Source organism: Medicago truncatula, chromosome 6, assembly GCF_003473485.1.
Source record: "Medicago truncatula cultivar Jemalong A17 chromosome 6, MtrunA17r5.0-ANR, whole genome shotgun sequence".
In the NCBI taxonomy this organism is placed as follows: domain Eukaryota; kingdom Viridiplantae; phylum Streptophyta; class Magnoliopsida; order Fabales; family Fabaceae; genus Medicago; species Medicago truncatula.
The window spans coordinates 29870365-29938163 of record NC_053047.1 but is presented as its reverse complement, the minus strand read 5'-3'; the positions used below and the strand labels follow the sequence as shown (position 1 = coordinate 29938163).

At 34.5% G+C, this 67799-nt stretch overlaps 1 long non-coding RNA gene and 1 other non-coding gene across 2 annotated transcripts; one reads left to right on the top strand and one right to left on the bottom strand.

Moving 5' to 3' along the window:
* The first annotated feature begins 33606 nt into the window (after positions 1 to 33606).
* Positions 33607 to 35293, top strand: LOC120575893 (uncharacterized). The gene is made up of 3 exons (XR_005642138.1): positions 33607 to 33766; positions 33859 to 35048; positions 35279 to 35293. It is a non-coding gene; the product is annotated as an uncharacterized lncRNA (long non-coding RNA).
* A 21135-nt stretch (positions 35294 to 56428) lies between these two features.
* Positions 56429 to 56535, bottom strand: LOC120576241 (small nucleolar RNA R71). Its single transcript, XR_005642318.1, has one exon. It is a non-coding gene; the product is annotated as a small nucleolar RNA R71 (small nucleolar RNA).
* Between the last annotated feature and the right edge of the window lie 11264 nt (positions 56536 to 67799).

Below are 67799 nucleotides of genomic sequence, written 5' to 3'. Positions count from 1 at the left end.
TCATATTACTTCTAGTTTTGAGCCTTGGAATTATCCCACCAGTTTTTGATTAACTTGGAAAATGTTTTGCTGAATTTTCATAAAATTTCCCTAAGACCTACTTGGAGTATTTTCATCATAACTCCTAAACCAAAAATCATTTTATAGTCAAACCAAAGCCATTGGAAAGCTAACAAAATTATCTACAACTTTCATGTTTACACCAAAGGCCAATTCAAGACAGAAACGTATGAAAAAGACACAAGAACGCAAAATAAGAAATGCTGTCAAAGGCACTTCGCTTAAGCGAATGAGTCTTCGCTTAAGCGAACTACTTACAGTAGCTGTTCGCTTACAGCTCGCTTCCGGCTCGCTTAAGCGAACAGTCATCGTTTCTGCATAATTTTTCACGGGTTTAAACCATTTTTTACCCCAAAACTCCCAATTTTGATCTCCCAATGCCCAAACATGTTTCCAAAGATTGTTTATAGGTTCATTATACAATAAGACATCTAAAGGAACATAAAACACGCATCAACAACAACAAATACAGATCACTCCACCATCATACAAATCTTCATCAATTCATCCAATCAATCATAATTTCAATCAATTTATGATCACAACAACAGTATAGATTAAGTTTTCATTCTAAACATTACATTACAACAGAATTAACATGATCAATACCCATTCCCCTCAGAATCATCATCAAACCCTAACCCACAATTTATCTTCCAAAAACTATGCAATTAGGTCAATTTTCAGAAATTATAGATTATGATTATTGAGAGATAGTCTCACCCTTACCTTAGAATTGTATAGACAAAAAGCACAGCAAATCCGTTCCTAAGTTCTTCTCTCTTGGTCTTCTCTCCTTGCCTTCTCTCCTTCTCCCTTTTCTCCCAAAAGCTAATTTTCTTACGTTAAAACGTTATGACTGTTTTTCTTTCTTTTTCTAACTCCCAAACTATAACTTCCCTATTTCATTAAACTCCCTTAATTTTTATTAAATCCTAATTAACTCCCACACTCCAAAAATAATTATATTTCTCCACTTATTCTATTAAATAATGAAAATAACCATTTAATAAAATACACCACACCACAAAATCAACATAAATCATTTAAAATCATATAAAAGACTTTAAATCAACTAAAAAATAATTAAATAACAATTAGGGCGTTACAACTCTACCCCCCTTAAAAGAATTTCGTCCTCGAAATTCAAAGCACACAAGAAAACGATTTCAATTATTGGTTAAATATCTTAAACTATATATAGCCAAATAGAAACTTCAAACAAAACATACAAACCACATTAAAGTCAATCAATCAAACATGATCACAAAATAAATATAACCATTAATCAGTAAACACAACGACAATCAAGACAACGTAAGACAATATTACAACTGTTACTCAACAAGACACGACTCAACTACTTGGCCGGACGGACCAACCTGCTCTGATACCAATTGTAACACCCCGTTTTCCCGACTTAAAAATTTCATTTAATTAATCAGAGTATTCAACATGTAAACGGAATGCTACACTTCATAAAATCATAAATAAGTTAATTAACTAATTTATCCTTCAACATATTAATTCAAACTTTGCAGCGGATTAAATTCATTAATATAAAAAGCCTTGGCACAAAGGCCTCATCAAAACATCCCATAAAAATCCAATTAACAACTTAATCATGTAAATTTATAAACAATACGTAAGGAATAGAAAAGCATGCAACTAAGTTCCCATCCCGTTACGTATCAGAGCACCTAAACGACTCAGTGAGGGATAGCCACTCACGACAGCAAAAACACAGCAACCTACTCTCGATCACCTGCAAGTTACTCATACGAAGAGCAACATTTTCAAGCAGAAGGGGTGAGATTCACAATCAATAATAATAATATAAAATTCATCAAATGCATCTAACAACTTAAACTCCATCAATTAGTAATAATAATTCTTTTAACGACTCCTAAACCATATCATGTACTCATCATATCAACAGTCATAACCCGATATCATAAACAATCATCATAACAGCATCATTTAACTTCATAATCAACATCTTAATCACAATCATATAACATCATACTCATAATTCATATACAACATGACAACTTCATAATCAATGACATAAACAACGTAACAACATCATATTCATAGTTCATATACACATAACAACATCATTAATTCGTATTAACATTCTCCACCAAGCACCTTATTAACAACTCATGAATAGAGGACAACTTAGCAACTATACGTAACATCATCATTTCATAATAATAATTATTCATCAAACATTCCATTAGCAATTCATGAATAAAAGACAACTTATCAACTTAACATAACAATCATCAAGTACATTTAACAACTCATAAATAACATCACATAATCATCATCACAACATACATAATCATCATCATGTAACATCATAACAACCTCATATTCAACACCATAAACAGTCATCATAACATCGTAATCAATATCATAAACATCTTCTCATAATAATATAAACGACACAACATAATCATCACATCATAACAATATAAACAACTACATATATTTAACAATAATGTTCTTACTTCTTAATCTTTAGTAACACTTACTAATTCAACCAACAACGACGATAACTACAATTATCCAATATATGTATATATTTCATAATCAACAATATCATCAATAATAGATATCTAACTCTTCAATTTAATCTTACACCCTGTCATCGTAATAATTCATCAATATATAAGTATATCATCATTAACAACATCAACAACAAATGGTAATTAAAACCAATAACAACGACTCATGCAACAACTCGACACCACCGCTAAGACTCATGCAAGACATGACAACTCCACTAAGACTCCTCAACAAATGCAACTATGCATGTGGTACCATATCAGAGCCGAAGCCCTCATCGTTATAGAATGGTTAAAGCATTCTTTTATCAGGACATGAGTCCTCATCGTTAACATCGTTTTGAACAACATAGTGTTCCATCGTTTTGAACGACAAAGCGTTCCAGGACCGAAGTCCTCATCGTTTTTATGCTTATGCAACTGACTCCACTTGTGTATATCTGCATACAACTCAACGACAAATGCATATGTACTTATATGACTCACCATCCTTTAATGCAACTGACTCCACTTGTGTATATCTACATACAACTCAACAACATCAACGACAACCACTACTCATCAATGCATATATGTAAACATGACTTCACCTCGACAATCCAATTAATAATACTTCAACCTTTGAAAAGAATTCAGCAACATGTATAATTTATTTAAATATAAATATACATCACAGTCAACAATAATCCATCATAATTGATCCAACGATTTCAGAAAATACACAATTAATCATCTCCAGATTTACTAAACTCAACAACGGCAACATAGGCAGCACATAAACATCTTATATAATCCACATAATGCATATACAAATATATCTCATTACTAACAACATCAAATCATATTATATCTGACTCACTCAACATCAACAGTACTATAATCAACCTCCATTCCTACCCCAAGGGTCAACTCACAACATGGGTTAAATACTCTTAAACACCTTAATTGCACTCATATTACTTCTAGTTTTGAGCCTTGGAATTATCCCACCAGTTTTTGATTAACTTGGAAAATGTTTTGCTGAATTTTCATAAAATTTCCCTAAGACCTACTTGGAGTATTTTCATCATAACTCCTAAACCAAAAATCATTTTATAGTCAAACCAAAGCCATTGGAAAGCTAACAAAATTATCTACAACTTTCATGTTTACACCAAAGGCCAATTCAAGACAGAAACGTATGAAAAAGACACAAGAACGCAAAATAAGAAATGCTGTCAAAGGCACTTCGCTTAAGCGAATGAGTCTTCGCTTAAGCGAACTACTTACAGTAGCTGTTCGCTTACAGCTCGCTTCCGGCTCGCTTAAGCGAACAGTCATCGTTTCTGCATAATTTTTCACGGGTTTAAACCATTTTTTACCCCAAAACTCCCAATTTTGATCTCCCAATGCCCAAACATGTTTCCAAAGATTGTTTATAGGTTCATTATACAATAAGACATCTAAAGGAACATAAAACACGCATCAACAACAACAAATACAGATCACTCCACCATCATACAAATCTTCATCAATTCATCCAATCAATCATAATTTCAATCAATTTATGATCACAACAACAGTATAGATTAAGTTTTCATTCTAAACATTACATTACAACAGAATTAACATGATCAATACCCATTCCCCTCAGAATCATCATCAAACCCTAACCCACAATTTATCTTCCAAAAACTATGCAATTAGGTCAATTTTCAGAAATTATAGATTATGATTATTGAGAGATAGTCTCACCCTTACCTTAGAATTGTATAGACAAAAAGCACAGCAAATCCGTTCCTAAGTTCTTCTCTCTTGGTCTTCTCTCCTTGCCTTCTCTCCTTCTCCCTTTTCTCCCAAAAGCTAATTTTCTTACGTTAAAACGTTATGACTGTTTTTCTTTCTTTTTCTAACTCCCAAACTATAACTTCCCTATTTCATTAAACTCCCTTAATTTTTATTAAATCCTAATTAACTCCCACACTCCAAAAATAATTATATTTCTCCACTTATTCTATTAAATAATGAAAATAACCATTTAATAAAATACACCACACCACAAAATCAACATAAATCATTTAAAATCATATAAAAGACTTTAAATCAACTAAAAATAATTAAATAACAATTAGGGCGTTACAACTCTACCCCCTTAAAAGAATTTCGTCCTCGAAATTCAAAGCACACAAGAAAACGATTTCAATTATTGGTTAAATATCTTAAACTATATATAGCCAAATAGAAACTTCAAACAAAACATACAAACCACATTAAAGTCAATCAATCAAACATGATCACAAAATAAATATAACCATTAATCAGTAAACACAACGACAATCAAGACAACGTAAGACAATATTACAACTGTTACTCAACAAGACACGACTCAACTACTTGGCCGGACGGACCAACCTGCTCTGATACCAATTGTAACACCCCGTTTTCCCGACTTAAAAATTTCATTTAATTAATCAGAGTATTCAACATGTAAACGGAATGCTACACTTCATAAAATCATAAATAAGTTAATTAACTAATTTATCCTTCAACATATTAATTCAAACTTTGCAGCGGATTAAATTCATTAATATAAAAAGCCTTGGCACAAAGGCCTCATCAAAACATCCCATAAAAATCCAATTAACAACTTAATCATGTAAATTTATAAACAATACGTAAGGAATAGAAAAGCATGCAACTAAGTTCCCATCCCGTTACGTATCAGAGCACCTAAACGACTCAGTGAGGGATAGCCACTCACGACAGCAAAAACACAGCAACCTACTCTCGATCACCTGCAAGTTACTCATACGAAGAGCAACATTTTCAAGCAGAAGGGGTGAGATTCACAATCAATAATAATAATATAAAATTCATCAAATGCATCTAACAACTTAAACTCCATCAATTAGTAATAATAATTCTTTTAACGACTCCTAAACCATATCATGTACTCATCATATCAACAGTCATAACCCGATATCATAAACAATCATCATAACAGCATCATTTAACTTCATAATCAACATCTTAATCACAATCATATAACATCATACTCATAATTCATATACAACATGACAACTTCATAATCAATGACATAAACAACGTAACAACATCATATTCATAGTTCATATACACATAACAACATCATTAATTCGTATTAACATTCTCCACCAAGCACCTTATTAACAACTCATGAATAGAGGACAACTTAGCAACTATACGTAACATCATCATTTCATAATAATAATTATTCATCAAACATTCCATTAGCAATTCATGAATAAAAGACAACTTATCAACTTAACATAACAATCATCAAGTACATTTAACAACTCATAAATAACATCACATAATCATCATCACAACATACATAATCATCATCATGTAACATCATAACAACCTCATATTCAACACCATAAACAGTCATCATAACATCGTAATCAATATCATAAACATCTTCTCATAATAATATAAACGACACAACATAATCATCACATCATAACAATATAAACAACTACATATATTTAACAATAATGTTCTTACTTCTTAATCTTTAGTAACACTTACTAATTCAACCAACAACGACGATAACTACAATTATCCAATATATGTATATATTTCATAATCAACAATATCATCAATAATAGATATCTAACTCTTCAATTTAATCTTACACCCTGTCATCGTAATAATTCATCAATATATAAGTATATCATCATTAACAACATCAACAACAAATGGTAATTAAAACCAATAACAACGACTCATGCAACAACTCGACACCACCGCTAAGACTCATGCAAGACATGACAACTCCACTAAGACTCCTCAACAAATGCAACTATGCATGTGGTACCATATCAGAGCCGAAGCCCTCATCGTTATAGAATGGTTAAAGCATTCTTTTATCAGGACATGAGTCCTCATCGTTAACATCGTTTTGAACAACATAGTGTTCCATCGTTTTGAACGACAAAGCGTTCCAGGACCGAAGTCCTCATCGTTTTTATGCTTATGCAACTGACTCCACTTGTGTATATCTGCATACAACTCAACGACAAATGCATATGTACTTATATGACTCACCATCCTTTAATGCAACTGACTCCACTTGTGTATATCTACATACAACTCAACAACATCAACGACAACCACTACTCATCAATGCATATATGTAAACATGACTTCACCTCGACAATCCAATTAATAATACTTCAACCTTTGAAAAGAATTCAGCAACATGTATAATTTATTTAAATATAAATATACATCACAGTCAACAATAATCCATCATAATTGATCCAACGATTTCAGAAAATACACAATTAATCATCTCCAGATTTACTAAACTCAACAACGGCAACATAGGCAGCACATAAACATCTTATATAATCCACATAATGCATATACAAATATATCTCATTACTAACAACATCAAATCATATTATATCTGACTCACTCAACATCAACAGTACTATAATCAACCTCCATTCCTACCCCAAGGGTCAACTCACAACATGGGTTAAATACTCTTAAACACCTTAATTGCACTCATATTACTTCTAGTTTTGAGCCTTGGAATTATCCCACCAGTTTTTGATTAACTTGGAAAATGTTTTGCTGAATTTTCATAAAATTTCCCTAAGACCTACTTGGAGTATTTTCATCATAACTCCTAAACCAAAAATCATTTTATAGTCAAACCAAAGCCATTGGAAAGCTAACAAAATTATCTACAACTTTCATGTTTACACCAAAGGCCAATTCAAGACAGAAACGTATGAAAAAGACACAAGAACGCAAAATAAGAAATGCTGTCAAAGGCACTTCGCTTAAGCGAATGAGTCTTCGCTTAAGCGAACTACTTACAGTAGCTGTTCGCTTACAGCTCGCTTCCGGCTCGCTTAAGCGAACAGTCATCGTTTCTGCGTAATTTTTCACGGGTTTAAACCATTTTTTACCCCAAAACTCCCAATTTTGATCTCCCAATGCCCAAACATGTTTCCAAAGATTGTTTATAGGTTCATTATACAATAAGACATCTAAAGGAACATAAAACACGCATCAACAACAACAAATACAGATCACTCCACCATCATACAAATCTTCATCAATTCATCCAATCAATCATAATTTCAATCAATTTATGATCACAACAACAGTATAGATTAAGTTTTCATTCTAAACATTACATTACAACAGAATTAACATGATCAATACCCATTCCCCTCAGAATCATCATCAAACCCTAACCCACAATTTATCTTCCAAAAACTATGCAATTAGGTCAATTTTCAGAAATTATAGATTATGATTATTGAGAGATAGTCCCACCCTTACCTTAGAATTGTATAGACAAAAAGCACAGCAAATCCGTTCCTAAGTTCTTCTCTCTTGGTCTTCTCTCCTTGCCTTCTCTCCTTCTCCCTTTTCTCCCAAAAGCTAATTTTCTTACGTTAAAACGTTATGACTGTTTTTCTTTCTTTTTCTAACTCCCAAACTATAACTTCCCTATTTCATTAAACTCCCTTAATTTTTATTAAATCCTAATTAACTCCCACACTCCAAAAATAATTATATTTCTCCACTTATTCTATTAAATAATGAAAATAACCATTTAATAAAATACACCACACCACAAAATCAACATAAATCATTTAAAATCATATAAAAGACTTTAAATCAACTAAAAAATAATTAAATAACAATTAGGGCGTTACAACTCTACCCCCCTTAAAAGAATTTCGTCCTCGAAATTCAAAGCACACAAGAAAACGATTTCAATTATTGGTTAAATATCTTAAACTATATATAGCCAAATAGAAACTTCAAACAAAACATACAAACCACATTAAAGTCAATCAATCAAACATGATCACAAAATAAATATAACCATTAATCAGTAAACACAACGACAATCAAGACAACGTAAGACAATATTACAACTGTTACTCAACAAGACACGACTCAACTACTTGGCCGGACGGACCAACCTGCTCTGATACCAATTGTAACACCCCGTTTTCCCGACTTAAAAATTTCATTTAATTAATCAGAGTATTCAACATGTAAACGGAATGCTACACTTCATAAAATCATAAATAAGTTAATTAACTAATTTATCCTTCAACATATTAATTCAAACTTTGCAGCGGATTAAATTCATTAATATAAAAAGCCTTGGCACAAAGGCCTCATCAAAACATCCCATAAAAATCCAATTAACAACTTAATCATGTAAATTTATAAACAATACGTAAGGAATAGAAAAGCATGCAACTAAGTTCCCATCCCGTTACGTATCAGAGCACCTAAACGACTCAGTGAGGGATAGCCACTCACGACAGCAAAAACACAGCAACCTACTCTCGATCACCTGCAAGTTACTCATACGAAGAGCAACATTTTCAAGCAGAAGGGGTGAGATTCACAATCAATAATAATAATATAAAATTCATCAAATGCATCTAACAACTTAAACTCCATCAATTAGTAATAATAATTCTTTTAACGACTCCTAAACCATATCATGTACTCATCATATCAACAGTCATAACCCGATATCATAAACAATCATCATAACAGCATCATTTAACTTCATAATCAACATCTTAATCACAATCATATAACATCATACTCATAATTCATATACAACATGACAACTTCATAATCAATGACATAAACAACGTAACAACATCATATTCATAGTTCATATACACATAACAACATCATTAATTCGTATTAACATTCTCCACCAAGCACCTTATTAACAACTCATGAATAGAGGACAACTTAGCAACTATACGTAACATCATCATTTCATAATAATAATTATTCATCAAACATTCCATTAGCAATTCATGAATAAAAGACAACTTATCAACTTAACATAACAATCATCAAGTACATTTAACAACTCATAAATAACATCACATAATCATCATCACAACATACATAATCATCATCATGTAACATCATAACAACCTCATATTCAACACCATAAACAGTCATCATAACATCGTAATCAATATCATAAACATCTTCTCATAATAATATAAACGACACAACATAATCATCACATCATAACAATATAAACAACTACATATATTTAACAATAATGTTCTTACTTCTTAATCTTTAGTAACACTTACTAATTCAACCAACAACGACGATAACTACAATTATCCAATATATGTATATATTTCATAATCAACAATATCATCAATAATAGATATCTAACTCTTCAATTTAATCTTACACCCTGTCATCGTAATAATTCATCAATATATAAGTATATCATCATTAACAACATCAACAACAAATGGTAATTAAAACCAATAACAACGACTCATGCAACAACTCGACACCACCGCTAAGACTCATGCAAGACATGACAACTCCACTAAGACTCCTCAACAAATGCAACTATGCATGTGGTACCATATCAGAGCCGAAGCCCTCATCGTTATAGAATGGTTAAAGCATTCTTTTATCAGGACATGAGTCCTCATCGTTAACATCGTTTTGAACAACATAGTGTTCCATCGTTTTGAACGACAAAGCGTTCCAGGACCGAAGTCCTCATCGTTTTTATGCTTATGCAACTGACTCCACTTGTGTATATCTGCATACAACTCAACGACAAATGCATATGTACTTATATGACTCACCATCCTTTAATGCAACTGACTCCACTTGTGTATATCTACATACAACTCAACAACATCAACGACAACCACTACTCATCAATGCATATATGTAAACATGACTTCACCTCGACAATCCAATTAATAATACTTCAACCTTTGAAAAGAATTCAGCAACATGTATAATTTATTTAAATATAAATATACATCACAGTCAACAATAATCCATCATAATTGATCCAACGATTTCAGAAAATACACAATTAATCATCTCCAGATTTACTAAACTCAACAACGGCAACATAGGCAGCACATAAACATCTTATATAATCCACATAATGCATATACAAATATATCTCATTACTAACAACATCAAATCATATTATATCTGACTCACTCAACATCAACAGTACTATAATCAACCTCCATTCCTACCCCAAGGGTCAACTCACAACATGGGTTAAATACTCTTAAACACCTTAATTGCACTCATATTACTTCTAGTTTTGAGCCTTGGAATTATCCCACCAGTTTTTGATTAACTTGGAAAATGTTTTGCTGAATTTTCATAAAATTTCCCTAAGACCTACTTGGAGTATTTTCATCATAACTCCTAAACCAAAAATCATTTTATAGTCAAACCAAAGCCATTGGAAAGCTAACAAAATTATCTACAACTTTCATGTTTACACCAAAGGCCAATTCAAGACAGAAACGTATGAAAAAGACACAAGAACGCAAAATAAGAAATGCTGTCAAAGGCACTTCGCTTAAGCGAATGAGTCTTCGCTTAAGCGAACTACTTACAGTAGCTGTTCGCTTACAGCTCGCTTCCGGCTCGCTTAAGCGAACAGTCATCGTTTCTGCATAATTTTTCACGGGTTTAAACCATTTTTTACCCCAAAACTCCCAATTTTGATCTCCCAATGCCCAAACATGTTTCCAAAGATTGTTTATAGGTTCATTATACAATAAGACATCTAAAGGAACATAAAACACGCATCAACAACAACAAATACAGATCACTCCACCATCATACAAATCTTCATCAATTCATCCAATCAATCATAATTTCAATCAATTTATGATCACAACAACAGTATAGATTAAGTTTTCATTCTAAACATTACATTACAACAGAATTAACATGATCAATACCCATTCCCCTCAGAATCATCATCAAACCCTAACCCACAATTTATCTTCCAAAAACTATGCAATTAGGTCAATTTTCAGAAATTATAGATTATGATTATTGAGAGATAGTCTCACCCTTACCTTAGAATTGTATAGACAAAAAGCACAGCAAATCCGTTCCTAAGTTCTTCTCTCTTGGTCTTCTCTCCTTGCCTTCTCTCCTTCTCCCTTTTCTCCCAAAAGCTAATTTTCTTACGTTAAAACGTTATGACTGTTTTTCTTTCTTTTTCTAACTCCCAAACTATAACTTCCCTATTTCATTAAACTCCCTTAATTTTTATTAAATCCTAATTAACTCCCACACTCCAAAAATAATTATATTTCTCCACTTATTCTATTAAATAATGAAAATAACCATTTAATAAAATACACCACACCACAAAATCAACATAAATCATTTAAAATCATATAAAAGACTTTAAATCAACTAAAAAATAATTAAATAACAATTAGGGCGTTACATTTGTAAACATGGCCAGGATGCTTAAGATCCTCAAACCCAGGAGGTTATTTGACATACACTTCTTCTTCAATGACACCATTAAGAAATGCACTCTTGACATCCATTTGATATAATATTATGCCATGATTAACTGCATAGGACAGAAGTAACCTGATTGCTTACAATCTTGCAACTGGAGCAAATGTTTCAGTGTAATCAATGCCTTCTTGTTGACTGTAACCTTGTGCAACAAGTCTGGCTTTGTTTCTGGTTACTTCCCTTGTTCATTCAGCTTGTTTCTGAATACCCATTTTGTTCCAATAATGTTCTTCTGATTAGGTTTATGTATCAGATCCCACACATCGTTCCTTTGAAACTGATTTAGCTCTTCTTGCATAGCTAATATCCATCCATCATCTGAGAGAGCTTCATCAACTGTCTTTGGTTCAATTATTGATAGCAATCCTATCATAGATTCTTCTTGTCTGAAATGAGATCTTGTTCTTCTAGGACTATCTTTGCATCCAATTATTAGCTCCTTAGGATGTGAAGATTTGTGCTTGAATTTTGATTGAACTACATGCTGAGTGTTATCTTGAATATTCTCAGAAGCATTTTCATTCTGTGCTTCTGGGTTAGGTTCAGCTTCTGAACTTGACTCAGCTTCTGGATTTGATTTAGCATCTGGACTTGACTCAGCTTCTGGATTCTTTTCAGTATCAGAAGGTTGATTAGATTCTGATGCATCTTCAGAATCATTTGCACCTGTAGTACTTTCAACTTGCTCTGGAGTTTCACTTCCAGGCTCTCTATCATCAAATTTAACATGCATAGATTCTTCAACACAATGTGTATCTGAATTATACACTCTGTATGCCTTTGACCTTTCACATTAACCTAAAAAGATTCCTCTTTGAGCCTTGACATCAAATTTCTTTAGATAGTCTTTGGTATTTAGAATGTAACATGTACATCCAAACTGATGAAAGTAAGAGATATTGGGTCTTCTTCCTTTGAAGAGTTCATATGCAGTTTTCTCCAACATAGGTCTGATATAGATCCTATTTTGGACATAACATGAAGTATTAACTGCTTCTGCCCAGAAATGTTTAGCTAAATTATTTTCATGGATCATGGTTCTGGCCATTTCTTGTAAAGTTCTGTTCTTTCTCTCTACAACCCCATTTTGCTGTGGAGATCTAGGAGAAGAGAATTCATGGACAATTCCATGTTTTTCACAAAAAGATTCAAATGACACGTTTTCAAATTCTACAACATGATCACTTCTGACTTTCAAAATTTTCAATTCCTTTTCAGATTGTATTTGAGTGCAGAAGCTGCTAAACACCTCACAAGCATAATCTTTACTTCTTAGGAATTTTAACCAAGTCCATATGCTGTAATCATCAACAATGACCAATCCATATTTACTTCCATATAAGGATGTAGTGTTAACTAGTCCAAACAGATCGATATGGAGTAATTCTAAGGGTCTGGAGGTTGATACAATGTCTTTGGATTTGAAAGAAGTTTTAACAATTTTTCCTTTCTGACATGCACCACAGAGTGCATCTGAATGATAATCAATGTTAGGCAGACCTTTGACAAGGTGTAACTTGCTGAGTTTAGAGATTAATCTCCAATTAGCATGTCCCAACCTTCTATGCCATACCCATTTTTTATCATTCATTGACAGAAGGCAAACTACCTTTTGATCAGCCAGATCAGAGAAATTAATCTTATAGACATTCTCAACTCTCTTTCCCTTAAAGGTAATGGATTTGTCATCCTTGTTGACTAGAGTGCAGTTGGTCTTACTGAACATAACATTATACCCATTGTCACAAAATTGACTGATGCTCAATAGGTTATGCTTCAGACCATCTACTAGCCAAACATTATTTATTGAAATGGAGGAATTACCAATAGTACCTGTACCAATGATTTTTCCAGTTTGGTTGCCACCAAACTTCACTTCTCCTCCATCTTTCATGGTAAGGGTGAGGAACAAAGCTTTCTCTCCTGTCATATGCCTTGAATGTAACGCCCTAGTGGTATTTTATTTATTTTAGAATTATTTAAGGTCTTTTGTGTGTTGTTTTTAAAGTATTATATATGATTTATGTGGTGTGTGGAATTTATTTATATAATTTATTTAATATAAATAGAATAATAAGAGAAAATGAATTATTTTAGGAGGTTAGGGATTAATTGGAAATTAATAGTAATTAGGAGGGGTTTAATGAAATAAGGGAAGTTACACTTTGAGGGAATAAGGAAAGAAAGATTAGGAAAAATAATTGTACGTGAAAACATTTTGTGTTGGAGAGAAGAACTAGAGAAAGCAAGAGAAAACAAGAACAAGGGGGAAAACTTAGGAGCTGATTTGCTGTGTTAATTCTTCCTACAATTCTAAGGTAAGGGTGGGATTATCCTTCAATGATCTTAATATATAAATTCTGAAAAATTAATTTGAAAGAATAGTTTTGCAGGTAAATTGAGAAATTAGGTTAGGAGAATGATTTTGAAAGAAAATGGAAGAATCATGTTTAATATATTGTAATTTGATATTCTGTGTGATTTCTTAACCTATGATGTTGCTGTTCTATGAATTTAGAATGAAATTAGGATTGGTGGAATGAATTGAGAAAGTTTGTATGATTATTGGAATATGTTGGATTGATGTTGTTATTGCATAAATTGTGTTTCCTTAGTTGCTTAGTTGTGTATAAGACCTGTAAACATTCCTGGAAAACGTTTTGGGTGATCAGGGGATTAAAATTGGGTTTTTGGAGTGATGAGAAGTCTGAAAATCGTAACTTTTACCCTGCCCAGATGAGTAGTCGCTTAAGCGAACTACCCGTCGCTTAAGCGAGCGATCAAAATCGCTGCCCAGAATTTGTCCTTAGCCGTTCGCTTAAGCGAACCGTGAGCGACCCGTAAGCGAATAACTTGTTTAGATACGACATTGTGTTCGCTTGAGCGAACCCGTGAGCGAGCTGTGAGCGAACGAAGCCTCAAATTTCCTGTAGCTGGTCGCTTAAGCGAGATGCCCTTCGCTTAAGCAAACTGAGCTTTAGCCAGCCTTTTTCTGAACCTTGCTCGTGAGCTAGGAGACCCCTTTTAGTGCTTCTTGTGTGTTTCCTTAGCTTGTATAACTCTTGTTTAGGTATCTAATCCTACTTTAACATAATGATGAATGATTTGGTTGATTTCTATGAATTTTTAGAGATGTTGAAAAGTGTGAACTAGATGAATGAACATGTTACATTAAGAGGAGTGGTGAGTCATATAAATACATATGTAATAGTAGAGTTGTATGTAGATATACACTGGTTGGGTAGTTGCATAAACATCAAGTGGGAGAGCTTCGGCTCTGGAACGCCTCGTCGTTCAAAGCGGTGGAACACTAGTTGTTCAAAGCGGTGTGGAGCGGTGAGGACTTAGGTCCTGCTGAGAATGCTTTAACCATTCGACAGCGGTGTGGGTCACGGCCTTGAATTATGGTACGACATGCATATTTGCATTTATTGAGGAGTATTAGATGGGGATGTCGTGTCATAACATGAGTTGCATTTTGTTGATTGGATTCTATTATGAATGACTGTTGTTGATTATAAAATAACTATGCTTATTGAATAATCTTTGATATTGTAAGGTGTTAGATTTTCAGTTGATGTTTTTATATATTATTTTTATTGATTGAGAATCTCACCCCTTCTGCTTGAAAATGTTGCCCTTCCTATGGGTAACTTGCAGGTGATCCTGAGTAGTAGGTGGTGGCTCAAAGTGTCTAGGGCTCTGATACGTGGGATGGGATTTTATTGTTTTCTTTCATTCTATGTATCAAATTTTGGTTAATGTTGTGTAGCCCTATGATTGATGAATTATTCTGGTTGAGGCTTATATGCCAAGATATTATTTGGAGGTTAAAATAGTTGTTGACGTTTCAATGATAATAATATTCCGCTGCATATTAAACGACGATTTCTTTGGATATTTAATAAATAGATTTTTATATTCTATTTCAGAAATTTGAAAATGAAGTGTGACATGCCCATGTGGAATTATGACTCTGATGTGTGTTTATTTTATTTAAATAAAGTATATTTGGGAATGGGGTGTTACAATTGGTATCAGAGCAGGTTGGTCCGTCCGACCGAGTAGTAGAGTCGTGTTGAGCCACCTAGGATAGAGTGTTAACTCTAATGTTGTTTTGTTATGTTCTGAATTGTTACTTCTTATGTAGAATTTAGAAATGGCTGGTCGTTATGATGCTGCTATCGCTGCTGCACTTGAGGCTGTTGCTCAAGTTGTAGGACAGCAACCCACTGCTGGTAACGGAGAGGTGAGAATGCTGGAGACCTTCTTGAGGAATCATCCACCGGCATTTAAGGGGAGGTATGATCCAGATGGTGCTCAGACTTGGCTGAAGGAGGTGGAGAGGATCTTCAGGGTCATGCAATGCTCTGAAATTCAAAAGGTGCGGTTTGGGACGCACATGCTAGCAGAGGAGGCTGACGATTGGTGGGTAAGTCTGTTACCTGTACTTGAACAAGATGGTGCGGTGGTGACCTGGGCTGTGTTCAGGAGGGAATTCCTGAATAGGTATTTTCCGGAAGATGTCCGTGGCAAGAAAGAAATTGAATTCCTAGAGTTGAAACAGGGTGACATGTCTGTCACGGAATATGCTGCTAAGTTCACGGAGCTGGCCAAGTTTTATCCTCACTATACTGCAGAGACGGCTGAATTCTCCAAATGTATTAAGTTCGAGAATGGGTTGAGGGCTGACATCAAGAGGGCCATTGGCTATCAGAAGATCATAACTCTTTCTGAGTTGATAAGTAGCTGCAGAATCTATGAGGAAGATTCAAAGGCTCATTACAAGGTGATGAGTGAACGGAGGGGCAAGGGACAACAGAGTCGTCCTAAGCCGTATAGTGCTCCTGCTGGTAAGGGAAAGCAACGACTGAATGATGAAAGAAGACCCAAGGGAAGAGACACTCCTGCGGAGATAGTTTGCTTTAAGTGTGGCGAGAAAGGCCACAAAAGTAATGTTTGTACCAAAGATGAGAAGAAGTGCTTCAGGTGTGGACAGAAGGGTCACGTTTTAGCTGATTGTAAACGTGGTGATATTGTATGCTACAACTGCAATGGGGAGGGTCATATCAGTTCTCAGTGCACTCAACCGAAGAAGGTTAGGACCGATGGGAAAGTGTTTGCCTTGGCGGGTACGCAAACCGCGAATGAAGATAGACTCATCAGAGGTACTTGTTTCTTTAATAGTATTCCTTTAATTGCTATTATAGACACTGGTGCTACACATTGTTTCATTGCTTTAGAGTGTGCTTATAAACTGGGTTTGATTGTGTCTGATATGAAAGGAGAAATGGTCGTTGAAACTCCAGCTAAGGGTTCAGTGACTACTTCTCTTGTTTGTTTGAGATGTCCTATATCTATGTTTGGTAGGGATTTTGAAGTAGATTTAGTTTGCTTACCTCTGACGGGGATGGATGTTATATTTGGGATGAATTGGTTAGAGTATAACCGAGTTCATATCAACTGCTTTAACAAGACCGTGCATTTTTCTTTTGCTGAAGAAGAGAGTGGAGTTGAAATTTTATCTACAAAGTAGATGAAGCAGCTGGAACGAGATGGGATTCTGATGTATTCCCTAATGGCATGTTTGTCGTTAGAAAACCGAGTTGTGATTGACAGGCTACCAGTGGTGAATGAGTTTCCTGAAGTTTTTCCAGATGAGATCCCCGATGTACCACCAGAGAGGGAGGTTGAGTTCTCCATTGATCTAGTACCAGGAACGAAACCGGTGTCGATGGCACCTTATCGTATGTCGGCATCCGAACTTGCTGAGTTGAAGAAACAGTTGGAGGATTTACTCGACAAGAAGTTTGTAAGACCAAGTGTCTCACCGTGGGGAGCGCCTGTGTTGTTGGTAAAGAAGAAGGATGGTAGTATGAGGCTGTGTATTGACTACCGTCAGTTGAATAAAGTTACGATAAAGAACAGATATCCTCTTCCGAGAATTGACGACTTGATGGATCAGTTGGTTGGTGCCAAGATTTTTAGTAAAATTGACTTGAGGTCAGGTTACCATCAAATCAAGGTGAAAGATGAAGACATGCAGAAGACTGCCTTTAGGACACGATATGGTCATTACGAATATAAGGTTATGCCTTTCGGTGTTACTAATGCGCCTAGTGTGTTCATGGAGTATATGAATAGAATTTTTCATGCTTATCTGGATAAATTTGTGGTTGTGTTCATTGATGACATTTTGATCTATTCGAGAACCGAGGAAGAGCATGCAGAACATCTGAGAATTGTGTTGCAAGTATTGAAAGAGAAGAAGTTGTATGCCAAGTTGTCGAAGTGTGAGTTCTGGTTAAGTGAAGTAAGTTTTCTTGGCCATATTATTTCTGGAAGTGGTATTGCAGTGGATCCTTCAAAGGTTGAGGCAGTGTCGCAATGGGAGACTCCGAAGTCGGTGACCGAGATCAGAAGTTTCTTGGGTTTGGCTGGTTATTACCGCAGGTTTATTGAGGGATTCTCAAAGTTAGCTTTGCCATTGACTCAGTTAACCTGTAAGGGTAAGTCGTTTGTATGGGATGCTCAATGTGAGAGTAGCTTCAATGAGTTGAAAAGGAAGTTGACAACCGCGCCTGTTTTAATTTTGCCTAAGTCGGATGAACCGTTTGTTGTCTACTGTGATGCATCTAAGCTGGGTCTAGGAGGTGTTTTGATGCAAGATGGTAAGGTAGTGGCGTATGCTTCTAGACAGCTGAGAGTACATGAAAAGAATTATCCTACTCATGATTTGGAGTTGGCTGCGGTAGTATTTGTTTTGAAGATTTGGAGACACTATTTGTATGGTTCAAGATTCGAAGTGTTTAGTGACCACAAAAGTTTGAGATATCTGTTTGACCAAAAAGAATTGAACATGAGGCAGAGAAGATGGCTTGAGTTATTGAAAGATTATGATTTTGGATTGAATTACCATCCGGGTAAAGCTAATGTTGTTGCAGATGCGTTGAGTAGGAAAACGTTACACATGTCGGCCATGATGGTGAAGGAATTTGAGTTGCTTGAGCAGTTTAGAGATTTGAGCCTTGTTTGTGAATTGTTACCCCAGAGTGTGCAGTTGGGTATGTTGAAAATCAATAGTGAATTCTTGAATAGTATCAGAGAAGCACAACAAGTGGACGTCAAGTTTGTGGATTTAATGATTGATAGCAATCAAACTGAAGATGGTGATTTCAAGGTTGATGAACACGGTGTGTTGAGGTTCAGAGGCAGAATTTGCATTCCTGACAACGATGAGATGAAAAGATTGATTTTGGAAGAAAGTCACAAGAGTAGCTTGAGTATCCATCCGGGAGCTACGAAGATGTACCACGACTTGAAAAAGCTGTTTTGGTGGGTTGGTTTGAAGCGTGATGTTGCTCAGTTTCTGTATGCGTGTTTGACTTGTCAGAAGTCTAAGGTTGAACATCAGAGGCCTGCAGGGTTGTTGACACCCTTGGATGTACCGGAGTGGAAATGGGATAGTATTTCTATGGATTTCGTGACGAGTTTACCAAACACTCTGAGAGGACATGATTCTATATGGGTTATAGTTGATAGATTGACGAAGTCGGCGCACTTTATTCCGATAAATATCAGTTTTCCGGTGGCGCAGTTGGCGGAGATTTATATCCGGGACATTGTGAAGTTGCATGGTATTCCGTCGAGTATTGTATCAGATAGAGATCCGAGGTTCACATCTAGATTCTGGAAGAGTTTGCAAGATGCTTTGGGTTCGAAATTGAGACTGAGTTCGGCTTATCATCCTCAGACCGATGGCCAGTCTGAGAGGACGATACAATCCTTAGAAGATCTTTTGAGGGTATGTGTACTTGAGCAAGGTGGAGCGTGGGATAGTCACTTACCGTTGATAGAATTTACTTACAACAACAGTTACCATTCGAGTATTGGTATGGCACCGTTTGACGCATTGTATGGTCGAAGATGCAGGACTCCTTTGTGTTAGTTTGAGTCGGGAGAAAGTATGATGTTGGGACCAGACATAGTTCAACAAACTACAGAAAAGGTTAAGTTGATAAGAGAACATATGAAAGCGTCGCAGAGTCGACAGAAGAGCTATCATGACAAGCGTAGGAAGGACCTTGAGTTTCAAGAGGGAGATCATGTGTTCTTGAGGGTCACTCCTATGACAGGTGTAGGTCGTGCATTAAAATCTAAGAAGTTGACTCCAAAGTTTATTGGTCCATATCAGATATCTGAGAGAGTTGGAACTGTGGCGTATAGAATTGGATTACCACCTCATCTTTCGAATTTGCATGACATGTTTCATGTGTCACAGTTGCGGAAGTATGTACCTGATCCTTCGCATGTTATTCCAAGAGATGATGTGCAAGTTAGAGATAACCTTACGGTGGAGACCTTACCTTTGAGGATTGATGATCGAAAGGTGAAGTCTTTGAGAGGTAAAGAGATACCTCTTGTAAGGGTTGTTTGGGGTGGAGCATCTGGTGAAAGTTTGACTTGGGAGTTGGAGAGTAAGATGCAAGAATCGTATCCGGAGTTGTTTGTTTGAGGTAAGATTTCGAGGACGAAATCCTCTAAGTTGGGGAGAGTTGTAACGCCCTAGTGGTATTTTATTTATTTTAGAATTATTTAAGGTCTTTTGTGTGTTGTTTTTAAAGTATTATATATGATTTATGTGGTGTGTGGAATTTATTTATATAATTTATTTAATATAAATAGAATAATATGAGAAAATGAATTATTTTAGGAGGTTAGGGATTAATTGGAAATTAATAGTAATTAGGAGGGGTTTAATGAAATAAGGGAAGTTACACTTTGAGGGAATAAGGAAAGAAAGATTAGGAAAAACAATTGTACGTGAAAACATTTTGTGTTGGAGAGAAGAACTAGAGAAAGCAAGAGAAAACAAGAACAAGGGGGAAAACTTAGGAGCTGATTTGCTGTGTTAATTCTTCCTAAAATTCTAAGGTAAGGGTGGGATTATCCTTCAATGATCTTAATATATAAATTCTGAAAAATTAATTTGAAAGAATAGTTTTGCAGGTAAATTGATAAATTAGGTTAGGAGAATGATTTTGAAAGAAAATGGAAGAATCATGTTTAATATATTGTAATTTGATATTCTGTGTGATTTCTTAACCTATGATGTTGCTGTTCTATGAATTTAGAATGAAATTAGGATTGGTGGAATGAATTGAGAAAGTTTGTATGATTATTGGAATATGTTGGATTGATGTTGTTATTGCATAAATTGTGTTTCCTTAGTTGCTTAGTTGTGTATAAGACCTGTAAACATTCCTGGAAAACGTTTTGGGTGATCAGGGGATTAAAATTGGGTTTTTGGAGTGATGAGAAGTCTGAAAATCGTAACTTTTACCCTGCCCAGATGAGTAGTCGCTTAAGCGAACTACCCGTCGCTTAAGCGAGCGATCAAAATCGCTGCCCAGAATTTGTCCTTAGCCGTTCGCTTAAGCGAACCGTGAGCGACCCGTAAGCGAATAACTTGTTTAGATACGACATTGTGTTCGCTTGAGCGAACCCATGAGCGAGCTGTGAGCGAACGAAGCCTCAAATTTCCTGTAGCTGGTCGCTTAAGCGAGATGCCCTTCGCTTAAGCAAACTGAGCTTTAGCCAGCCTTTTTCTGAACCTTGCAGATTGTTGGAGTTTGTTTGTGTTGGGGGTCTGCTGCAATAACTCCACCAAGAAAATGATGAAGAGTGCACAAAAATTTCAAATATTGTTGTATATCTGATTGTTGGGAAGAGGCTGTAGCACTTGAAACCTTACAAGTTTAATGGTTATGCATGTAAAACTCAAAGCGCATGGGGTTGCCATACAAACCTTTAGGTTCGATTCTCCCCCACCAATAACTGTATATTGGATGCAATAGGAATGACCGGCGAATCCCCTTCAGAATACTATATGAGTTCCTTGACGTGTATTGCACAACCACACCAAGCGTATCTCCTAACGGTATTTTACAATTATGGTTCCAACAATTCACTCATGCTTTAGAGAATTGATGGATGATTTAGAGTAAAAGAATGATGGAGATTATGTTGTAATGTAACATAATTTTGTACAAAATTAATGCCCAAATGCCAAACATTACAGTGCATATATGACCTTCTCATGAGAGAAAACACTCTTTGACTTGAATCAATATTATGGTTCATTAAGCACCTTTTTGCCAAAGGTTTATCTTATACACTTGAATTAATGCTAAGGTTCATTAAACACCCTTTACCAAAGGTCATGATCATATACACTTGAATCAATGCAAAAATTCATTAAGCACTCATTTACCAAATGTTTCAATGTATATGAAAGATCACCTAACATGTTGCTGTAGAACAATCACTAGCAAGGTGATGCATGACATGAATTTGACTTCACGAATTTGAGGAATTTTCATTACGTAAAGTCCATAGCTTGCATCATTCTTTTAGTGAATGATCTAATGTATAATTTGCCTTATCTATACTTATTAATAAAGGCAATACTTGCTTTTGGTGTAGCCTTTTTTTTTTGCCAAGTTTACCCCTAAAATGAATATATAATTCCACTTTACACCCTTCATGGCATGCAAGTACTTAGACGGTTTCTATTATAAAGGGAATACTATTTTTTGGTGTAGCCTTTTTTTGTAAATCCCAAAATGCCTTTTCAATTAGATTTAATTTCGGTTACTTACTTTCCATTAACTTCTCACTCACAGAATTGTTAATAACTACTTCCCTATTTCAATTACAAAAATACATGTTGCTACACACAATGATACAATCATCAATTCTACCATTTTTTTTCATTTACAATTTCTATCTATTGTTCCTATCAACAAAAAAAAAAATCTCTATCCATTGTTATCTTATCTCTCCATTAATTCATTTCATTCATTTCACTGTCAACCATTTTTACTCAAAAAAAGAAAATTAGAACATTTCATCATGGAATGATGTTGTTGACTTACGGTAAATCATTCTTACTTTCTACAATTGTAATTGTATGTACATGACTTTATTATCTCTTTCTTTCCTGTCAAATTTCCACCACTTTGGTATTCTTTTATTTCTTCTCTGTATACATTCTTCTATCTTTTTTGTTATGAACCTTCTTACTTACAATCGTTGTTAATCTCTCTATAGCTTCTTTTTTTTTATTGTTGTTAATCACTCTTTTATTTCCTTCCTTTTTACCTGTTATTTATTTACTATGAGTTTTGTTTATGGCAGGGGAGTTTAATTTGTTTGTGAATGAAGATGCCTCAAAATTTTGATGTTAGTTTAGTTTTATAATATAATATCGTACACTTTTTCGCTTTTGTTTTGATTAAAAGTTCTCTTTTCCTTCCTTCTAAGATCGTATACTCTAACACCCTCATATCCAACCAGATATGTATCTTCAAAGTTAATTTGCATTCTCTTTTGAATTTTAAGATGATTATATTTAGATCACAAATAGACCTCGCCTTCCATTGATGCTATGATATTTAACTTTTACTCTATAATTTGAACACCGTTGGTTCGAAGAAGTATAAATATCAGTGATAAAATTTGGCATATTTTATTGTTTTAATCCTTGCTACTGCAATAAGAAAATAATTTTTGCTTTAGACATTTTAGTTATGGACTTAATGAGTTTCAGTGGTTGGGTTTAGTTTTCCATTCAAAATGGTACATGATTTGTGTTAATTTTTTCCCGCTTATATTTTCTATCTTCTTTTTGTTAAGTTTATACATTTTCACATTCAAATTGAGTGCTGTTGGTCTTTTCTTCACATTTCTAATTGAGATATGAATGAAGGCTATTTCGGATTCCTCATAACTAATGTCACAGGAGCCACATCAGCCTTACACCCAATCTTGATATTCTAGAATAATGCAACAACCTTGAAAGTTAATAGAGTTATAGTGCAAGTAAAGCACAAATTTAGTTGCACAAAACAAATGATGCATGTCCTGTTAGTTAGATTATTTTAGACATAGTTAAAACACTTTGAATCTACTTCAACATGAAATTCCATTATTTTAAACATAGTTAAAGCACATTTGAATCTGCTTATGCATGAAGTTTCAATATATCACTTACATTGAAGGTTTTATGCTACCATGTTTATGTTTTAACATATGTGAAATTTTGAATTGATATATTAAATATTGATATGAATTGTTTTACAAACTTTGGATACAAAGATGTTTGTTTATTGATTTTAGTTAAAATATTTTCTTAATTTGTTTCTACAAATGGATGCAATGTTTTAATATATGTTAATTACCATGACATTATATTTGGGATGCATATTTCATGTCATCCATATATATATATAGTTATGTGGATATAAAATTATACAAAGAATGTTATTGCAATACACAAACAAAAAAAGGAGGATAAAAGGGCATCAATAAATTTCTATTCATCAGGTTTTTAGTTCTTATATTTGTAAATGACAAACTATATATTAATTTATTTTATACAAAAAAAAAAAAAAACAAGGTAAAATATATATGCGTTAGCGCAGTAGAAAAAGCGGACAGACGGGCACGGGAGTGCCCGTCTGGACGCTAGTCTATACTTATTTATAAAGGCAATACTTGCTTTTGGTGTAGCCTTTTTTTTTGCCAAGTTTACCCCTAAAATGAATATATAATTCCACTTTACACCCTTCATGGCATGCAAGTACTTAGACGGTTTCTTTCCAAAAGGAAAAAAAAGTGCTTAGACGGTTACAAAATAAACTGCTACCGTCTCATCTATTAAGGTTGATCATATGTGTGGTGCGCAGAACAACATGTGAAGATGGACTTAGAAAACGAGAAGAATAAGGAAGTTTACAAAAGTTGATCCCTGGAGTATTCATCATCATGGTACCACCACAAACTTAAATTATTCTATTATCAAGGGGCATAAAATCCCACACAATTACATCAAGCCTTGTGCCCACTTTTTCAAGAAGAACGAATTACAAGCATTTTTTTCTTAATGATTGAAGCACTATTTCAATATTCTATTTCCTATTTATTCTATTTCCATTTTGTATTTGTTGTATATCTCACTCATTTACTTTCAATTGGCACCAAAGGGGAATGGTTGCATAAGTATTCATGCATGGTCGCAACGACGGAGACAAAGTCACACATAGTCAGAATATGAAGGGGGAGGGTTGCAGAAGTTCACACATGTTTACATAGTCACACATGTTTACATATTTTCATTTTTGATTCTTTCTTGGCTTTGATTTGTATTTGTTAGTTTTATGCTTACGAGGGAGTCTCATATTTTAATTTTCTAAATTTGTCAGTGAAAATCAACACACACAAAAATTGAATTTCCCTAAAAGCATATTTGAAGTTCAATAATTAGAGAGACTCTGGTTTTGACAAATTCAAATAATAAACAAATTGAGGAATGGGAATAATTGCTTGATTTGTGAGGAAAACATAGGAAGTAACTATAGATGAAGGGGTATCAAAATTTGAGATAAACACGGGGTAAAAGTATGTCAACGACAACCAAAATAATATACATGTATTATTTATAGAGAGATATCGAATAGGGGATAGAGATTCATGAGTATAAATTTTGGTTCCCTATATTAACTTCCTTCTGGTTTCTTTCAATAAAGAATTTTCACTTTCACTATTATTTGATGGTGATACACCTTCAACATTGATGGTTTACATTGCCAATTTCTAATTGAAGGGACAAAAGTCATCGAACGGAAACATAGGTTAATTGAAAAAAGTGAAATCACTTACGGAAGAGGAAAAAAACTTTGCCAAGTGTGTTTCTAAATTTTAATTTTATTATCTTTTTCTTTCAAAATTCATTTACGAATAATATTCATGATACAACATTTACTTTCACCACTACGTTCATTCCTTCTATCTGTTTTTTAAATTAATTTTAGAAATAGTTTGATTTCCACTTCCGTGCAATAACACGACTACAATGGCGGAAATCGGGAAATCATCCATCGGAAAGAGAGAGATAGACAAAGAAGAAACATGAGAAGACAAGAATGATAGAGAGATGATGGGTTTACATGTTTATTAGAGAAAGAGTAATTTTTGTTTTGCATCAATAGTGACACAAGTTATTTGGGTTAACAGGCTTTTGAGAAAGGTGTTGAAGGTAGTGGACGTTAAAAGATTCTTTCTTAGCATTTCATGGTTCAGAGAAAAAGTATGGTTCTTATGTCTGGACATTATACGATTTGTGAATTCTCATCACTTGAGTTTATAAAATAAATGTTGTGTCTCATGTATTTCCATTGCAATATCCTTTTTCTTCTCTTTAAATCTCTTCATCTCTTTTCACGTCTTAAATTTCTTTATCAGCAACTTTTTCAACATGATCAGGAACTATCTTTTCGCTCTTCCCATGTAAGTAGTTATTATTTGTGTTCATACTATATATGGTTCATTGACCTGTTTTCCATATCCATAATGATCCGCATAAAAAGACATCAATTTGTTATTTGTACTTTCCACAATCAGGGAGTTGTATACGCTTATACAAAAGTCAGGTTTTTCTTTAAGGGTTGTTCAAGTAGATGATATTTACATTAGGGACTGTGAGGTTAACATTATTTTAGTTTGCCTTCACTTTGTAGTTTGTTTGCATTTTTTTTTTGAATAACCATTTTATTTAATGAATGTGCACTCTATTTATGTCAAAACATTCTCAACCAAAGACAACAAATGGATGTCACCAGGCAACATGCAAAGTGATCTGACTCATATAATTCAATTTTTGGACTATTTAGAGATAATTGTTTCTATCAAGTTAAGTGACTAATGCTGATTTAAATTTATTTTACTTTCAAATTTTGTTGATCATTTTGAATTAACGATCAAGTGATGAATTTGATTTAACGACATAAGTTGAGAGAACTGCTTCTTCTAATTCAATTACATGGAAGTAATTGGTATCATACAAAGTTTTACGGTTAGACATGTTATCATACATATACGACTATACTATTATTGATATGCCTTATGTGATGATCATAAATTTATCTCCATTTACTTACAAAATTTATGCTTTTTATAATAAAAAAATCCAAATTCAACATAGAACCAAATAATTGTATTATTCACTGAATAATTGATGAATCGAGAAAATATTTGGTTGTATGGCCGTGTAGCAAAGCATCCGAACAACGATTTGAGAGATAGGTTAGTAGGATAGTTGTATGGTTGTGTCCATGTCCATGAGGGAGGGAGCAAGAGAGGGAGGGAGGGAGGGAGGGAGATGGGGGAGAGATAGAGACAGAGAGAGATAGATAGATTGATAGATAGATATTCCTAGGATATGGAAGGAGGGTTCATGGATGAAAAAAAAAAGGAAGGGGTGGTTGTGGGAAGGGGCTCTTGCCTTATATTTTTTCAAGATTTCTCAAATAAGAACATCACTTATATGCCCCAGTTTAATTATCATTCCACGTTCCATGTTAGATTGACTTTTTCAGTCAAAAATTTCGCAAAGTATGAATAAGTAATATGACTAATGTGATGATTAAAATCTATAAACCTTCTTTCGCTCTTATTGAAATGTCTTCGCCCTATGTATGACTTGGATGTGTTATCAAAGTTTTGTTCTATTGGTTAGCCTTTGATTTTTTGTAATTTTATATTTTGCGACAAATTCTATATTTTTGAGGAAATATTTTGCGACATATTTTTTACTTTTTTTTTTGTGAAATATTCTGTGACAGATTCTAATTGCTCTAGAAATAATGTAGAGCATATGTGTACTGGTTTCTTTAAATTGTGTTAGCGATGAGAAATATTTAATGGCTTCATCAAAACCACCCCATAAATGTCACTAATGTTTCATGCATATCATCATCCATATATGGCTAAGAAAAGCAAAATTAGGGAGTGAAATTAGTGACGGAAAATTTAAAACCCCTCACAAATTCCTTGGTCGCAAAATTTAGTGACGGAATTAGATAGGAATTTCTCATTTTTCCTCTCTAAATTTCCTTCACTAATTTTCGTTTTTTTTAGTAGAGACGAGTGTGCATCACAAAACTTAGTATATATAACTCCATGTTAAAGAAGATATCTTACATTTTTTTTATCCAATTCGATACTTTTTTTTAATCAAGCTCAGTCTTTCTTTTAATTATTATAATTTTGTTCAAGATATATCAAGAAAAACTAAATCAACATTGATGTTGAAAAACATATTGTTTATGAGTTACATGCCTTAAAGTAGTAGAAAAAGAAATGATGATTACGGGAGACACTGATAGTTCCTGAGCCTGCGACTGACGACAATATCAGGGGTGGCATTTTCTTCTTACTTGGTATTTTGTAATTTTCTATGGTTGTTTTCTTTAGGTTCGACAGGTTCTTTGCGAATGGGTTTAAAGTAAATGTTGGAGTCACGATGCGGTTTGCAAGGGAGTACCAATTTATACTTTATATTATTTTTGTTTTAATATGTGTTAATTATCATTACCTTATAAGTGCGGATGAATATTTCATGTCATACATATTCTTTTTTTTTTTTGGAATATGTCATCCATATAATTTTTTTTTGAAGAATGTCATTCATATATATTTATTTGGAAATTAAATTATACAAAGAAGGTAAATATATTGTATACATATTTTATCGAAACAAATAACCAAAAAAGGGAGGATAAAAATGGCACCAATAAATCTCTATTCATTAGGTTTTTTCTTCTTAGAAGTATTCGTGAATGATAAACTATATATTAATTTATTTTATGTAAAAAAAAACAATCATGAAGTATATATGCGTTAGCGCAGTAGAAAAAGCGGACAGACGGGCACGGGAGTGCCCGTCTGGACGCTAGTATATAGTTAAGCTTCAACTTAACATTGCAATGCTTTTGTATCATAAAGAGAAAATAGATTTTTCCATGGAATCCATGTTCCAAATATGAAGTTTTAGACAACGAGAAAATAAAATATTCTTCTTAAAGCGATATGTTTTTTAACGGACTTCTTAAGGACTGTATAAAGATGTAGAGTATGATATCTTTTTTTATTTTTTTTTTATAATACAGAAAGATGTAGAGCCAATAAGTGTGGTGTTCCCTCATGCCAATATGTGTTGTGTTCCCTCCTACCAGAAGCAAAATGCCATTAGTTACATAGAAAGTTAATTTTATAATTTTTTTATATTTTAACTTTCTTGATTGTGGATATTACCCTTCTTTAACTTTTGGTTCTCATTCCTCTATTTAGATAAACAACCAGTCATGGTTAACTTAGAAGATGACAAAGAATAACAGGAGCAATTGACAATTTTTAATATCTTATTATCATCAAAACTCTCAAAAGTTAATGTTAAACACATTTTGTTCCTACACAGTTTTGCCTTAAACACATAATTATGTTTCATCTCTTTCAGTACTCCATACCAATACATTGTTTCTGATTTCGATCTCGGGTTGTTCTCCACAACGATTGATTAATTCTTCCCCATCCCGATCGTGTTTCATTCATTCATTCCAATCATTTCAAGTATACCAAATAGAACCTATTGCTTTTAAAGTGAATTTGAAATTTGTACCACATGAATGATGGGATTTTCATGTCTATTGATTTTGGATTAACATATGATGTCTTTAGCTATGTTTTTAGTGTAATTATTTGCATTTGAAGGTAAATTAGAAGTCTATTAGAGGAATTGTCAATAGTTTGAGGAACTTTTTGTATTGTTTTCATTCGTGTCGTTTTAATTCACACTTATCTAAAACTCATTTGGGTTGGCCTAGTGGTGTTGGCTTGGGACCTTGGAGTTTGCTCCTCCTCAAGGTCTAGGGTTCAATTCTCTCCGGTATCAATTTAGGTGGGTTAGTTTAACTTCTTCAAAAATTAAAAATTCACTCTTATCTAAATCATGCAACTCCATAGGTGTTTTGAGAGTTTTGTAGTGAGAAATCATGTAAATCAACAAATCAAGACATCACGTGAAGGATTGACGATATGAAGATTGAAGACAATGGTTGTTAGAAGTTTTATGAAGAAAATACAAAGTGAAGAAAATTTATTTCAAGTTCCAAGGCGTCACAAGATGGAAGAAGGGCCGAAAAAGGGTCGAAAATTGCTGATAACACACAGGAGAGATGCCTCATGCGCCCCTGGGCATGAGGCCACGCGCCCTGTGCATGGATCATCTTTAGCTTTTGTCCTATGCGCCCTTGCGCATGAAACCATGTGCCCCGATAATGGACACGACCAGGAGTTGCTATTTTCCAATCCGTTTTGGGTGGAAAATGTAACACCACATTTTTCCAACATATAAATAATATTAAATAAATCAGAGTTCATCGCAAACAGGATGTCACATTTCGTTCTTCAAAATATCATTATATTTAATTAAACAACTCCTTTCAATAATTGAAACAATGTCGCAGCGGAAAATATTCAACGTTTAGACAATCCTTGGCACTAAGGCCTCAACATCAACAACATAATAAAATTTCACCTAAAAGTAGTCCAAGATCAACTTAGAAAAAGATACGTAACAAAGGAAAACAAAACACATAAACATCCTCATCCTGTTACGTATCAGAGCATGACTCCTATGACGACACGAGGAATTAACTCACATCAGCGGTTACTCCTGGTTATCTGCACGTTACCCAACTACAAACAGAAGGGGTGAGATTTGACATTCAATAATAATAAGTAATAATTCTATAAAAAAAATTAACAACACAAAACAGCATCAATTCATCATTAACAATACTAATAAGCAATAATTCATGTAAAAGAATTTAATTAACACAAACAGCAACAATTCATCATCAATAATACTTCACATAATTCAACATATTTAGGCTCTCTGGAACTCGACATATTTAGACACTCGTGAGGGGAGCAAGGTCCACTCGCCATGGCGAGCGATGACAACTCTCTGGAACTCAACATACCTAGTCACTCGCGAGGCGAGCAAGGTTCACTCGTCGTGGCGAGCGATGACATATAGCTCGACGGGCAGAAATCAGTTTTCACCCAAAAATCCCAATTTAACTTCCTAAATCCCAAATTTGATAAGAAACATTGCCTATTATTATTCTAAAACCAGAACATCAATTTTTATACTAATTCATTGAATTACCTACACTTTCAACAATTAAATTGCAATTTAAACCTAACTTCTATAACATCAAAACTATCAACAACTACAAAATTAAACCCTTTTTCATAATTATATACTCATGATTAAAGAAGGTTAGTCCCACCCTTACCTTAGATTGGTTAAATTCTGAATTCTACAAGCTTTCCCTTCTTCTCTTCTCTGACTTCTCACTTTTTCCCAAAACTGTTTTTACGTGTTCTGACTCTCTATTCCTAACCTCTCATATTCTTAACCTAACACATTCTCCCTTATTCCAATTCTGTCATTATGTCTCATTAATCTATTTTAATTATATTCCCTCACTAATAATGCTCATAATAACTACTAATAATTACCAAAATATAACACATCACCCGTTATTCAAATAAATTATACCAAAAAAGGCACTAAACTCGATAAAATAAATAAATAATAAAATTGGGCGTTACAGAAAAACCCTATTTTCACTCTCTTAATTATCCCCTAAGTAATTATGCACTATAAATAGAGACCCTTGCACACTAGTTTATTCATTCATAAAACTAGCGGTACAGGGCAAGGGGTCAGAGCATCATCGGCTTCAAAGCAGAGGATCTCCATCCTCCTCTTGTTCTCTCTAGAGAATGATTTTCTATTATTTTGTAATGATGTCGGTTACCATGAGCAACCAAACTTCTTTGTTTATGGTTCCAAGATGAACCTCTTCTTATTTGTTGGATTCCATTAACAAAGTATTTTTTTTCAGTTTATAATCTAAAGTCTGATTTAATATGTATATGTCCGCAAGTTTATCAAAATCATAGATAGATCAATATTAGGATTTAATATTGACAACCGATACGTCTATTAGAAACTAAGAAATTCATTATTAAATCAGACTTAGATTCAATTATATTAGAAACTAAGAAATTCATTATTGTCTAATATTCGTTAAATATGTTAATCACTTGGAAGCACCATTACTGGTGGATTTAGTCATTGTTTCCAAAGCTTTACCACTTCTGAAATGCATGCACAAAATGCGAATATTTTCCTCATAAAAAGTTTACTAAAAATAATTGCTAATTTTCAAAAAACAGTTTTCACAAGAAAGGTTTTTAGAAAAAAGTTTGAAAAGTTATGGAATTTCTTCCAATTATTTTTTAAAATAATGCACAAAGCTGGTCCCATTGCGCGTGCCAATATGTTTACCGGTGTTTTTGGTAAACAATAAGGGATGGTTTTGATTATTACAAGCAGGATCAAACCAGAAATCCTAGGACGTGTTGTGGATTTGTTTTTAAGAAAATAGAGTTTGCGTTCATCAAATTCATAGGTTGCTTTATGAACAAGACGAGACCGAATGACATCTTTCGACAGAAAAAGGTTTACAATCAAAGAAAACACAGTAAATGCAAAATAAAGGATAAAAGTTAAAAGTGCAGAAACTTAAAGAAATAATAAATTGCATTGCTTTAAAAATAAAGGTGGTTCTACAAATCTTTTAAATGCATTCTGTATAACTCTTTTCTCTCGCGCCGGTACTCAAGTGTTGTAGAATTTCTATAAGTGATTTGTGACCCGTTTTCCCTTTGGAAAACTATTTATACATAGCAAACTAACTAGAAATAGCCTAACTCCACGATCAACACTTCTTCCATTTGGACAACCGCTTATCTCCCACATTTCCATTGAGGAAACCATTTCTCTTTGGACAACCGCTTGACTTCGACAGTCTTGCATCCCTGACTCACGTCTTGTAGAACTCTAGGGCTTTTAGACCCGTTCATGTTAAGTCCGCATTTCGTCGAACTGCTTAAGTTTTGAAGGAAAAAGCTTTGATTCCTGCAAAGATAAAAGTCAACATACGTCGACTGCATTAAATGAGCCTTTTGAAATTACAGGCTAAAACAAGGTCACACTTATATAGGTGGGCGTTTAAAATAACTGCCTACGGGTTTCGTGGCTTATGATTAGGGACGGCTAGAGGACACATGTAACGTTATGCTCGTGCGGGGGCACACTCGTGTGTGATGTGGTGCACTTAAAGTTGGCGTTTCCTTCAGGCATGGAGTCTTACGGCGGTGTATGTTAGGCCACATGTCAACGTGTGGTTGGTCTTCTGACCGGTCCATAATGTAAAATATTTAATTATAGTAGATGTTTAAAGAGTTTATATTAATATTTTTTTAAAGATATGTAATTTATATACATTTCATTTATCATGTTTTTTTATTTTTTATTTTTAGCAATGTTTTTTATTATTTATACATATGTCAAATTAGTTTTTGGTAACAACATTATTTCAAATTTATGTCGATAATTATACTTTTTCTAATTAGGGATAGTCATCTTCATAAATTTATAAATTCTCTTTCAATTTTTTTTTTTTATAAATTTAAAAGTTTAATGTGAAATGCATGAATTATAATATACTGAGTGGGCTGAAGGGTCACAGACAAATACTAATTGAAAACATTTTAAAAATATTACTCTTTTTTAAATTGCTTTTCGCTAGTTCTGAGAGCAAATAACTATTGAATTGAAATTAAAAAAGCATTCAAGTTTTAACTATAAAAGGATCAAAATAAATCTCTTTAGTACATTCAAAGGATGAAAAATATGGCACAGTTTCTTCTGTTTATTTATTCCTTGATTATCTTTCTTTCTCTATTTTTTGGAGAAGCAGCGTACGAGAGGACTGAACCCATAATGCGTATGCATTTTTCACACCATTTTAAAATTTTCTATTTTTTTTTTGGGCGCCCTATTTTATCATATTTTTGTAACATTTTTATTCTTTATCAGACAATGGAGAACCAATCAATTTAATTCCTTGCGTTACTGTCGCTGATTGTCCAAGGATGGATGAACCTCTTCATATGACGTGTCTTGTAGGTGCTTGTTGGCCATGTATTCGTAGTCTGTATTAATTGCACAATTGAAACTAGGGGACATCACAATATTTCAACTTTTATTGTTTATTTAAAAATATAAATAATGTTTATCTAGCTGTCAAATTTTATTTTATGTGTATAAGCTGCACTCTTTTTTCCTTCATCAAGTTTTATTCCATTGAGAATTTCTCTTAAGGTTTGTAACGAGGCGGTTTTCTATAGTATTTGTTTCCTTGGATTTGGCATAGTCCCCCAATTTTTATTTTAAATAAAATGTTTCTTTGAGGTCTTATAAATGATTGTAATGAGTTAAGATCCCAACTTAGCTAAGATTTCCTCATGTCTTATGATGCCTATGTACGATCATGATATAAAGAAAAATGTTAAATGCATTTTTCTATAACAATTTCTGTACTTTTATCTATTATTCACCAAACTTTTATCTAATAATTTCTGCTAGGGTTTAGCCGAAACACCGTTTCACTAAACTTTCAAAGAAACATCATGAATCATCGATTCTTGATTTATCGATTCATGCTATTCAATACACAACTGATTGTATGCCTTATTTTGTCCTACGTGCTTCATTCATCTCCCTAATTAAGTCGTTAACGTGTTGTAATCTTCTTGATTTTGGTGAGAGAAAGAACTTTCTATCATTACGTGAGTGAGGGTAAATTCATAATTTTAGAACGAATTGTATTATAGTAATTTTGGTGTGGAGAGTTATTTTAATAGAATTGATAGTAACTTGAGGTAATTGTTAAGGGAAAAAGTTATGGTGCATAACGAAATCTTTATACACCGTGCATAAACACTTCACAACCATCAGATCTAGTGTACACATGTAATAATCCTAGGTTTCTCAGCTCACACTCTCACAATCTGATCGCACACACTCGCATACGACTCAACCTTGCTCGCCACTTCGATGTGCTGACCCTTGCTCGCTGCTCCGACGTGGTTTATCCGGCTAGGTTACGACGACGTGATTGCGACGTGGTTTATCTGGCTAGGTCATCGGCGAGGTTGCACGGATTTCACCCTTGCTCGCGCTACGACGTGATTTCTCCAGCGGCATTCGTACTGCAATTTGAAGAGGTATATGATTTTTGTTGTATTTAGCTTTTGATTCAAATTTCAGATTTGTTACTGGTTTTCTGTTCTTAGGATCAATTTAGTGATTCAATTGTTGATATTAGGATCGATTTAGCTTCAGTTGTAGCAATTGGATAAGGATCAATTTTGCTTCAGTTTTAGTTTCAACTTATGATATGTAACAGAACAATTTAGCTTCAATTTCATATCTAATGGTTCTTTGTTCTTAATAGTGTTTGTTGCTGTTTTCAATGGATTTGATATCAACTTCATCTGAGAGTGGACAATTGAGTGTTGAAACTTCATCACTGATTCATGCTGATAGTTCTCAATGTTACTCCCGTAGCAATAAAGAATCAAGGAAGTCTTTAGTCTTTAAATTTATTAAAGAGATTGAAGATTTTTATGGTAATTATGCATATAACACTGGATTCTCTATTAGGACTATGTTGAAGTCGAAGAACAATTCAAAAAAATAAGAAATGAGATAAGGTACATTATGTGTGTTATGTTTGTAACAAACAAGGTTTCAAGAAGGGAAGTCTGCTTAATCATAACAACAGACCAACATCAGACAGTCCAGTGGTTATTGAGTTTGTGAAAGTGAAAGAAAAACCTGAGGAAAGGGTTGGTTGTAAAGCTGGAATATGTTTGAAGCTGAATAAAGTTTTTAATGTCTATAAGATATATAGATGGGATGTGGCTCACTGTCATCCATTACATAAACCAGAGCATTTGTGTTACCTGAGATCATTTCGAGAAGTAAATGAAGTTCAAGGACAACTCGCTGTAATAAATTCTAAAGCTGGAGTGTTGATGAGAACGTCTTATGAAGTTATGGGTCAAGGAGTTGGAGGCACGAAGAATCTTTCTTTTCGGTTTTCGGACTTAAAGAACTATCTAATGACAATTCGTCAAAAGGAGATGGTGGTTGGTGAAGCAACTGTAATTCAAGAATTCTTTAGAAATGAAGCTCTCTCGAAACCATCTTTTTACTATGATATCCAAGTTGATGCTGCAGAAGACATATGTAACGCCCTAATTGTTATTTAATTATTTTTAGTGGATTTAAAGTCTTTTATATGATTTTAAATGTTTTATGTTGATTTTGTGGTGTGGTGTATTTTATTAAATGGTTATTTTCATTATTTAATAGAATAAGTGGAGAAATATAATTATTTTGGAGTGTGGGAGTTAATTAGGATTTAATAAAAATTAAGGGAGTTTAATGAAATAAAGGGGGAGTTATAGTTTTAGGAGTGAGGAAAAGAAAAGGTCAGAAGCAGTTTTACGTGAAACAAGTTTTGGGAGAGAAAATCAAGAACAAGGGTGGGAAGAACAAGTGGAGTCAGAGAATCCGATTGTTGTGCTTTTGTTTATCTAAATTAAGGTAAGGGTGAGGCTAACCTTCAATGATTATAATATATGGTTTCTGAAAATTGTTTTGATTAGAATTGTTTTTGAAAAATAAGAATTTGGGAATTAGGGTTCTATACTGATTTTGGAAGAAAAGAGTAAGGATTCATGTTGATTATGCTTAGAATTCATATTCAGATCGATTTTAGGAATTATAATGTTGCTGTAATCCGAATTTGGAGAGGTTAGGATGGTTGGAGAAAAATTGGGGGAAATTGCAAGATTGTGAGAATGAGATGAATTGTTGTTGTTGATGCATGTTTTATGTTCCTTTAGATGCCTAATTGTATAATGAACCTATAAACAATCTTTGAAAACATGTTTCGGCATTGGGAGATCAAAATTGGGAGTTTTGGGGTGAAAAATGGTTTAAACCCGTGAAAAATTATGCAGAAACGATGACTGTTCGTTTAAGCGAGCCGAAAGCGAGCTGTAAGCGAACAGCTACTGTAAGTAGTTCGCTTAAGCGAAGTGCCTTTTGACAGCATTTCTTATTTTGTGTTCTTGTGTCTTTTTCACACGTATCTGTTTTGAATTAGCCTTTGGTGTAAACATGAAAGTTGTAGATAATTTTGTTAGCTTTCCAATGGCTTTGGTTTGACTGGAAAATGATTTTTAGTTTTTGAGATATGATGAAAATACTCCAAGTAGGTCTTAGTGAAATCTTATGATAATTCAGCACAACCGTTTCCAAGTTAATCCAAAACTTATGGGATAATTCCAAGGCTCAAAACTAGAAGTAATATGAGTACAATTAAGGTGTTTAAGAGTATTTAACCCATGTTGTGAGTTGACCCTTGGGGTAGGAATGGAGGTTGATTATAGTACTGTTGATGTTGAGTGAGTCAGATATAATATGATTTGATGTTGTTAGTAATGAGATATATTTGTATATGCATTATATGGATTATATAAGATGTTTAAGTGATGTTGATTATCATTTGATATTGTTATATCTTGAGATGTCTATGTGCTGCCTATGTTGTTGTTGTAAATTGATTAAGCTGCATGTGACGGTCTAAGATGTAAGATGTCGTCCAAAGTATTGGAGTCTTAAGTTGTTGATGTTGACTAAGTTGTGGAGTAAGTTATAATTATTTATGCACAGTTGTCGTTGTCTACGTTGTCGTTGATGTTGCCGTTGTTGAGTTGAGTGAATTTGGAGATGATTGAGTATGAAACCAAGTGAACATATACTATGTTTAATGAACTTGATGCATTAGTTTGATTATGATTAATTGTGTATTTTCTGGAATCATTGGATCAATTATGATGGATTATTGTTGACTGTGATGTATATTTATATTTAAATAAATTATACATGTTGCTGAATTCTTTTCAAAGGTTGAAGTGTTATTAATTGGATTGTCGAGGTGAAGTCATATTTACATATATGCATTGATGAGTAGTGGTTGTCGTTGATGTTGTTGAGTTGTATGTAGATATACATAAGTGGGTCAGTTACATAAGCATAAAAGTGGGAGAGCTTCGGCTCTGGAACGCCTTGTCGTTCAAAGCGGTGGAACACTAGTTGTTCAAAGCGGTGTTGAGCGGTGAGGACTTATGTCCTGATGAGAATGCTTTAACCATTCGACAGCGGTGTGGGTCACGGCCCTGAATATGGTACCACATGCATAGTTGCATTTGTGAGGAGTCTTAGATGTGTCATCATGTCTTTGCATGAGTCGTTGTCGTTGGTTTGAATTGCCATCTTATTGATGATGTTGTTGATTATGAAATATATACATATATTGGATAATTGTTGTCGTTGTTGTTGAATCTTGTTGTTATCGTCGTTGTTGGTTGAATTAGTAAGTGTTACTAAAGTTAAAGAAGTAAGAACATTATTGTTGAATATATGTAGATGTTTATATTGTTATGATGTGATGATTATGTTGTGTCGTTTATATTATGAGAAGATGTTTATGATATTGATTACGATGTTATGATGACTGTTTATGGTGTTGAATATGAGGTTGTTATGATGTTACATGATGATGATTATGAATGTTGTGATGATGATTATGTGATGTTATCTATGAGTTGTTAAATGTACTTGATGATGGTTATGTTAAGTTGATAAGTTGTCTTTTATTCATGAATTGCTAATGGAATGTTTGATGAATAATTATTATTATGAAATGATTGATGTTACGTATAGTTGCTAAGTTGTCCTCTATTCATGAGTTGTTAATAAGGTGCTTGGTGGAGAATGTTAATACGAATTAATGATGTTGTTATGTTGTATATGAACTATGAATATGATGTTGTTACGTTGTTTATGTCCATTGATTATGAAGTTGTCATGTTGTATACGAATTATCAGTATGATGTTATATGATTATGATTAAGATGTTGATTATGAAGTTAAATGATGATGTTATGATGTTGTTTATGATATCAAGTTATGACTGTTGATATGATGAGTACATGATATGGTTTAGGAGTCGTTAAAAGAATTATTATTACTAATTGATGGAGTTTAAGTTGTTAGATGCATTTGATGAATTATATATTATTATTATTATTGATTGTGAATCTCACCCCTTCTGCTTGAAAATGTTGCCCTTCGTATGGGTAACTTGCAGGTAATAAAGATTAGTAGGAGTGGTGGCTCAAGTGTCTTAGGGCTCTGATACATAACGGGATGGTGAATTGTTGCTATGTTTATCATTCCTTTATGTGTCAATTTTGGAACATGTTGTTGAAGCTTTTATTGTCCTTGAATTAATTCCGCTGCAACGTTTTAATTATTACGTTGTTGAAATTTGAAGGATAATTATTTAATTATTCCATTTGTGATTTTTAAGAAAAGAAGTGTAACATTCCGTTTAAGGTGTTTTACTCTGATTAATTTATGAAATTTTTATGTTGGGAAAACGGGGTGTTACACATAGGTAGCATTTTTTTGGGCAGATGGAATTATGCAACTAGATTATTCTCTATTTGGCGATGTCATTAGTTTTTATACAACTTACCGAACAAACAATCAATATCGGCCATTAGGTTAGTATTTTGTACTTCTCTCAGGTTTTAAATTAGTGTTTACTTTCATTATGTTGTATTTTGTTCTGGCATGAATAGAATAGGTAGGAGTACATTTTTTTGGGCAGATGGAATTATGCAACTAGATTATTCTCTATTTGGCGATGTCATCAGTTTTGATACAACTTACCCAACAAACAATCAATATCGGCCATTAGGTTAGTATTTTGTACTTCTCTCAGGTTTTAAATTAGTGTTTACTTTCATTATGTTGTATTTTTTTCTAGCATGGATAGTATAGGTAGGAGGACATTTTGAACTGCCTAGTGTCTAGGTGTGTGTGGCATATGTGTCCGAGTCTGTAGTTTAAGAGATCTCTAGTCTACTGATTTATTTTTTTCCAAATGCATTTATGTTTAAGAAATCAGTGGGCAACTTGACTGTAAGATTGATAAGGTTGCAGGCATACTTGAAACAAACCACCCTGATCATAAGAATGCTCTTTACTGAGCAACCATTAAGCAAGGATACGTCTTGTTGAACAAGATCCAGAAATTGTCTCGTGTGATCGATCTTTAGGCCATTTTATGTTTAAAAAGTGTATTGAATTGAAAGGCAGAGATACTAACAGTATCAAGGACATCTGTTGAATCCATTTGACTAGGTGGGAGAATGAGCCATGACATCTCAGTAGTCCATTTGATTTTCAAATTAATGAACATCCAAGCTGGTCGAATCATCTCAATCAATTTCAAATTATTTTTTTCAAACAGTTTAATTATGGCTAAAATATGGTTTTAGTCCCTGCAAATATGTCTCGTTTTGGTTTTAGTCCTTGTAAAAAAAAATTGTTTTTGGTCCCTGCAAATTTTTTTTTTTTTAAATTAGTCCCTAGAGGGACTAATTTCAAAAACAAAAAATTTTGGGGACTAATTTCAAAAACAAAAAATTTTGCAGGGACCTTTTTAAAAAACAAAATATTTTGCAGGGACCAAAAACTACAAAATCAGTTTAGTCATCATGTGCCACGTATGCAAATCATAACAAAAATGAGATCAGGGACTATTTTAAAAAACAAAAAATTTTGCAAGGACCAAAAACAAAAAAAAGTTACAGGGACTAAAACCAAAACGATGCATATTTGCAGGGACTAAAACCATATTTTAGCCTTTAATTATTTTTGTGATAAATTTTAGTATTTGAGTACATACTTATTAGATATTCTATGATCGAGAGTTTCTCATTTTTGTTTTATCATTGAGTTTACTCACTGCTAAGGCGTGATTTATTATAATTAGTGATTATAGACTAGCAATCACTAATTATAAGAAACATAAATGCATTCTAATTGAGGGTTGGAATGCACTTAAATTAGTGATTGCTTTCATTATTTAGTGTAATTTATATATATGTTGTATTTTGTTCTGATTTAGTTCATTTACATTTCAGCTGCCTTTATTGGTTTTGACAATCAACGTAAGAGTGTTTTATTTGGTGCTGCGCTACTGTATGATGAGACAGCAGCTACTTTTGATTGGTTGTTTACAACATTCTTGAAGTGTATGTCCAATAAGAAACCACAGACGATATATACAGACCAGGCTAGTGCGTTGTTGAGTTCAATTACGAATATTTTTCCATGTGTTTTTCACGGGCTTTGCTCATGGCACATGGAAGAGAATGCAAAGAAAAATCTCGTCTCTTGTGCAAACAGTGCATTTTTCGATGAGTTAACTAATTTGGTTTCAAATGTAGACGATGAATCAGATTTTGACTACAATTGGGATTAGATGATGAATTTTTTTTTTGATGGAAGACCTACTTCAGACTTTAGGTGGCTTGTTCAAACTCACGGAAATCGTATGCATTGGTCCGAAAACGACTCAGTTAAGCGAGTCTTGCAATGCTTTTCTTCGTGGATTTTTGCAGCCAGACCATTCACTTGTTCGATTCTTTAGTCATTTCAACATTGTGGTTCAGAGAATGAGGGATAATCATGCTGAGTTGGACTTCAAGGCTGCAAACACTAGAACAAAAAATAATTATCCCAACAGTCAGCTGATGCGGTCCGTTGTAATCAAGTACACACCAGCTTGCTTTGCATTTATTCACAGGCAGTATGACCTTTCCTTCAAATACTATTATGAGGAGGACACAACAAAAGGGTCTGCCTTGAACAAGTTTTTCAAATTTTCACAATTGTAAAGGTTAATGATAATTATGATGATGTTGATAATGATAATGACGGGCCTTCCAATGTTGATGTTTTGGATGCATAACTTCAAGAAAACATTTTCCCAAGTTTTGAAGATCATGATCGACTTGATGAAAGGGTTGTCACAGTTGACATTAGAAGCAAAAGTTTTAGTTGTTCATGTCGTATGTTTAAGAACAAGGGGCTTCTTATGTCGACATGTTTTTAAGATCTTGGAGTTCTTAGGTGGTTATGTGTAATATCATTTTTTGAAGACAATACCAGGACAATATGTTTTAAAGCATTGGACTAGAGATGTGCGTCCGTCTGTCGATAAGCTAAAATCTACCATCAATGTTGGCAATGAAGACAGCACTCAAGCACAACGATATCAACAAATTTTGTTGTTACAGTTCAGCTTTCTACACGTTTTTGCGTAGATCCGCAGGCATCTGAAATTTTTCTCCACGGTGTTCTTGAAGCTGGGAAAAAGGCAGAGGAGTTGCTTCTTTCTAAAGGTATTCGTACAGACCCATCTTCCGTGATGCCATCTAAATCTTCAAAAGCAGCTGCTGTCGGTGAACCATCTGCTGGGGTGAAGTCCACTGCACCAAAGTTCAAATAAAGTCTAAATCCAATTAAGTCAAAGAAGCGACTTAAAAGTGATTATGAAAAAGCTAGAGACAGGCAGAAATTACTTATAAATCGGAAGAAACAAAAGAGAGATGATGCGGCTTTAAAAAAAAGAATGGTCACTGATTGATTGTTTTTATGTTATAAGTTTGTACTAGAGTTTATTGGAAATATTTTGATATGATCTATTGGAAATTATACATTTCACATTCTTTATTGTTATGTATTGATGATTATAGTTTGTTACAAAACCATTAGACAATTATTTTGGTTTCACATAGAACACTATCAAAACCATTAAACCATACTTATGGTTTCAGTAATAGTCATTATCTAAAACCATTTATCAATAATAATTTTCATTATTCTTTTATTTTATAAACTATTAGACAATTATTTTTCTTTCACATACAAGTCTATCAAAACCATTAAACCACAATTATATTTAGACAAAGGCAGAAATTCGATTTACAACGGATGAAACAAAAGGGAGATGATGAGGTTTTACAAAAAAAAAAAGTGGTCACTGATTGATTAATTCACATTTGATAATTGGTTTAAATGTTATAAGTGTGTACTATAATTAGTGAATAATAGTTTAAATGTTTATCACATTTTTTATTTTGTTTTATTACAAAACCATTGACAATTACTTTGGTTTCACATTAGAGACTATCAAAACCATGAAACCATACTTATGGTTTCAGTAATAATTTCAGTGTATAACATGTTAATCATTATTTAAAACCATGTCCCAATAATAATTTTATTTAAAACCACTAGATAATTATTTTGGTTTCACATTGAAGACTTTCAAACTATTAAACCATACTTATGGTTTCAGTAATAATTTCAGCATCTTAATCATTATTTAAAACCATGTACCAATAATAATTTCATTTAAAACCATTACACAATTATCTTGGTTTGACATACAAGACTATCAAAATCATTAAACGATACTTATGATTTCAGTAATAATTTCAGTGTATAACATCTTAATCATTATTTAAAACCATTACACAATTATCTTGGTTTCACATACAAGACTATCAAAACCATTAACCATACTTATGGTTTCAGTAATCCATACCCTTAAGTTTGTTTCAAATCATCAAAATTCAGACATCATAGAAAACAAAAGAGGAGTGTTACAAGATTGCAAAGAACTTCATGAATCAACTTTTACTTCCTTAGAAAGATCATTAACTGAAATCATAAACTAGAAAGAACATCTAGAAATTTAATTGATTCAAGAACATATCCAAAAATTCATCATAAACTTGATACAAATCCAGAAATTCATCAACATCTTTATACAAACTCAATAAAAAAAAATTAAAACTAATCCAGTCCATAATCGGAGGTTTCATATCATGTTGGACGTGGTAGCTTTTGAAGCATTTCTTCATAGTAATGGTTTTAAATAATGATCAGAAGCAAATAAAGTTATGCTTCTGAAGTGATTAGTTTTTTATTCGTTCTCTCCTAAGCTAAAAATACTGATCAGAAGCAAATAGAGTTCGGCTTCTGAAGTGATTTCCAGAACTAAATAGCAGCGGATAAAACAGAGAGAGAGAAAGAATAAAGACACAAAGCAATTATACAGGCTCCTTCCACAAACCGGAAGTCAGTCTTGTCCCCCTTGCATAACAAATTTGATAGAGTTTAAGCGCTTTAAAATTTTTGTTCAGTCATGCCATTCTCTAAGTCTTCACTCCTTTATATAGAGGTGTGAAAGAGACGTTGTGAATTGTCAGCACATCAAAATAGATTCGTTCGAAGGTTTGATCAATCACCAATGATCTTTTGCCTGATATGGTTATTATCCTCTGAAGTATCAATTTCAAATCCATTCCATGTATGTAGGAATACTGTTGCAGGCAGAGCTGTTATTCTTGTCTTGTAGCAGAGACACAAACTAAGTAGTGGAGGTAGTGGTTGTACACTTCGTACAATTGTACTTTGTCAACGCTCTTCAAAGTACAAGCATCTAATGCCTTCAAATCCTTTCAAAATAGTTGTTGCTTCACTCCTCCAGTCTTCTGCAATGCTTAGACGAGATTAAATCCATTGAACAACCTTTGAAGCTTTAAGTCTTGCATTTCCTAATGATTTTTAGCTTCTAGTGATCTTGCTTCTGATGAGATGTTTCTAATGAACTAGCTTCTGATGACCTTGCTTCTGATGACGTCATCACTTCATGAGCACTTTGACTTCAGGAGCACTTCTCTTCAGACACTTTAAGCTTCATTTTTGTTGATTCCTTCGCTCTCTTTTGTTCTTCCAGAACTTAATATTGATTTCAAATTTTTGTCTATGGTCATTTACACTTGAACAAATATTAGCGTATCCAATTGACAATTTTTAATACCTTGTTATCATCAAAACTCTCAAAGGGTAATGTTAAACACATTTTGTTCCAACAGATTCTTGTAAAATTAATTTTACATCAATGTTGATTCTCTCTGTTTTGTTTTATTGTCTTTTTTTATCGTTTTATAAATTTAAAGGTCAGTTCGCGGCGATTCTAAGTTTTTTAGGTTTGGATTTTCAAAGTTAAGTGTGCAAACAATGTGGTAAGCAGGGTTCTCACCGAATTTGAAAACAGTTTTATCCTAAAATTCAAAACCACAAAAATAGGTTTTGTGTATGGTTTTCAATTGTACGCAGAAATGTGTACATTCGAGGCTAATAATAGTTCTCCAGTTGTATAATGGTCATTGAGATTTATAGTATTCTTTAGAGTGTGTTTAAATAAGGTGAGGTAATTGTGAAATTTTAAAGAATTTAAAATTCTAGACTATTTAAATGATTCAATAAAATTTCTTTCATTTCTCAATACTTTTGTTTGGGTGGAGTAATAAAAAAATTTGAGGGATAAAATTATAATTTTTGAAAAATTTCAGGTGTCAATTTATAATTGTTTGGAAATTTATTGGGGTCAAATTGAAAATTTTGAAAAAATTGAGGATCAAAATGAAAAATTTGAAAGATTATAACAATGAAGAATTTTGAAATTCTTACCTATTTGGTGTCATTTGAAGTTTTCTAAATTTATCTTGAACAATATACTTCATAAATTCCCATCATTTTGAAAATTCTTCAAATTATTATCCAAACAATGGAATTCACCTAAGTATTTGAATTCTCTCATAGCATTACATTCCCCAAAACAATCCCCCATCCAAACACACTCTTAAAGAATTTCTCTCATAGTATTTGAGAAATTTTGAAGAATTTAGAATTCTAGGTAATTTAAATGATTCAATTAAATTATTTTCATTCTTAAATGTTATTGTTTGGATTGAGTAATAAAAACTTTTATTGTCATTATTTTTGGGCAACTTATAAATTTCAAAGTTTTTGGGCCAAATTTGAAAAATGAAATTAGGGGTCAATTTGCAAATTTCAAAATTTTGAGGGGCCAAATTATAATTTTTGGAAAATTTTGGGGTCAATTTGCAATTTTTTAAAATTTATTGGGGTCAATTTGGAAATTTTGAGGACCAAAATGTAAAATTTGAAAAAATATGACAATGAAGAATTTTGAAATTCTCTACATTTAACTTGAACAAAATACTTTATAAATTTCCATCATTTTGAAAATTCTTCAAATGATTATCCAAACAATGGAATTTACCTCAAAGTATTTGAATTCTCTCAAAAACATTCCTCCATCTAAACACACTCTTAATATTCTAATGAATATTAAGAGTGTTTATCTGTTATCATTTTCTGAATTTAATATTCGAATGAATCCTTTTTGATTTGCAGCAACAATGGCATTTTCAAATTCTGCGTTATTTTTCAATATTTATTGAGAATTAGTGTGTATCAATGAGAAACTAATTAAACAAAACTTTTATCTCAAATCATGTGTAATTGAACAACACAAAGATTCTGAACCCTCATGAGTATGCTTGAACTATACATGAAAGAACAAGATGAAGCATAAAAATTAACTTCCCCTTAATCTTCCTTTCTACAAATTAAATGTTAAAAACATCTTCAAGTGATAGATTGTTGTACGTAAGCACACAATGCATACAAAATGTCTAAAATGAAAAAGAAATTTAAATTTGAAATAAATGTACATAAGCTAAACAACAATAATCCAAATACTTACTAAATCCATCAAACCCAAAGTTTGAGTTTGAGAGTTTTTACTTTTGCGACCACAACCGCTAAAATCCAAAATCATAACATAGCTTCACAACCTAAAATCACAATCGAAATTGGGAAAAAGTTCATAATCTCAACAAAAAACCATCCAAAAAATTACTAAATATATCAATTTTAGAATTTTAAATCCACAACAATGAAAGAGATATTTGAGTACATACCTTTTGATGGAGAGTTTTTACTTTTAAGAGCACAACAACCAAAATCCAAAATCATAATATAACTTCACAATCAAAATTGGGAAAAAGTGCATAATTTCAACATAAACCCATCCTCCAAATAGTTACTAAATTTGTCAACAATGGATTACCTTGTGCTGCAAGTAACAATCCCACATAAAGCCAGAAATTATGAACTAGTTTGGAAATATACCAACAATGGCTCTCTAAGCTTGAAGGATGCCTACAACTTTGAGTCTCATCATCTGCAAGAGGTTAGATAGGGCAAGATCTTGTGGTCCATTCATATTCCTCCTTCAAAATCTCTGCTTTCTTGAAGGTTGATGCAAGAGGTTAAGGCAACCAAGAGTGAAGAGTTTAGCCTTACCTATAATCTTGGTGTGCTAGAACTATGAATCAATTCCTTTGTCTTTGTGCAAATGACAAAAAGTTTGAGAGATCACATTTTTCGAACTATGTTTCCTAGATTTTTGAGAAATCAAACACTCATTGAAATTAAACATATAAATTACTACGAATTAAACCAGCTCAATTTGTGATTATAAATAAGAATCTTGATGAGTAGTTCTTAAAACATAGTTAATCATAATTAAGGGACTGAGCTGAGCCTACCCTGCATGCTTCACAAGTGCACACACAAGGTATAATACATGCAGGATAGACCCAACGCAGTCTCTTACTCCCTTATTTCTAATTAAACTTGTTTTAAGAATTAACTCATCAAGAGTTCATTTATAATCACAACTATTGAGTTGGTTTCTTGTAAAATTGGAGATAATAATACATTTACATGTTCTTAATTTACTTATTTTAAACAACTATTCATAGTTTCCATGCGTAATATTTATTTTTTTATAAATAGTGTATTTTAGATAAAATTTTATTTTATTAGTTAATAATTAATCAATTTATTTAATTTCAATGAGTGTTTGTTTTCTAATTATAGTTAATGCTAGCTTCTCTACTCCTGGTTGCTTTAGCTTCAATGAGAAAATTCATTCTAAACTTTAGAACATAAGCATAATTTATATCATAAATGAATAACTATTGAATTACACATGCAATAAGCATCACTTTTCTAGTGAATGATCTACTCTAAGATATGCCCTTATATTTATTGTTAAGTTCCAAATTAAAATTGCAATGCTTCTGTATCAGAATGAGAAAGTGGACTGATGCATGAGAACTTTGTTTGTTCCAAATATGAAGTTTTAGACAATGAGAAAATAAAAATTTGTTCTGAAAGTGATCAAATATAAAGAATAGTATGCTTTTGTTATAATACAGAAAGATGTAGAAGTCCTGAACACATCATGCCAAGTAACTAATCAACCCTTCAGATCATCGTCGATATTCATCTACTTCAAGTAAGATTTTAATTCTTCCAAAATTGCATTTAAGCTTTTTTATAATTTTTTCGCCCTAAACGCACATAGTTCTCAAACGCACAGAGTTCTCAAATAACTCTCATGATTCAGTTTTGCCTTAAACCCATAGTTCTATTTTTATCTCTTTCAGTACTCGATACCAATACATTTTTTCTGATTTCGATCTCGGGTTGTTCTCCACAACGATTGATTGATTCTTCCCCATCCCGATCGTGTTTCATTCATTCATTCCAATCATTTCAAGTATACCAAATAGAACCTATTGCTTTTAAAGTGAATTTGAAATTTGTACCACATGAATGATGGGATTTTCATGTCTATTGATGATGGATTAACATATGATGTCTTTAGCTATGTTTTTAGTGTAATTATTTGCATTTGAAGGTAAATTAGAAGTCTATTAGAGGAATTGTCAATAGTTTGAGGAACTTTTTGTATTGTTTTCATTCGAGTCGTTTTAATTCACTCTTATCTAAAACCCATTTGGGTTGGCCTAGTGGTGTTGGCTTGGGACCTTGGAGTTTGCTCCTCCTCAAGGTCTAAAGTTAAATTCTCTCTGGTATCAATTTAGGTGGATTAGTTTAGCTTCTTCAAAAATTATAAATTCACTCTTATCTAAATCATGCAACTCCATAGGTGTTTTGAGTGTTTTGTAGTGAGAAATCATGTAAATCGACAAATCAAGACATCACGTGAAGGATTGACGATATGAAGATCGAAGACAATGGTTGTTAGAAGGTTTATGAAGACAATACAAAGTGAAGAAAATTTATTTCAAGTTCCAAGGCGTCACAAGATGGAAGAAGGGCCGAAAAAGGGTCGAAAATTGCTGATAACACAGGAGGGATGCCTCATGCGCCCCTGTGCATGAGGCCACGCACCCTGTGCATGGATCATCTTTAGCTTTTGTCCTATGCACCCTTGCGCATGAAACCATGTGCCCTGATAATGGACACGACCAGGAGTTGCTGTTTTCCAAGCCGTTTTGGGTGGAAAAACCCTATTTTCACTCTCTTAATTAACCCCTAAAGTAATTATGCACTATAAATAGAGACCCTTGCACACCAGTTTATTCATTCAGAAAGCTAGCGGTACAAGGCAAGGGTTCAAAGCATCATCGGCTTCAAAGCAGAGGATCTCCATCCTCCTCTTGTCCTCTCTAGAGTATGATTTTCTATTATTTTGTAATGATGTCGGTTTCCATGAGCAACCAAACTTGTTTGTTTATGGTTCCACAATGAGCCACTTCTTATTTGTTGGATTCCATTAACAAAGTTTTTTTTTCCAGTTTATAATATAAAGTCTGATTTAATATGTATATGTCCGCATGTTTTTCAAAATCATTGATGGATCAATAATAAATCTTAATATTGACAACCGATACGTCTATTCAAACTAGACAATAATAAATTTCTTAGTTTCTAATATAATTGAATCTAAGTATGAATTTAGGGATATTACTAATCTTTAGGGACCCTTGTAATTTGCAAGGCAAATTTCGAGGAAAGCTAAATCTACAGATTCATCACAAGGTTGTGTTATACTTTCTTAAATCCAATATAAGGCAAGTTATACAAGAATGATTTCTTAATTTAATTTCCAACAAAGATGAAGAGGGATTCAAGGATTCCCTAATATTCGGTAAATATCTTAATCAACCAAACCTAATCTTGCATTGGACATGACAATTAAAACTCTGCAACCTCTCAATATCTTCTTTTATTTTCTTTTATAAATAAGTTCTTCTAATTACCTATTTGAACGACGATCCCTTTGGAGACTAATAACTTATTGTTTGATTACTTGGTACGATTTGGTGCACTTGGCAATTCCCTAAACTATATCATCAAGTTTCTGGAGCCGTTGTTGGGGATTTTAATATTTCGACAAAGTAATCGCTAGAATTTTTTCTGAATAATTAGGTTATGTTTTTATTTTCTGTTTTTAATATTTAGTTTTTATTTTGTTATTGTTATTGTTTTTAAATTTTCGATGTTTTTTAGTATTAGGGTTAGATTATTTTTCTGTTTTTAGTTTTAGGTTAGATCCTAGACATTAGGGTTAGTTCCTAGTTTCTAGTTTAGGTTTATCTTTTAGGATTAGTTTTGTTTCAAATCTTATTAGATTAGGTTTCTTTTTATTTTCCTTGTTTCTAGGTTAGATTTTATTTAGTTTTTTTTTTATTTTATATTATGTCAAAAAAACCAAAAAAATATTTAGTTTTTTTTTAGGGAAAAAAGATAATTATTAGTTTGTTTCTAGTTTTTAGATAGTACCTAGGTTAGACTTATTTTGTTTTTAATTTTTGGTCAATTTTTTTATATTATTAAAACTAAAAAAAAAAAAAAAGTTACTACTTATTCTTTTGGTGTTGTTCTACTAAAAAGGTTTCTTGTTTTAGTTTTGTTTATGTAAAATGCAGATCCATAAATAGAGGGGCTTGATGGAATTAAATACATATGATTCCTTGCTAACAAGAAATAAACTTATGAGCATTCAACTTGAAACAATTTCAAAGAAGTTGGATGCAAGGGAGTTGTCTCATGTTCATTTAACTAATGCATGTTTTTCAACAAGTTTGCAGTCACCGGAAGAACATGTGAAGTACGTATATTGTCGAACAACAAAGGAACACATATCCCTATGCATGTTACTATCGAGGATGATTGCAGCTATTCAAGAAGTAATCTTACAAATTCAACATTCATTTCAAATTTCAATAACGTTAAATATATTTTCAACAAGACCATCAAGCCTAGCGCAAATAGTCAAGATTTTGACAAAGCAAGGCTGAAAGAGAGATCGCGTCGAAGTCAAGCATCCAAGGTGGGAAAGCATGATTTCAAGCATAAAGACAGTTTTCTTTAGTGGAAACGTGGGGCAAGCAGCTGTCCAAGATGGACGAAGTGTTGATCATGAGGTTAGTGGTTCGTTAGTTAGATTTTTAGTATAAATAAGTGTTTCCAAGCCGGAAAATTGGTCGCAAATCATTTATAGAATTCTACAACCCTCAAACTACCGGCATCATGGTTGCCCCCACGACCGTTGATATACTAGCACCCATTGTAGGGGTGGATGCCCGTGTAAATTGTGCTTGTGAAGAGGATTGCGATGACCCGAAAGCACCATTGCTGGTGGATTTAGTCATTCTTTCCAAAGCTTTACCACTTCTTAAATGCATGCACAAAATGCGAATTTTTCCTCAGAAAAAGTTTACTAAAAATAGTCGCTAAATTTCAGAAAACAGTTTTCACAAGAAAGGTTTTTAGAAAAAGGTTTGAAAAGTTAGGGAATTTCTTCCAATTATTTTTAAAATAATGCACAAACAGGGTCTCATTGAGCGTGCCAATATGTTTACCGGTGTTTTGGGTAAACAATAAGGGATGGTTTTGATTATTACAAGCATGATCAAACCACAAATCCTAGGACGTGTTGTGGATTTGTTTTTTAAAAAATAGAGTTTGCGTTCTGTTGAGGCAAAATCCCTAATTAATTTTAAAGATAATAAACCAATATGATTAAAGAATTAATTGACTTTGATTAATTCCTTGGTATTTAACTTGTGCTCTTGAGTGTTTTACTAAGACAGGAACAATGTTTAAATCATACGAAGAATCAAGAAATCAAAGGACAATTGAATTCATGATCTAACACTGAGGTCAGAAAGTTAGATCAGAATGTTGCTTGAAGATCAAAATGTTCAAGCAGAGATCAGAAGGTTGTTCTTATACAAGCCAAGAGTCTCAAGAACTTTGATCAAGGTCATGCACGGCATATGTGACATGGGTATATGTCCAGGAAAGTACATTTGCATGGATAAATCAAGCAATAAAGGCATATACAAGGAATATGTCAAAGAGGTTATTCAATGTTCATTTAAGACTATGAACATTGATGAACTAGGAATATTCCACAAGGGAACATCATCCTAGATGTTAAAATCACTGCTCTTCATTATTGTTTCACTATTAGGATTTGATTACATCAAATGGTAGTCTTACAAATCATCCTAAGTGAAACAAATGGAACATTCTGATGGTCAGAATGTTCAGCTCAGCTCATGCTTACTTTATGAACAGTACAGTAGGTGAAAAGCAAAAAGCAAAAGCAAAGCAGATCTGTCATCTTCAACAAGAGGTAGACACGTATGGGAGTTGGTACAGTACATGGACCACACAATCCCTCAAAGCATGGGCATGAAGATGCAGAATCCCACTAAATCTTCCTGCACCGGTCCCAAGGCAAATCTGGGGAAGGAACATTCTGATGTATGTGGAAAAGCCCATACCTTGATTGTTGTCCAGAAATTCATATGGAAAGCATATGGCAAGCCCAGAACTTCATGTGTTCATTCATACATGATGAACCCAGATGAAGATCATCATGAACACAACAACATTCTGATGTTCATCCTGGGAACACAACAACATTCTGATGTTCATAATGTTTGCCCAGAATTTCAAGTTAAAGCTTGTGGGACCCAGGACACATGGCATAACACCATTGGACATCCTACAACGGCTATATGAGCCCAAAGACTCTATAAATAGAGATCAAGGCCTTAGCAAAACTTGCACCATTTCAAAGCATACAAGAAAACAACAAAGATTGTTTGAAGCTCTTGCAAAACTGAAATTGATCAATCTCTAAGGCTTTCGTTTACTTAGTGCAAATCAATACTCCCTGTTATCTGAAAGATAACTTCTTCTTTCTCTTCTCTTCTGTTTGATTCAACAAACATTCAACCTCCATACAAATTGTAACAAAGTCTCATCTAGCTTTAGGGGTACTAAAGTGTTAGTTTGAGCAAAGGTTGTAAAAGTCTAAGTGGTTAACTTAGCAACAAGGTGCAAGCCTGCCGAGGCTTAGAGAATACAGAGTTGTAATTGTTCAGGTGAACAAAGATTGTAAGGTGCAGGACTTGAGAGGTTATCTCAAGCACCATAGTGGAAACTCTCACAAGATTGTGAGGAGTGGACTAGCCCACGTTGGGTGAACCACTATAATTCTCTGTGTGTTCTTTCCTTCTTCTCTATACTCTTTAATTATAGTATACACAACACACACCTGCACATTTAATTTATTAAACTGTTTCTTGTGTATGAACTTCAGAACGTTCTGAAGTCAGAAAGTTAACTTAACTATTCCAAGTAATCTACTTGAGAATTACTTTTAAGTTTCAGGATAAATTTTAAAGGGTCACAATTCAAACCCCCCCTTCCTTGTGACTATTTTATCTACTTCAAAAATATGTGTTGCAAACAATCTCTTCATATGTCATGAGTGTGTTCTTGCTCCCTACCATGCTTGTTGATGTAATTGAAGAAAAGAAGATAAATGGCTTCCGATGGAGGCATGGAAGCAGGAGTAATAGAGGAATTCATTGGTTATCATGGTGATGAAGAACTCGAATCATATATGAATAAAAAGATAAATAAAAATATGGAATTGGAGAAAGAGATGGTAAGGAAGATGTCACATTCACTTCTAATCCTATAAAAAATGCTAAGCCAAGAGGAATCGTCACAATGATAAGGAAGTCATTGATAAGATTCGATATATAAGTTCTAATCCAAAAACTCAGAAAACTCTCACTCAAAATACACATAGTGTAATTTTTATCAAAATTCAAGTCCCCTTTATTCATGAAATCGCCCCATATATATAGGAAAAGCTATACTGAAAGGCACGATTAAGCAGCTCGTTTTTATCGTTTTATTATGACTTAAATTTTTTGTTGTCTCTTCAATGGTCGTTTCTTGTACATGAAAGTGATTTCTTGTGTTATAAGTATTCTTGCTATACCCACATCAAGTTTTATTGTGAAATTAATTCTCCAATGAGAAAAACACCTGGTTGCAATCCTTGAGTAAGTGTATGAATAGGTATTTTAAGGAACACGTTCTAACTTTAATGGTAACCTGGACCCTTAAAAATCTTCAGAGTAAAAGTAGTATAAGTTTATGTGGGAATAATTCTAATGTGATGAAATGTGTAAACCGAAATGGGGCGGAAGGATATCACCACACGTGGAGGAAAGGATACCCTCTCACTAACTTCCTAAATGTGGTGATGACTTCTCAAATAAATTGTGCTTGAATTTAACCCTCTAAAAAGAGGAACTTCCTAAGTGAAGTAAACAAGTTGTAGCACTACTTAGGGTGATCATAGAAACTTGGAGGAAAGGATACCCCCTCACGGACTTCCAATGTGAAATGATAGCCCCTAGGCATCTACAAGCCCCCAAATGTATAAATTCATCAAGTCTATTTTAACTCTGCCACTTCTCTTATATGAAATGAAGAAAAGATTTTTCTCGGTCATTTTAGTGTTAAGGTTAGAACCTGTTCCTCATAATATCTATCTTATACAGGAGCAAGAAAAGGGTTGGACTACACACACACACTCACTTGAAATTTGTTGTCGGGTTGAATAAGTTTACAAGGAATGCTTGAAGTTGTGATTAGTGTACATTGAAATGAAACCTCGAGGGAGACATAAGCTTTTATTTAAAGTGTCATATATTAATCCTTTTGTTGCTGCCATGTCTATGCCTTTTGCTTGAGGACAAGCAAAGATTTAAGTGTCGGGGAATTTGATGAGTCATTTATTGACTATTTTAATATGTTTTTTAGTTTAGTTTTATTTAGATTTTATTTGATTTTATATTAGTATTATTTCCTTTTTTGGATAGTTTACTTTAAATTGCATTTTATTATATTTCAGGAAAGAATATTCGATGGATTGAATCTTGGAGCAAAAGAAAGGGACTTGGAGCCGATTGGATGCAAAAATATGAAGATTGAGAGACAAAAATATGTCTCCCACAAGTCAGAAGCTTGGCACGGCCCGTGCTAGCCTTGGCACGGCCGTACCACCCTCCAGAGTCACTTTTGCTGCTTTTGCTTAGATTTTAAGCTACTCTATTTTTAGCCCAAATGTAATAGCTTAGATTTTAAGTCGATCGAATGCTATAAATAGAGTAGCCATCCATCACATCATCTTTACTTGGAATTCAATAAGTGACAATTGCTTTTCTAATTAGAGTTCTTTTCTTTTCCTTTATTTTCTTGTCATTACTTTTATGTTTTCTCTCTTCTCCCCCATGTCTACGATGAACATGAGTGAGTAGACATCTCCTTGTCTTGGGATTGTTGGATAAGTCTAAATGACGTAATCCTAATCAAACCAAGCTCTAAGCCTTAATCTTATGTAACCCTAATTTCTTATCTGAATTCACAGTCATAACATGGATCAACCATTATCAAACTGTGGAAACGAAAGTGGAGGGTTTGATAATTGTTTATCCATTATTCCAAATATCAATTCATAAAACGAAAGTGGAGCTTTGATATTCGAACAAGTGAATTCAGACAAGGATTGCAAAGTCAGCGAAATAGGCTTTGCAATCTTTGAGACATATAGTTTCGATCTTCAAGGGAACTAATAACAATCAAGTCAGCGAAATAGGCTTGGTTGTTAGAGGAACCAAAATCTAATAGTAATCAAGTCAGCGAAATAGGCTTGGTTGCTAGAGGAACATAAGAGAAACTGTCTTGAGAAATTAGGTCTAACATAACATTATAAGCTTATAGTTTTGGTTTGAGAAGGACTTGTCATTTAGAGGAAACCAACGATCCCAAGGCTCTTTTTATCATTATTATCTTTCAAACGCTTGAAAACCCCCAACTTACAATTCTCTTCTCTCTTCTAATCATCTCTAAAAAGTTAATTGAATTGAACTACTCCCTGTCGGAACGATACTTTTTTATACTACTTCGGTAAGACCGTGCACTTGCGGTTTTATCTCATCAAGTTTTTGGCGCCGCTGCCGGGGAGTAAACTAATTTGATTAACTCTTTCTTTGTGATTAGAACTCTCTTCTCTTCTTCTTTTCTTCTACTTCTTTCTTTTGTATTACCACTAAATTCTTGGGTTCTCGGTTTCTTATGCGAAGAAGTAAAAGTCTCGGAGAATTTATTCCTGAGATCGAAAAGGTTTTTGCATAAGAAAAAGAGAGAGGCACAAAATAATACTGCTATGGGTGAACGCACTCTCAAAGAATATGCTACTCCTTCAACGGAAGAGCCACAAGCTATTATCGTGTACCCAACGGTTACGGGTAATAACTTCGAAATCAAGCCTGCACTACTCAATTTGGTGCTGCAAAGTCAGTTTTCTGGATCACCCAATGAGGATCCAAATCTCCATATTTCTTCCTTCCTAAGACTCAGTGGCACCATAAAAGAGAACCAAGAAGCCGTAAGACTTCATCTCTTTCCCTTTTCCTTAAGGGATACAGCTAGCGCTTGGTTCCATTCCCTAGAAGTCGGTTCCATTACTTCATGGGACGATATGAGGCGAGCATTCCTCGCCCGATTTTTCCCCCCATTTAAAACCGCTAAGCTTAGAGACCAAATCACGCGTTTCAATAAAAAAGATGGGGAATCTCTCTATGAGGCGTGGGAGCGTTTCAAGGAAATGCTTAGACTTTGTCCCCAGCATGGCCTAGAGAAGTGGCTTATAGTCCACACATTTTATAATGGCTTGTCATATACCACTAAGATGTCTGTTGATGCAGTTGCAGGTGGAGCTCTAATGAACAAAAACTATACGGAGGCTTATGCTTTGATTGAAGACATGGCTCAGAATCACTACCAATGGACCAACGAGAGAGCCGTCACCACTCCTACTCCCTCTAAGAAAGAGGCAGGTATACACGAAGTCTCTGAATATAACCACCTTGCTGCTAAGGTTGAGGCATTAACCCAAAAATTTGAAAAGCTTAATGTTAATGCTGTCACACCTTCTTCTGCATCCCCTCCTTGTGAAATTTGTGGTATATCCGGTCATATCGGTGTTGATTGTCAGTTAGGTAGTGCTGCCAATATTGAGCAACTGAATTACACTCAATATAACCAAGGAATGAGGCCAAATCAAAATTTTTACAAAAATCCTCAAGGTTCCTATGGACAAGCAGCACCACCTGGCTATGCAAACAACCAGAGAGTGGCTCAGAAATCAAGTTTGGAGATTTTGTTGGAAAATTGCATAGCTAATCAAAATAAAAATCTTCAAGAACTGAAAAACCAAACAGGATTTCTGAACGACTCTCTCTCCAAGCTCAATACTAAGGTCGATTCTATCGCCACTCACACCAAAATGCTTGAGACCCAAATCTCCCAGTGGCCCAACAAGTGGCTGCCTCTTCTCAAACACCAGGAGTCTTTCCTAGTCAGCCTGAAACAAACCCCAAAGCCCATGTCAATGCTATTTCTCTCGGGGGCGGTAAGTTAGAAGAGACCGTTAATAAAGCCAAAAGTGCCACGGGAGAGAATGTTAAGCTTCTAAGTGAAAGGGATACAATAAAGAAACCGCTTGATAAGAACAAAAACCTTAACCCATTAAGGCTTACTAAGCTCAACTTGGAGGCTCAATTTGCTAAATTCCTAAACATACTTAAAAAGATTTGCATTAAGATTCCCTTTGTTGAAGCTTTGTCTCGTATGCCTCTATACGCCAAGTTTTTAAAAGAAATTTTTTCAAAGAAAAGGGTTGTAGATCATAAAGAGACAATAGCTTTGACAAGGGACAATAGTGCAATCATCAAGAAGCCACCTACAAAGCTTAGAGATCCAGGAAGTTTTGCCATCCGTTGTATGATAGGGAATGAAACCTTAAACCGAGCCTTGTGTGACTTAGCAGCTAGTGTTAGTCTGTTGCCCTTACCCCTCTTTACAAGGCTGGGGTTGGGCGAGCTAAAGCCTACCGAAACAACATTGAAGTTAGCCGATCGTTTTGATATCCAACCTGTCGGATATGTCGAGGACATCTCCGTTAAAATAGAAGGGATAGACATCCCAACTGATTTCATGGTGCTTGACATAGATGAGGACAATGCGTGCCCTATAATCTTAGGACGACCCTTTCTCGCCACTGCGGGTGCTATAGTAGATGTTCAAAATGGTAGGATTGTTTTTCAAGTGAGTGATGAGTTGATAGGATTTGAGTTGGAAAATTATATGAAAGGTCCCGCCCTCTATTCTTGTAATGTGATTCAAGGTCATGATGTGAAAGAACGCTCATTAGCGCCATCTACACAATATGACCTCTTTGATCCCTTCTAAGGACACTTTCTTATAACGTCAAGCTAATGACTATAAAGAAGCGCTTCGTGGGAGGCAACCCACGCATTTAACTGCTTTTGTTTTGTTTTGTTGTTTGTTTTTAATTGTTTTGTAGGTAATTATCCGGGTATGATTCGAGAAAACGGAGGAATTTTGAAGCCAATTCATCCAGAACCTTGGCACGGCCCGTGCTCACACTGGCACGGCCGTGCCAGACCTTACCTCCCAAAAACCATCCAAAACTCCAGAAACTTGGCACGGCCCGTGCTAGGGTTGGCACGGCCCGTGCTAGGGTTGGCACGGCCGTGCCCGACTCCAGGTAACAATATACCTCACCTTTCATCTTCTTCTTCCCTCATTCTCCACCACAAACATCTCTCTACATTCAAACTTCTCTCAAAAACCTCCATAACCATAGAAATTTTAAACCTCCATATCTTCCTCAAAACCTCACCATTTCACAAAATTTCTTCACCCAATCAACCACAATCAACATGTCAATCATAACCCTTCAATCAAAAACAACTTTCCTTCATCCCTACCAAAAATCATCAAATTCATAACCCCCATTAACCTACGTAAAAACCCACAAATTCTTCACCAATACACTCAACCCAACTCCTAACAATTTCCCAAAACCCAACCTTCACCCAAAACACAAAAGGTCAAACCAAGGTCAAGGATCAATGGCATCTAGGAGAGGTGGAGCAAGCTCTTCCGGAGGACCACAATCAAAGAAGAAAACGCAAGCCAAGAATCATGGCATAATCTTCAAGGACACCAAGCAAAGGGATAGGTATAAAATTCTTATCTCTAAACCTTTGCACCCTTGTCGATATCCTGATCCTTATACTTTGAGTGTGCTAGGACTAAGGGATAATGTGTTTAACTTACTAGGAAATTTAGGATGGGTTGATATGCTTAGACCTATGAAAGGTTTTGAAAATTTCACTTATGAATTCTTAAGTTCTATTGAATTTACGAAGGATAAAGTGAACTTTGATAACCCCGACCATAGAGTCTCCTTCCGACTTTTGAATATGGATTACGAGATGTCTCTTGAAATTTTTTGTTTTAGAGATGGACTTCGCAAATGCGGGGTTCATCCATGACTCTTGGAATCCAAATCTCAAGTCGGAAGACTACGACCCCGCTCTCTTTTGGAAACGCATCACCGGGTTAAGGCAATATAATCCTCGCAACAATAAAGCTAGCAACATTCACAACCCAGTCCTTAGATACCTCCAGCGAGTCATGGCTTGTACTATTTGGGGTAGAAAAGAGGTAGGAACAACTAGGACGGATGAACTTTTTATGCTTTGGGCAATGCTTAGTAACAATCCCGTTAATACTTGCTTCTACCTACTTGATTACCTTTCCTCCATAGGTGCTAGGCCTGATAATAGAGCTGAGATAGTAGTCGGTGGTATCATTACCTTCATCACTAGGAAGTTTGGAGTGGGTGAGGAAGATGGGATAAATCCAATTGCGGGCAACAATAGGCGTAATATTGAAACCCTTGTTGCGATGAACTTCATTAAGATTCACCCACCCATGACTTATGCACTTCAACTTCACATACCTCTTTTATTTCTACTTCCTAACCCATCTCGGACTAACCCCGAGGTGGAGGAAAATTTGTTGTATGTTGGTGATGGATTACAGGTACATGAGGAGCATAATCAAGGTGACGAAGAAGGTGCCCACGCGCACCATGAAGAGGAGCCCCATAACCATAACGACAACAATGAAAGATGGGCATGGATGCAAACCGAGGTACAAAGGATAAGCACCGAGCAACAAAGGCAAGGTGTTGAATTATCCGGGCTAAGAAATGATGTCCTACGGGGCAACCGCATATCCGAAGAAAATAACCAAATGCTTCGGAACATGATGCAACACTTCAACCTCCAAGGCCCTCCCTATGGACCTCAATAAAAATGTGAGCTTTCCTCTTCCTCTTTTTTTTCACCTTATCTCTTCACTCTCTATCTCACTCTTCCTCCTCTCCTTCTCTTTTATTCTTCTTTTCTCTTGAATCATTGAGGACAATGCTTCTCCTAAGTGTGGGGGGAGCCTAATAAAGTGTCTTTAGTCGTAGTGTTTCCAAACTCCCTTGAACATTATTCTTTTGTTATGTTTTATTGTGAAAGGCACGATTAAGCAGCTCGTTTTTATTGTTTTATTATGACATAAATTTTTTGTTGTCTCTTCAATGGTCGTTTCTTGTACATGAAAGTGATTTCTTGTGTTATAAGTATTCTTGCTATACCCACATCAAGTTTTATTGTGAAATTAATTCTCCAATGAGAAAAACACCTGGTTGCAATCCTTGAGTAAGTGTATGAATAGGTATTTTAAGGAACACGTTCTAACTTTAATGGTAACCTGGACTCTTAAAAATCTTCAGAGTAAAAGTAGTATAAGTTTATGTGGGAATAATTCTAATGTGATGAAATGTGTAAACCGAAATGGGGCGGAAGGATATCACCACACGTGGAGGAAAGGATACCCTCTCACTAACTTCCTAAATGTGGTGATGACTTCTCAAATAAATTGTGCTTGAATTTAACCCTCTAAAAAGAGGAACTTCCTAAGTGAAGTAAACAAGTTGTAGCACTACTTAGGGTGATCATAGAAACTTGGAGGAAAGGATACCCCCTCACGGACTTCCAATGTGAAATGATAGCCCCTAGGCATCTACAAGCCCCCAAATGTATAAATTCATCAAGTCTATCTTAACTCTCCCACTTCTCTTATATGAAATGAAGAAAATATTTTTCTCGGTCATTTTAGTGTTAAGGTTAGAACCTGCTCCTCATAATATCTATCTTATACAGGAGCAAGAAAAGGGTTGGACTACACACACACACTCACTTGAAATTTGTTGTCGGGTTGAATAAGTTTACAAGGAATGCTTGAAGTTGTGATTAGTGTACATTGAAATGAAACCTCGAGAGAGACATAAGCTTTTATTTAAAGTGTCATTTATTAATCCTTTTGTTGCTGCCATGTCTATGCCTTTTGCTTGAGGACAAGCAAAGATTTAAGTGTGGGGGAGTTTGATGAGTCATTTATTGACTATTTTAATATGCTTTTTAGTTTAGTTTTATTTAGATTTTATTTGATTTTATATTAGTATTATTTCCTTTTTAGGATAGTTTACTACAAATTGCATTTTATTCTATTTCAGGAATGAATATTGGATGGATTGAGTCTTGGAGCAAAAGAAAGGGACTTGGAGCCGATTAGATGCAAAAATATGAAGATTGAGAGACAAAAATATGTCTCCCCCAAGTCAGAAGCCTGGCACGGCCCGTGCTAGCCTTGGCACGGCCGTGGCACCCTCCAGAGTCACTTTTGCTGCTTTTGCTTAGATTTTAAGCTACTCTATTTTTAGCCCAAATGTAATAGCTTAGATTTTAAGTCGATCGAATGCTATAAATAGAGTAGCCATCCATCACAAATATTCATCTTTACTTGGAACTCAATAAGTGACAATTGCTTTTCTAATTAAAGTTCTTTTCTTTTCCTTTATATTCTTGTCATTACTTTTATGTTTTCTCTCTTCTCCCCCATGTCTACGATGAACATGAGTGAGTAGACTTCTCCTTGTCTTGGGATTGTTGGATAAGTCTAAATGACATAATCCTAATCAAACCAAGCTCTAAGCCTTAATCTTATGTAACCCTAATTTCTTATCTGAATTCACCGTCTTAACATGGATCAACCATTATCAAACTATGGAAACGAAAGTGGAGGGTTTGATAATTGTTTATCCATTATTCCAAATATCAATTCATAAAACGAAAGTGGAGCTTTGATATTCGAACAAGTGAATTCAGACAAGGATTGCAAAGTTAGCGAAATAGACTTTGCAATCTTTGAGACATATAGTTTCGATCTTCAAGGGAACTAATAACAATCAAGTCAGCGAAATAGGCTTGGTTGTTAGAGGAACCAAAATCTAATAGTAATCAAGTCAGCGAAATAGGCTTGGTTGCTAGAGGAACATAAGAGAAACTGTCTTGAGAAATTAGGTCTAACATAACATTATAAGCTTATAGTTTTGGTTTGAGAAGGACTTGTCATTTAGAGGAAACCAACGATCCCAAGGCTCTTTTTATCATTATTATCTTTCAAACGCTTGAAAACCCCCAACTTACAATTCTCTTCTCTCTTCTAATCATCTCTAAAAAGTTAATTGAATTGAACTACTCCCTGTCGGAACGATACTCCTTTATAATACTTCGGTAAGACCGTGCACTTGCGGTTTTATCTCATCAGTAAGAGGGAGGGAAAGGTCCCATAAAATCAATGCCCCAACAGTCAAATGGTTCAACTTCAATGATTCCCGTTAGGGACATCTCATTCCTCTTAGAAATACTACCTGTTCTTTGGCAATTGTCATACCGCCTCACAAAATCATGGCAGTCCTTGAAAAGAGTAGGCCACCAGAAACCGCTTTGCAAGACTTTTGCAGCGGTTCTTTCACCGCTATGGTGGCCCCCATAAGCTGAGCTATGGCAATGCCACACAATGTTTTTGATCTCTTCACCTGCAACACAACGTCTAATCAAACTGTCAGTGCTTACCTTAAACAGATAAGGATCATCCCATAAATAGTGGTTTGCATCCTTGAAAAACTTTTTCCTTTGATGCTGCTCCATGTCATCAGGAATTATGTTCCCGGCCTTGAAATTGACCATGTCGGCAAACCAGGGTCTATCTCCTATAGCAAACAGTTGTTCATCCGGAAATTCAGCCATGATGGCCCCTTCTTTCTTTGTCACCTCGTTGTTTTCAAGCCTTGAGGGTGATCAGCCACCACATTCTCTACTCCCTTCTTGTCACGAATCTCGAGATCAAATTCTTGCAACAAAAGGATCCACCTCAAAAGTCGATATTTTGTAACGCCCTAGTCGTTATTTAATTATTTTTGATTTATTTGGAGTCTCATATATGATTTTTGGTGATTTATGTGGTGTGTTTATTTATTTATATGGTTTATTTTATTAATAATTAGAGTAAGTGGGAAATTAATATTAATTAGAGTTTTGGGGGTTATGTTATAATTAATAGAATTAAGGGGGAGTTAATTGATAATGAAGGGAGTTACAATTGGGGAGTTAAAGAAAGGAAAAACCAGAGAAACTGTTTTACGTAGAAACAAGACTTTTGGGAGAAAAGGGAGAGAAGAGCAAGTAGAGACAAGGATTAATTTTGCTATGCATTTTCTTCTGCAAATCTAAGGTAAGGGTGAGGTTTACCGCAATTGTATAGATTTTGAATTATGAATTGGATTTAACAGGTTTGGGTAGAATTTGGGAATTCTAGGTTTTTAAGATGAATTAGTGGTTTTGAGTGCATAGATTGTTGTTTTGATGATAGAATTAGGTTCTGGTTGCATACAGTATTTAGTTTAGCATCTGTAAACTGATTTCGGGAGTGGAATTGAGAAAATTGGGATTTTGGGTAAAAACCTGCATTCTGCCCGTACAGAAGTTCATCGCTCGCCTCGCGAGTAGCCTTGTTCGCCAAGGCGAGTGAGCAACTTCATGCCTCGCCTCGCGAGTAAAACAACTCGCTGTGGCGAGTACCTGTGAGTAAAACTGGATTTTTAGATTGTTGTTATAAGATGAATTATGGATAATTTTGAGTGTCTAAATGATTTTAGAGAGGGCTGGTGCAATTTTTAGATTAAAAAGATGAATAGGGAGCTTAGAATTGAAGTTTTAGTGAGAAAAATGTCAAAACTCCCAAGAGCAGCCTTTTTCTGTTCGCCTCGAGTTTACCTCAAACTCGCCATGGCGAGTAACCCGTTTTCTGAGTTCGCCATAGCGAGCAGATGTGCTCGCGAGGCGAGTAAGCCCAGATTTTAGGTTGTTGGTTCTGTTTGAATTATTGATGAATGATATGGATGTTTTAAGCACAGTTATGATTAATTGTGCATTTGCTGGAGTGATTTTTGATGTTTATTATTGACTCGAAGTATGCTTTTATTTAGCTAAGTCATACATGAAGTTGCATTTGGAGTAGTGAGTCATATACATTTATATGCATTTGGTTGAGTTGTATGTAGATATACAAGGGTGGGTTGGTTGCATAGTCATTAACAGCGGGAGAGCTTCGGCTCTGGAACGGCTTGTCGTTCAAAGTGGTGGAACACGAGTTGTTCAAAGCGGTGTTAGCGATGAGGACTTATGTCCTATAAAAGAATGCTTTAACCATTCGAATAGCGGTGAGGGCTCCGGCCCTGATTATGGTACCACATGCATTGTAGAGGATTTTTAGCGGAGTTGTGGGGTGTTGCATGAGTCGTTGTTATTGGTCTTAATTACCATGGATTATTGATGTTGATAATGATGATGTTATTTATATGTTGCTGATCATGTCGATGAATGAATATTATGTAAGGTGTTAGATTCATTTCATGTATTTATTATCTATATTTATTGTTGTGAATCTCACCCCTTCTGCTTGAAAATGTTGCCCTTTCTATGGGTAACTTGCAGGTGATCCTGAGTAGTCGGTGGTGGCTCAAGTGTCCTGTCTAGGGCTCTGATACGTGGGATGGGACTTTATTGCTTAATTCTTTCCTATGTATCAATTTTTGAATATTGCTGTTGTAGCCCTATTGATGTTTGGATTTTCTTGATGAGGCTTTTATGCCACAAATATTTATTGGAGATTGTTTATGTTGGATGTCGTTGTTAATTAAGTTGAAAATAATCCGTTGCGAGTTTAATGATGACTTTTGAAGGATGTTTATTAAATAGATTTTTTGTTCTATTTAAGAAATTTAGAATTTGAAATGTAGCATGCTCGTTTGGTGTTAAACTCTGATGTTATATTTATTATTAATTGTATTTTGGGTAACGGGGTGTTACAATTGGTATCAGAGCAGGTTGGTCCGTCCGGCCAAGTAGTAGAGTCGTGTTGAGCCACCTAGGAGAGAGTGTCAACTCTAATGTTGTCTTTGTTGTTGTTCTGAAGTGTTGTTTCTATTGTAGAATTCTGAAATGGCTGGTCGTAATGATGCTGCTATCGCTGCTGCACTTGAGGCTGTTGCTCAAGCTGTAGGTCAACACCCGAATGTTGCTGCTAGGAATGGGGAAGTGAGGATGCTGGAGACTTTCTTGAGAAATCATCCACCAGCATTCAAAGGGAGGTACGATCCAGATGGTGCCCAGAAGTGGCTCAAGGAAGTGGACAGGATATTCAGGGTTATGCAATGTTCTGAGGTGCAGAAAGTGCGGTTTGGTACGCACATGTTGGCTGAGGAGGCTGACAACTGATGGGTGTAACACCCCGTTTTCCCAATATGAAATTTTCTTAAGACATTTATCAGAGTAAGCATCGTAAACAACGGGATATCACATAAACGTAATCCAAAAACAGTTAAATAATGATTTAACCAAATATCTTAAACATCGCAGCGGAAATTATGTCATAGTCATAAAACGTTTTGGCACGCAGGCCTCATCTTAAATCTTAAAAGAAATTAGTTCATAATCATAAACAGCATAAAAGTCACGTAATAGAATGAAGCATGCATAATCATAAAGCCCCATCCCGTTACGTATCAGAGCGACCTAGACGACACGGTGAAGGCAAGGCCACTCACAACGGAAACAGCACACTAAGCTCGATCACCTGCACGTTACCCACGGTCGAGGTAACATTCAAACAGAAGGGGTGAGATTTCATAACAGAATAGCGTTAATCAATGCAATTAAGAATCATAAATTAACATCCTAATCAATCTTGATCATAATCATTTTAAACATAATCGTCATTGTATCCTTAATAAGCATTTATCACGTAATCACATAATCAATCATCATCAACAAAACTTAATAGACATGACAATGTGACAATGCTCCTAGACTCCGTATATGCATGTGGTACCAATCGTCATCATAAGTATAAATATAGTTTAATCGTGCGGAGGACAAAGCTCCTAATAATCGTGCGGAGGACAAAGCTCCTAATAAAACGTGGTGAGGACTAAGCTCAATGATATGCTATGCATGGACTCTTAACAACAAAACATCGTAATCATGTGCATTCAATAACTTGAAGCGAAACGTCATCATTTTCATTATATTCATAAGTAAACATTGCATACTCAGTTAAATAACAGCAGCAGCATAGTCAAGTCACATATCAGCAGGGAGATATCAATATATCAACAGCAATTCAATAGAATCATAATCGTTTCATTATATCTCACATATTGCATAATACATTAATCATGCTCAATTAATATCAACATATCTTAATAACTTTACAGACTGCATTAAACGTTATCATAAGGTTTCATTACCAATTAGGGGTTCACTCCTGATCAAAAGGTGCGACACAGATCGCACAACCACTCAAACAGCTACATTCTGGACTTGCTCGCGAGGCGAGAGTTCTCACTCGCCATGGCGAGTACCACTCAAATTCCCAACTAATGTTGTTTTGGGTTCAATCCTGTCCTAAAATCATTCCTAATCATCTCTAGGTATGTTTAGGCACTTAAAGGCACTCAAGGTCCAACTAAAAAGTCGATACTACAAAATATGACATGCACTCTGCCTAAGCTCGCGAGGTGAGGAAAGGTTGCTCGCCATGGCGAGTTGCACCAAACAACTCGCGAGGCGAAGGGAAAAGGCTCGCGTGGCGAGCGATGAACTTCATCACTCGCGAGGCGAGGATCATAGCTCGCCGTGGCGAGCGATGAACGTTGCTACGGCCAGGCTTCCTAAAAACACAAAAATCCGTCGATTCACATGGTTCTAAGCTTGGTTTTGATTCCAGAATTCATCCTAAACATATTCTAAGGTTAAAGGACGGTTCTTTCAACAATCTAAACAAGTTTTACCATTTATTCTCAAATTTTAGGGTTTTGACCTAATTCCAAAACTTCTCTAAATCAATCCTAACTTTGTCAACTAATCATCAGAATTACAGAGATTAATGTTACTGAGTTATTAGTCCCACCCTTACCTGGTTATGAAGAAATCGCAGCCCTCTTTGGTCTCTTGCTCCTCTCTAAGCTTTTTCTCCCTTTTCCAAAAGTTTTCACGTACAAAGTGTTTTTTCTAAACCTAGGTCTATTCTTTTATATCTCCTCTTAAAATACTTATCTTAAATATCAAAACAGCCCTCAACTAAATATTTTATATTATTTTCAAATCTTTATTCTATTTATCAATAAAATAATTCTCATAACATAATCAAATCCTCCAAAACTCATAACTTATCACGTCATCAATCAAATCACTAAATTCACCACAAATCATCAAAACATATCAAAATCATGCATATACTATATAATTATAATATAATGGCCTAAACTCGATTAAATAACGATTAAACGAAAGTGGGCGTTACAACTCTCCCCCACTTAAAAGATTTTCGTCCTCGAAAATTTACCTCAAGCAAACAACTCTGGATAAGACTCCAGCATCTTACTCTCAAGTTCCCACGTCAAGCTTTCACCAGTTGCTCCCGTCCAAACGACTCTCACGAGAGGTATCTCCTTGCCTCTCAACGTCTTCACTTTACGATCATCAATCCTCACCGGTAAAGTCTCTACCGTAAGGTTGTCTCTAACTTGCACATCGTCACTTTGGATTACATGAGATGGATCCGGA